At 46.4% G+C, this 72,089-nt stretch overlaps 1 protein-coding gene and 1 long non-coding RNA gene across 5 annotated transcripts; one reads left to right on the top strand and one right to left on the bottom strand.

Moving 5' to 3' along the window:
* Positions 1 to 47,527: 47,527 nt before the first annotated feature.
* LOC137564342 (putative protein kinase C delta type homolog) lies at positions 47,528 to 62,965 on the bottom strand. Of its 4 annotated transcripts, XM_068278105.1 has the most exons (10): positions 62,376 to 62,961; positions 59,782 to 59,940; positions 57,731 to 57,822; positions 56,297 to 56,359; positions 54,541 to 54,679; positions 54,336 to 54,351; positions 51,670 to 51,739; positions 50,570 to 50,761; positions 48,511 to 48,639; positions 47,528 to 47,699 (listed from the first exon to the last, which is right to left on the bottom strand). In XM_068278105.1, exons 1-8 carry the CDS (start codon positions 62,571 to 62,573, stop codon positions 50,689 to 50,691), a joined length of 810 nt encoding a protein of 269 aa, XP_068134206.1. In that variant the 5' UTR covers positions 62,574 to 62,961; the 3' UTR covers positions 47,528 to 47,699; positions 48,511 to 48,639; positions 50,570 to 50,688. The 4 variants fall into 4 exon arrangements, with proteins under 4 accessions (XP_068134206.1, XP_068134209.1, XP_068134205.1 ...); XM_068278108.1 differs by lacking the exon at positions 51,670 to 51,739; XM_068278104.1 differs by lacking the exons at positions 47,528 to 47,699; positions 48,511 to 48,639 and adding an exon at positions 52,053 to 52,185 and having other exon boundaries at positions 50,732 to 50,761; positions 51,670 to 51,907; positions 62,376 to 62,965.
* On the top strand, positions 61,735 to 63,218 carry LOC137564343 (uncharacterized). The gene is made up of 2 exons (XR_011030582.1): positions 61,735 to 62,227; positions 62,878 to 63,218. It is a non-coding gene; the product is annotated as an uncharacterized lncRNA (long non-coding RNA).
* The last annotated feature ends 8,871 nt before the right edge of the window (positions 63,219 to 72,089 follow it).

Below are 72,089 nucleotides of genomic sequence, written 5' to 3'. Positions count from 1 at the left end.
CGAATTAACGATAATTGCATTAAAGTCTATGGCGGTGGCCTTTTCGCCCACCCTCAGCCGGCACCCTCTTTTCCTGCTACCGAAAAAAAAATACACATTTATTTCCAAATAAAATATAGTGTTGCCATACTGGGGACACAATTTAAATGTGATAATAACGGATAAAAATGGGAAATAAAATGTGTGAGTTTTATCTACAGTAGCACATTTTATTATAAAACTATAATGCCTAAAAACTGAGAAACATTTTTTTCTTTCTATTCCCTTTAAAATGCATTTAAAATAAAATAATTCTTAGCAAAAAGTATCACTCAAAGAGAGCCTAATTTGTGGTGAAAATTATGTCTAGATGATTTAGGTGTGATAAGTAGTGATAAAGTTATTGCCAAATGATTGTTAGTAGGGCTGAAAAGTAAAAAATTCTCTGGATTTTACAGATAAAGCCCTTAGTGGTGTAGTTTAGTGCTGGATTGCACATCACGGACGTAACCGCAATCGTGATTTTGTGAGAAGAAATTATGCTATGTTGCCATGTTTTGCATTTGTGATTCCCATTTATTAGAATGAGAATCACATCGCATCACCCCCAAAATACTGCATGATGCACGTTTGCGATTTATGCAAATCGCAAACGCTGGAGTGAGAATGATCCCATAGGGATCCATTAGTAACATCGCTTTGCTGATCGCCGGTAACAGCAAAGCGCTGAAAAGTGCCAGAGTGTGAACCAGCTGTTAAGGTACCGTATGTACAGATTGTACACATGTGATAACTTCCACCCGAGACGGCCAGTCGACAATAATTCTATGTGTACTGCGAACCTCAATCAATCTTGCTTAGGCATCTGGAAGCATTAAGGATCCATCCTGCCAAATCCTTAACGATCCCCACCCCGATGCCCGACAGATCCAATGCTATTTTCAACCCGGATTGAAATGGATTGAAGCCGGTCCGTCATGTGCCGATTGTCGTCCCTCCACCCCCCCCTCCATAGCAACAGAACACATCACTAGTCTCAAGGCTAGGAATGTGTCTGTACAGCATCATTCCCCCAATTGTTGCCTGAAAGATTGCTTCCAGATCACTGACAGGCGACAATTATCGTATGCGTGTACTTTGTTTTAGATTTGTCTTCTGTTCTTAATTTGAGACGAAGCTAAAATAAGATATTATTATTAATGGTGGGAGGAGCTACCGGCCGGTCATGCAACCCTGCTTTTAGCTCCCACGAGCGCGTGGAATTCAGACAACCAGTTTGAGAGGCATGGACGGCGTCTGGAAGCAGGGCTGCCATCAGAAATTTTAGGGCCCCACACTGGGTAAACCTACTGGGCCCCCCAACTCCCCCCCTCCCCCTCCTATATTTAAAGAGTACTTGATGAGATATGTGACGTGTATGTACAGTACAATACATATTAATAACCAGGCTGTTTTACTTGTTTTATTTTTCTAGGCATGGAAGTGACAGCTTCTGTCTTGTCGGGAATATAGTAAACCTAACTGATAAGAAAAACACAGCCCTAAAAGTTTTCCTGGCAGAATACAATTTCTGAGGGCAAGGAGAGTTAAAATACATGAACTATTGACCTTTTTCTAACTCTGGGACACTTAATAGGCAGCCACTTATTAGAGACAGTAAAACATTAAATTACTTGTAAATTGTTTAAATATAAAAGAAAATAATAAATAAATTAATAAAGTAGTTTTTAGGAGTAGGAGGATAAATATAATTGTTTATCTCATTAGCTTATTTTCACCTTTAAGTTCACTTCAAGATGATCATCGGCGATCAGCAAATGCAGTGACACATGTAATCCTATGGAATTACTCTCTGCAGTGCTTGAGCATCGCTTGCAATTTGCAAAAATCGCCAACGCGCTGCATGCAGCATTTTCTCAGCGATTGTGATGCGATTGCCATTTTTATTTCAGTGAATGAGAAAGCACTACCACGGCAAAATCACAAAAAAATCGCAATGCAAAATCTACATTCTGTGACAGACTTGCAGCTGGGGGCCATTTTTGGGGCATTGTTTGCCGGGCCCCAGACACACTCGGGCCCCTTACTGAAGTCCCACCTGTGATGCCCTAAAGGCAGCCCTGTCTGGAAGTGCGAGCAGACGCCAGTGAGGTGAGAGAGCTTGCTGGTTTGTGGGCATAGAAGCCAGTCCAACAACCTTTTCCATTTCACCGGAGCTTGTTTGGTGCAGCGCGCATTACTCCTAGGAGAATTCATATGGGCCCATAGTGATCAGCTTACTGACATGTCAGAAGCCTGAACTGGTATCGCTTGGAGTGACACGCAGGACTGTACTAGCATCAGCCACTGCATAACAGTGATTTCTTTAAACTGCAAGTATCCATTCAATATGCATATTCCATTGAAAACTGAGGAAACATTTCTCTACTAAGGGCTGGTGCACACCGAGCGGCTTTTTGGGCGTTTTCAGATCCGCTTGCGGCTGCGGATCTGCTTGGTCAATGTATCTCAATGGGGTGGTGCACACTAGAGCGGCAGGCGTTTTGCAGAAACGAAAAATGCCTGGGTGAGGCATTTTTTGGATTTCGGATGCGTTTCTGCCTCAATGTTAAGTATAGGAAAAACGCAAACCGCTCTGAAAAACGGCACTTCAGAGCGGTTTTGCAGGCGTTTTTGTTACAGAAGCTGTTCAGTAACAGCTTTACTCAGGGGCGTAGCAATAGGGGTTGCAGAGGTAGCGGCCGCATCGGGGCCCTTGGGCCAGAGGGGCCCGAAGGGCCCTTCCTCAACTACAGTATTAGCTCTCTATTCGTCCTGTGCTCATAATAATCACTTCTATAAATGCTTTGAATAGTGGTAATCATTAACAAACTGTTCCCCATCCCCTTCTTGCACCTCTGACACTGTAGTTGCCATTGGCAGATTTTGGTGTGCCGTATCAATTGTTATGTATAGAGTGCTTGGGGGGCCCCATTGTAAAACTTGCATCGGGGCCCACAGCTCCTTAGCTACGCCACTGGCTTTACTGTAACAATATATGAAATCTACTATACTGAAAACCGCAGCAGCAATCCGCAAAACGCTAGCAAAACGCCTCATAAAAATAAAAAAAAGCGTTTAAAAATCTGCTAGCATTTTGCGGATCTGCTAGCGGGTTTTGGTGTGCACCAGCCCTAAATGAAGGAGAGATGATTGTGCCGTGGAATAGTTGGTCTACGTAACACTGGAACAGTCTTGCAAATATAGGATGTCATTTTATTTAACTCAATACTACTAGAGAGTGACCGTTTTGACATGTCTATTGAAGTATGCAACTGTGATTTGTGCATAAAATATTAAGGAAGTGTAGCAGGTCAATGGGGATGAAAAATAGGGATGAAAAAAGTATATACTGTATTCACTATGACATTGGCCTTGATTCACAAAGACATGCGAATGCATAGCACGATCGTGCTGTGCGTGTAGCGCGCAATGTTACTCGCGTGAAGTTTCACTCGTGCACAGGTTTACACGCGCGCACTAACAAAGCTTGTCACATGTTAACGTGGCACAATGCACGCATTTTGCGTGTTAACACATGAAGAACTTTGTTAGCGTGCGCTAGTAACATTGCGCACTACGCGCATGGCACGGCCGTGCTATGCTTTAGCACGGCTTTGTGAATCAAGGCCATTGTGTGGTATGTGTAGATCACCTCAGTAGCAGCCTGAGGGCCCTTTTACACTTAAGTTCTTTCGCGAAAAAAAGTTGGCAGTTAAAAAATGTGACAGATGACAGGTTTTGGGACAGTCCATCTTTTTAAGGGGGATTCTCAGGGCTTTCTTTGTTTTCAACAGCATTTCCTGAACAGCAGTTTAACTGCCAAAATAGCAAGATACAAGCCGGCCTCCCTAATCACTTGCACACTATTATGTCAGTTAGATTTTGCAACTGTTGTTAAGGAAATGCTGTTGAAAACAAAGAAAGCCCTGAGAATCCCCCTTAAAAAGATGGACTGGCCCAAAACCTGTCATCTGTCAAATTTTTTAACTGCCTACTTTTTTCGCGAAAGAACCCCTTTAATCAGTTGCTCTCAGTTATAACTGAAAGAAAACTGATTTTCAAAGTAATGCCCATGTTTTCCTATGGCCATAGTGGCATAGTTTTCCTATGGCCTATGGCAGTGCATGTTTTCCAATGCACTGCCATAGAAAAAAACGCATACCAACTGATTAAGTGTAAAAGGGGCCTGAGGGTTTCAATTATGGTTCTGCACAGAATGGGCTTGTTTCACTAAACTGTGATAACTGATATCACGGTCGCGCTAGCATTTTGCAATTGCAAATTTCCACATGCAATTGCGAATTTCCATGCGAAAATGGTTTTGATTGCGCACCAAGATTCGTGATTGCGTGCAAAAATCTTTACGCGCGTTATAACGCATGCAAAACGCTAGCACGACCGTGATATCACTTATCAAGGTTTAGTGAATAAAGCCCGATATGTTTTAATGTTGTGAATGTTTCTTACTTGTCTGTGCTGGTGTGCAGGGCTGCTCAAATCCGAATTCGGGAGATACTCGGATAGTTCTATCCAGATATCTCCCAGTAAAGTTGTGCGGGGAGGGGGGGGGGTCAATATTACCTGTCTGACGTCTTCTTCGTCCGTCCCTCGGCGCCTCCCACAATGCGGCCCACGTGACTCCAAACACTTCCTCCTTCCGGGTTGAAGGAGGAAGTGTTTGGAGTCACATGATGCGCGTGGACTGTATCGGGGGAGGCGCCAGGGACGGACCGAAGAAGTCGTCAGACAGGTAATATTGACCCCCCCCTCCCCGCACAGCTTTACTGGGAGATACCTGGATAGTAAATATCTGGGTATCTCCCAAAATCGGATTTGAGCAACCCTGCTGGTATGCACGTGTCCTAGTAATTGTGCAATAAATAAGTGTTTTGGACATAAATAGATTTGGTGCGTCATACCTTTAATGTACACCTTTTTTTTTTCAAAATAAGATATTACCCTGAAGCCTGAGGATCCTATTGAGGCTTCCCTCTGTGGTCCGATGTCCCCGGCCGCACTCCTCCTCTGTTACAAGCGTGGCTGTGCAATAGCCACACGAGAACGGCCGCGCAGTAGCCACACGAGCATGGCCACGCAGTATCAGGGAGCCCACGTCTCCGGCTCACTGCGCATGCATAAGCGTGCTTGCACAGCCACGCTGAAGGAAGGGGAGTTGCACGGCCCCAGTATGATTAGCAACAGTGCCTTGTTGCTGATCTTCTGGGGGGTCGTGCTCAGTGAGAGGGGACATCAGTGCACCAAGGGAAGCCTGAATAGGATCCTGAGGCTTCCCTCTCTTTAGGTAAGTATCTCATTTTGTACTCGGGCTTTCGTTTAGGTTCACTTTAACCTCTTGAGGACCATGGGCTTAAATCCCCCAGACCAGGCCATTTTTAACAAAATGGGCCACTGCAGCTTTAAGGCCAAGCTGCAGGGCCGCATAACACAGCACACAGGTGATTCCCCCTCCCCCCCCTCCTTTTCTCCCAACCAACAGAGCTCTCTGTTGGTGGGGTCTGATCGCCCCCAGATGTTTTTTTTTTTGTCGTTGTTTTTTTTTTTACAAATATTTATCTTATTATTATTATTTTTTTTAAATTAAATATGCCTATTTATTTTTGTTTTGTTTTTCTCTCCCTCTCACCCTACCCCCAGCCGGCCAAACACAGCGATCTGCTGTCATAGGCTCCAGCCTATGAGAGACGATCGCTCTCTAGTGCCCCAGGAGGACAGCCGTGTCACACGGTTGTCCCCAGTACAGCGCTGCTGCAGATCGCAGCACTGTACAATGTTATTAGATGGAGGTTTTGCAGTCTAGCAGTCTCCGCTCCGCCTAGCAACAGGAGAGCCTTTTCCCCAATTATGAAAAACTAAAAAATTGGAAACTCTGAAAAAATTACTTTGGTCTGTACATCAACGATTGACAAACTATTCTACACCATTCAATTCACAAATTGATCAGAAAAATCCACCACTCCCTATCGAATAAAAGTCGTAAATTCAATCAGAATTCTCGAAGGAATGAAAAAAAAGCTTTCGATTCTTTGGGACAACCGATCGTATTTATCGAATTGGTGTAAAATTGTATCTTTAAAGTGTGTGTGGTGTGTGTGGTGTGTGTGGTGTGTGTGGTGTGTGTGGTGTGTGTGGTGTGTGTGGTGTGTGGTGTGTGGTGTGTGGTGTGTGGTGTGTGGTGTGTGTGTGTGTGTGTGTGTGTGTGTGTGTGTGGTGTGTGTGGTGTGTGTGTGGTGTGTGTGGTGTGTGTGGTGTGTGTGTGTGTGTGTGTGTGTCAATGTACAGTATAATATATATGCGTTTTTGTATATGCGTGGGTATATATATATATATATATATATATATATATATATATATATATGTATGTATATATCTCTGGCAAGGTACAGTATATCAGAACACATAACTGCTGCTGTAGCCCACGTTCATTGGTGTAAAATTGTATCTTTGAAGTGTGTGTGTGTGTGTGTGTGTGTGTGTGTGTGTGTGTGTGTGTGTGTGGGGTGTGTGGTGTGTGGTGTGTGGTGTGTGTGTGTGTGGTGTGTGTGGTGTGTGGTGTGTGGTGTGTGGTGTGTGGTGTGTGGTGTGTGGTGTGTGGGTGTGTGTGTGTGTGTGTGTGTGTGTGTGTGTGTCAATGTACAGTATAATATATATGCGTTTTTGTATATGCGTGGGTATATATATATATATATAAATATATATATGTATGTATGTATATATCTCTGGCAAGGTACAGTATATCAGAACACATAACTGCTGCTGTAGCCCACGTTCATTAAAGTTATTATTAAATGTACTTGCATAGCATAATATACACTTCCAGGAACGGTGGTAGCTCTTGCTTTGCACAGACATTTCCAGAAAACATAAAAGTCAGTGGCAGGTGGTAAGCTACGACCTCTGACGTGAATAAGCAATGCGCAAACAGCCCGACTCTCCAGTGCGTAACAAGAGCAGCCAGGAGCTTAATAGCTTACAGACGGGATCTGGTCAGTCCTCTGGCTGTCTATGCTCCACTGAGCCCGGGAGGGAGACCCAAAGGCATATTAATCCTAACCATAAAGCCAGTCCCCACTATTCATGGCTCTAGAAGCTTCTCCATCCCCCTCCCAAACCTCACTATTCCACACACAAAAAATACATTAAAAATACATACTTTTATGGTTTAAAAAACATATGACTACCTTATTGCAAAATGTATTTCTTGCAGTCATATGACTATAGCAGTGGCGTAGCTAAGGAGCAGTGGGCCCCGAAGCAAGTTTTACATGGGACCCCCCCAAGCACTTTATACATAACAATTGGTACGGCGCACCAAAATCTCCCAATGGCAACTACAGTGTCAGAGGTGCAAGAAGGGGATGGGGAACAGTTTGTTAATGATTACTACTATTCAAAGCATCTAAAGAAGTGATTATTATGAGCGCAGGACCAATAGAGAGCTAATACTGCAGTTGAGGGAGGGCCCTTTGGGGCCCCTCTGGCCCAAGGGCCCCGATGCGGTTGCAACCTCTGCAACTCCTATTTATACGCCCCTGGACTATAGATAAGAACAAACTGTCCAGTTGATGCAGAGAAATGGATACCTAAAACACAATCCTACTGGATAGACATGATTAACCCCTTCAGTACTAGCGGTCTCTGGCCCCTTAAGGACCAGAGACCGCTGGCACCAAAAACCGCCACATACTGACGAATCACCGGTTCTGAATTGCCTCTACCGCCGTTCACTTGTGCCATCATAGAGACGGCAGAGTGGGCGGGCTGAGGCGATGGGTGAACGGTGGAATTCGTCAGTATGCGGCAGTTTTTGGTGCCAGCAGGACAGGTGAACTGCAGCAGGCAGAGAGCAACGCGAAAGTGGCGAGAGCGCGCGGTGGCGGTGAGGTGAAATCTCCGCCCTGGCATGAATAACAGCCTACAAACAGGGAGCAGATTTCATTCACCATCGTCAGGAAGTGGTGTATGTGTAGTCATATATTTTTTGCTCATATACAATTAGTATCCTTATTTCTGTACATAAGTTTGTTACCTCGAGGTATAGTGTGTTTTGGATGTTGGCAGTGTAACCCCGTCAATAATGGCAGTGCATACTATGATCTTAAAGCTGAACTGAAGAACTTAAAGAGACACTAAAGTGAAAAAAAATTTATGATATTATGATTTGTATGTGTAGTACAGCTAAGAAATAAAACATTAAGATCAGATACATCAGTCTAATTGTTTCCAGTACAGGAAGAGTTGAGAAACTCCAGTTGTTATCTCTATGCAAACAAGCCATTAAGCTCTCCGACTAAGTTAGTCGTGGAGAGGGCTGTCTTCTGACTTTTATTATCTCAACTGTAAGTGAACTGTTTACTTTTTTCTGCTAGAGGAGAGGTCATTACTTCACAGACTGCTCTGAAAGAATCATTTTGAATGCTGAGTGTTGTGTAATCTGCACATATTATAGAATAATGCAATGTTAGAAAAAACACTATATACCTGAAAATAAAAGTATGAGAATATTTTCTTTGCTGCTAATCTTCTAGAAAGTATTCATAGTACACACCCAATTCATTATATCATTTTTTTTTTCGCTTCAGTGTCTCTTTAAAAAACATTGTGTTTCACTTGCTTGGGCCTTCTGCCAGCCCCTTGCAGCCTTCCTGTCCTGTGCCGGTCCTCCATCATCCTCCATTCACCCGTGGCTAGCTAGCTTCATTACCGTTGACATTCACATTGACGGTAACTGCACCTCGCGCCCCGAGCAACACAAATCGTACTTCGCGTTGCAGCAATCACTAGCGCCCTGTGCTTATAGCGTCCTGCGCTAACAGATAAGTGGCAGTCCAAGCCATGACAGTGCAGGAGGGAAGTAAAATGGAAGACTAGAGAATGCCCCCTCCTGCAAGGTGCTGTGCAAGGCTAAGGGGGGCAGAAAGCATGATGGGTACTCACCACCCCATTTCATTCAGGACTCCAGAGGGGGTGTACCTAATGGGTGGCTAACTCCAGACATCGGCAGTAGCGACTGCTGAACTAGGGCTCCAGATATTGGCAGGTAGGAGGTTTAGTGATAGGAGTAGGATAGAAGTGATTAGGGAAAACAGGTTAGTGTGAGGCATAGATACAGTAGTCAGAGTTAGGCAATACTAGTAAGGGTTAAGTGAAGTCAGGGCAAAGTTCATAGAACATGAGAGTCATATTATCATTGGATAGAACATGAGAGTCATATTATCACTCTAGTAAAGAATTCAATTTAGGTTTCAAGTTACTTTTGAAGCTTATCCCAGTGCTTGAGTGTACCAGTAAATATCCACAACACTATATAAGGGGGGGGGGGATATGTATATATATATATATATTTATATATATATATATATATATATATATATATATATATATATATATATATATATATATATATATATATAATAGAGTGAGTGCCTCAACCTTCAAGCAAGAAGAAGTAGCGCCCTGCCCCTGGTCCCTTTTATCCCCCTATACATTCCGAGTGGTTTGGGTCACCCTGAGCTGCTTGGTTACTCTGTTGTACTGGTCCAAGCCCTATCTCATACAGCTATATCAATCCCTGCCATGTACTGATGAGGACCAAAAGTCTGAAATAGGCTGTCTACATGTGGGTTTGATATGACTGTGTAAAATTTAAAGCTATAGGCTTACTATACACCAGTGTTTCTGGATGCTTGCTTGACCTACCAAGGGTGAAAAGGGATAATTTGCATATTTAGTAGCAGTGCATTGTGGGTAACCACAAATGTTCACTTATAGATGAATTATTGCAGATTTCCTTCTGTTTTAAGAAGGCAAATTACACAAATACAGTCGTGGCATTGCAGGAAGTGACATCAGTGGAACACACGCTGGAACGTGGAAGAGGTGAGTCATCCCCACCCGCTGCCTCTTACTCATAGTGGCGGCTGCTGCTGAGCTTCAGCAGGAGGGGGGGCGCACATGGGGGACCCAGGTGAGGGAGGGGGGTCCTGCTGAGCTTAAGCTGGAGTGGGAGCACACATGGGGGACCCAGGTGAGGGAGGGAGGTTCTGCTGAGCTTAAGCTGCAGGGGGAGTGCACACGGGGGACCCAGGTGAGGAAGGGGGGGGTCCTTCTGAGCTTAAGCTGCAGGGGGAGTGCACATGGGGGACTCAGGTGAGGGGGGGTTCTGCTGAGCTTAAGCTGGAGAGGTAGTGCACATGGGGGACCCAGGTGAGGGAGGGGAGGTCCTGCTGAGCTTAAGCTGGAGGGGTATCGCACATGGGGGACCGCCGCTGTGCCCAATACCCCCTTCCTGCCCTCCACCCCTTATGCGGCGTATGCTACGCCGCGGGTCGGCTAGTAGATATATATATATATATATATATATATATATATATATATATATATATATATATATAATTACAGAGGGGCTGCAGCACACAACAGGAAAACAGTGACAGGGGCTCTTGGTTACGCTTTAACGCGCTTAAGCTCACCAACTGCGCCAAAGTGTCCCCGATCTGGTGAGTCCTACTCTACCATGCAAAATGCCAGTTTTTATCAGCAGTCTAGTGGGAACTAAACCAAAAACCCAAGAGTCAACTAAATGGGAAAAAAAGAAATTAAAAACACCTTACCTTTCACTAGCTACCAAATGAACTCTCTGAACATGTGCAATGCACTAATTTATATGCTTAACTGTGCTAGAGGTGGGTGTGGTTATGCAGGCTTACAGGGGAAAATTATAAATAAATACCAAGGGGTAAGCAGCACAAACCAAATTTTTTATGCAATTCTATGCAAAGCATGCACGCAGCACAGGAGGTCCCCAACCTCCATAAGAAATATATAATTACAGAGGGGCTGCAGCACACAACAGGAAAACAGTGACAGGGGCTCTTGGTTACGCTTTAACGCGCTTAAGCTCACCAACTGCGCCAAAGTGTCCCCGATCTGGTGAGTCCTACTCTACCATGCAAAATGCCAGTTTTTATCAGCAGTCTAGTGGGAACTAAACCAAAAACCCAAGAGTCAACTAAATGGGAAAAAAAGAAATTAAAAACACCTTACCTTTCACTAGCTACCAAATGAACTCTCTGAACATGTGCAATGCACTAATTTATATGCTTAACTGTGCTAGAGGTGGGTGTGGTTATGCAGGCTTACAGGGGAAAATTATAAATAAATACCAAGGGGTAAGCAGCACAAACCAAATTTTTTATGCAATTCTATGCAAAGCATGCACGCAGCACAGGAGGTCCCCAACCTCCATAAGAAATATATAATTACAGAGGGGCTGCAGCACACAACAGGAAAACAGTGACAGGGGCTCTTGGTTACGCTTTAACGCGCTTAAGCTCACCAACTGCGCCAAAGTGTCCCCGATCTGGTGAGTCCTACTCTACCATGCAAAATGCCAGTTTTTATCAGCAGTCTAGTGGGAACTAAACCAAAAACCCAAGAGTCAACTAAATGGGAAAAAAAGAAATTAAAAACACCTTACCTTTCACTAGCTACCAAATGAACTCTCTGAACATGTGCAATGCACTAATTTATATGCTTAACTGTGCTAGAGGTGGGTGTGGTTATGCAGGCTTACAGGGGAAAATTATAAATAAATACCAAGGGGTAAGCAGCACAAACCAAATTTTTTTTTATATACATATAATGCAACTGCTTGCCTCTCTAGAAGATTTGACAACAGTTCAACTGGAAAAAGATATTTATTTTAACACAACTTATAGACAACGTATTTCATGGGTGCTTGCCTGCTTCCTCAGGTCAATTCAAAAATACAAAAAGTTGTGCCTGCGTATCCAATGGTTATGAGCAGGAGCACCTCATACTTATGTTGGCAACATATTTATTTTGCTGTAACTCTGCTCCCTCCTTTTTACTCGGTAGTGCATTAGCGTGCGTCAGCATGACACATGACATCAGGGGCCTTGCGGCTTGCGGAGGAAAACTGGTGTATTCTTATTCTGCTGCTCTGCAGTATGATGAGGAGAGTGCGGGGCCTTGGAGACATAAGTATGTACACGCTGCATGCTTTCAATAAAAGGGGGTTACTGAGGTAGGCCACATTTGGAGGGGGCATGGGGACCCCACAAAGTTTTTGCGGGGGGGGGGGGGGGGCATGCACCCTGGTTATGCCCCTGACACAATATGTAGTGTGTTGTGGTAGAGACCGGCAGGGGAGTATTAATATTTTTAACTGGAGAGTAGCTTTACTGAGTGCAATATCTCCTGAATGGCACTAGTACAGTAGTTTATTGATTACTTTACTTTTACTCTTTGCCTGAATCTGCGCTGTCATTCATCATGACATTTACCCTTTAACAATGCTTACGTGCCTGTTTCTATTTGCCTTATGCCAACTTAGGTACTGAAGAGTCTGTTTTTTTATGGGCATAATGATGGCTTAGGGACAATGGCCATTTCATCATAGATAATCATAAAGTGAATCTTGGATAAAAGATGTATTTAGCCAATTTGTTTTACAACACTTAATTGAATTGGCAAAGTGAATTCAAAGAGATCAATGCTAAAGCAATCTGCATCCATTTCCAACAGATTGGAGGAAATATGGCTTTTAGTTCCACTTCACTGCAGTGAATCTCTATATATTATTTTCTGTTATTAAGTTTCAAAGACAGAGAACAGTTAACATTTGGCCTGGAAATGTTATCCAGGGAACTTCGTAGAGATTGTGCCCCTATCTGCAATCATGGCTTCAAAGGAGTTCTGTGGAGGCTATTAAAAACAAATAAACTGACACTCACCTGGGGCTTCTATCGGCCCTTGCAGCTGTCGTGTCCCGCGCCGTCCTCCTACGATGCTCTGTTCCCCGCTGCCGGTCCCGGTCTAATTATGCTTATAACTAAACTGCGGCTGCGCGGCCATAGCTGCGCGCATGCTCGCTCCCGCGTGCATCATCGGGAGCTTACTGCGCAGGCGTAGTACAAGATAACTTCATACTGTGCCTGCGCAGTAAGCTCCTGATGACACGTGCGGGAGAGAACAGTATTCATCTAGTTAGACGAATAATTAGACCGGACCGGTGGCGGGGAACGGAGAATCGTTGGAGGACGGTGCGGTACATGATAGCTGCAGGGGGCCGATAGAAGCCGCAGGTAAGTGTTAGTTTTTAGTTTTTATAAGTCTCCACAGAACCCCCTTAAGTGAAACTGAGCCGACGAGTAGTAAAAGTTTTGTACATACCTGGGGCCGGGCCGAGGCAGAGGCGAGAGAGGTTTCAGCCTCAGGGCACAGTGTAGGAGGGGGTGCACAACCCACTCAGCTATCATTCCCCTATTGTGTTTGAAGCAGAGAGAAATAAGAAAAGGGGATACTTGGCAGTGACTATAAGCCAGATAACTAGAGATGAAGGTGTTGGGGGCCCTGGGGCGCCTCTTAGTCTAATAGCAACCAGTGTGTGACGGCTGGGGTGGGGGGATGGGGGGGCGCACTTTGGTGTCTCAGACTTGGGTCCTGGAGGACCTTGTCCCGGCTTTGTTGCAATTCATGTGTCAGAGATAATGATTGCTGCAGTTATTATTTGATCGCCATAGAGACTGCATTTGCTACTTTTGGGTTATTGTTAGAGATGGCTCGAACCTCCGCTTTTCGGTTCGCGAACTGCGAACGCGAACTTGCGAACAAGTTTGCAGACCGGCGAACATCGCGAACCTCAATAGACTTCAATGGGCAGGCGAACTTTCAAAACTACAAACACTGTTTCTGGCCACAAAAGTGATGGAAAAGATGTTTCAAGGGGTCTAACACCTGGAGGGGGACACGCGCCAAAAGTCCCCGGGAAAATTCCGGATTTGAAGCAGAGCAGGGTTATAATCCCTAAAAGGCAGAAATCACATTGCATTCTTAAATTGGAGCCCTAAATTGCTTGAAAACATCTTGTGTGTGTATACATGGATCAGGTAGTGTAAGTAGTGCACTGCTTCACACTGACAGACCAAACTTACTGTGTAACGCACCGCAAACAGATGGCCGTGCTGGTGTGCACGTTGGTGAGAGTGCAGGTGATGGCGGCTTTCCAGCCCATATGGTCGGGCTGAGGTAGCTCAATGACAGAACAGTGAGTGGCCAGCTGATCGAATTTGGTCTGTCCACAATGAAGCAAACGACCTTATTATCTTGGGTCAGGTGTGCCCCCAACACGCTCATATAGGTCATTGCTTCATTGTGATATGCAAGCCCCTTCACCACGGCAAGGTAACGATCACGAAGGGGAATTGACACATGTACATGCCTTTTGTTTTGTTGTTGCATCCGCAGTGCAGCCAACAAATTTAGGCAGGCATGTACACGGACCAGAAAAAAATGATTATTGTGTTTGTTAGCGGCCGCTGCTAAAAAATTCTTAATTCATTCTTAATCTTAATGCTTAAAAATTCAGGAATCCACCTGCAGTCCTGGACCCTGTTGGTGGTGGCGGAGAAGGCAGTCAAGCGGCCTGCAGGCAGAGATGCTGCGTGGGGACCGACTTAGTCTTGGAGCAGGCAGTCACACGGCGTGCAGGCAGAGATGCTGTGTGTGGGGACTGACTTAGTCTTCGGGCAGGCCTAACCGTGCTTTGCAGACCAGGCATCCGTGGTCAGATGGACCCTTGACCTAAAGCTGTGTGCCAGAGATGACACCACTTGCCTTCCAACATCTTGGTACAGTTTGGGTATCGCCTTTTTTGAGAAATTATTACGGCCTGGTATTTTCCACTGCGGTGTGTGGCTTTGTTTTTGTGTGCTGCTTTTTCTCAGGAGATCATCCCATTGCAGTTTGTGCTTTTTCATCATGTGCCTTTGTAAGGCAGTTGTCCCTACACGGGTCTTGGTCTTTCCATGGCTCAATGTTCGGTGGCAGAGAGTGCAGATGGCATCGCTGTCATCTGAGGCAGACACACGAAAAAATTTCCACACCACTGAGCCCTGGGATGATGGCACTTTGGTGATGGCTGCCGACTGAGTGTTAAGTGGGGTGCCAGAAGAAGGAGGAAGATATGTCACTCTTCTATGCGGAAGCTGAGGAAGATGAGGTGTTCTGTGTTAAATAGTCAACTACATCCTGATAATCTTGGAAGTTGATGGCACGTGCCTTCGGAACACTTTACTTTGGTCCAGGGCCGCATGAAATCACGTCAGCACGACCTCGAACAGGCCTGCCAGGTGGCCTGCCTCTGGCTCTACCTCTGTCTATTGTTTTGTCCGTATTGGGGGAATGAAGTTAAAGGTATGTACTGACTTGACTAATACAATGTGCAGTCACACAGATGCAGTGAAAGGTATACACTAACTGCTGGTATAATACAATGTGCAGTCACACAGGTGCAGTGAAAGGTATACACTGACTGCTGGTATAATACAATGTGCAGTCACACAGGTGCAGTGAAAATGGATGCACTGACTGGTATATAAAACAGTGTGCGGTCACACAGATGCAGTGAAAAGGTATGCAGTGACTGCTGGTATAACAATGTGCAGCCACACAGGTGCAGTGAAAAGGTATGCAGTGACTGCTGGTAGAACAATGTGCAGTCACACAGGTGTAGTGAAAGGTATGCAGTGACTGCTGGTAGAACAATGTGCAGTCACACAGGTGCAGTAAAAATGTATGCAGTGACTGCTGGTATAACAATGTGCAGTCACACAGGTGCAGTGAAAATAGATGCACTGACTGCTGGTATGTAAAACAGATGCAGTGAAAGGTATGCAGTGACTGGTATTATAATACAATGTGCAGTAGTCACACAGGTGCAGGGAAAAGGTATGCAGTGACTGGTATATAAAACAGCGTGCTGTCACACAGATGCAGTGAAAGGTATGCAGTGACTGGTATTATTATACAATGTGCAGCAGTCACACGGGTGCAGTGAAAAGGTAGGCACTGAATGTGCTGGGCCTGGCACAGTATAGCAATTAGCAAGGGCCAGCTGCGACAGACAGGGCTGTATATGCAATGTCAGTGGGCCACACAAAAAAAAACAACACATCACAAGAACATTAGCTCTCAAAAGAGGTGTTTTGGGGTGCTTTTCAGCAATAAATATCAGCAAGGAGCAAGCTAACAAACCTCCTAACTATTGCTTTCCCTATCTCTCCAATGTCTCTCCCTGCTCTCACTAATCAGCAGCAGACAGAGTGAGTAAATGGCCAACGCTGCTGCCTTTTATGGGGGGGGGGGGGGGGGGGGTCCAGGAGGGAGTGCAGCCTGGTTGGCTGCCATGCGTCTGCTGACTGATGTAGAGGTTCAAAGTTTAGCCCAATGATGTAGTATAGGTGGCGGGTTGAACTCGCATAATGGTCGCGATTTAATTTGAAAGCACAGGATGTTAACAATATGCTTGCTTCCATGAATGCAGGAAGTAGATACACTGCAGATTTATTGCAGGATTTGTATCAGTTGTAACAAAGAAATGTTATGCTGTTGCTTATCTTTTAGAGCAAAGATGAAGTTCTGAGTTCAGGTTCGATGTAAGATTTACCATTTTTCACCCAAGTCGTCCTTTAAGCATTCATCCATATTGCATTACAACCAAGGCGTATTGTATTACATTGAGAAACCTATTTGAGCATTACGCTAGACAATCCCACATTTACGCAGTCTGGATCCTGTCTCTAGGGCATTAATCAGCTATTCTATAAGGTGAAGAGTGTCTATTACACGGAATATACATTTGCAATGCACAGCGAGCTCTGAACTAGGCCTGCATCCAGAATTGCCCACCAGGGACGGCTAGGGAAAGCTTGCCAAGGGCGACCCCAGGGGGAGATCTCTGAGCGCAGTGTGGCCATCGCTGGTGAGAGAGGAGAGGGATGCTGACAGGGCATTCCTGTCTATCTGGCCCCAGGGTTTCCGTGCAGGAGGGCGAAATATGCAGAATGTACATTAGCCTTAAACATGGAAAAGAATTCACACTCACACCTGTCTTCCGAATGACAAATTTGCCTCCAGGTGAAAAAAAACTCAACTTTTCAGATCTTTGGCTAAACATATTTGCTAATTTATTTGTTGCTTTTTTTCACTGACAAATAACATACTTATTCCTAATGCACTTAAAAGCGCAAGTTAAAGAGCGCGTGGAGAATTCAGGTTCATCCGAGGAAATGCATATCAGCACTACAAATAAGTTTTATGAAAGAGCACAGTGCGCTCAGTTATTTTAGATAGTCACACTAATGTTCTGGATTTTCTGTTTTTTAAAGGGGCACTATTGCGAAAAAATTGTAAAATTTAAAATATGTGAAAACATATACAAATAAGGAGTACATTTTTCCAGAGTATAATGAGCCATAAATGTATTTTCTCCTATGTTGCTGTCACTTACAGTAGGTAGTAGAAATCGGACAGAAGCAACAGGTTTTGGACTAGTCCATCTCTTCATGGGGGATTCTCAGGGATTTATTTATTTTCATAAGCACATATGGCAGTTGCTCCATCCAACTGCCAAAAAAACTGTGTAGGGAGCAGGGAAGCTGGCCATCATCATTGTTTAAATCCTTTTTAGGTAATATCTTTATAAAGAATAAAAGCCTTGCTGAGAATCACCTATGAAGAGATGGACTAGTCCAAAACCTGTCGCTTCTGTCAGATTTCTACTACCTTCTGTAAGTGACAGCAACATAAGAGAAAAGTAATTTATGGCTCATTTTACTCTGGAAAAAAACATACTTCTTATTTGTCTATGTTTGCACATATTTTAATTTTACAATTTTTCGCCATAGTGCCCCTTTAATTAATGCATCCTGGCCCTGAAACTCAGTGAAGACAAACGCCTGTGTCACCGAAAACTGCTTTCAACCTACCAGTGCTTCACGAGACGTTTTGTCAAATAAAACTATTTAAAGAACCCCAAAAATGGCATGAACCCTGGGAATAACTGTTTGTCATGCTTCTATGTAAAGAAGCTGAAATCAGGTTAGCCATTAAATGATATGAAGCTGATATGAAGGCATTGCTTCTTTCTCAGCAATAGCGGAGTTCCGCCTTAACTCTCTCCCTTTCCCAGCGAGTTGAATACAAACAGCCCCTTCCCTCCTCCAGCCTCCAGCAGCAGCATTCATTTTCTGATAGGATCTGGTTATTCCGAGTTCTGTCCACTCCAGTCAGTAATTGAAGTTTTAGCAAGTCACTGGGCCCAATGCTATAAGAGGAGCAGTCTTCACATTGCCGTTTCCTCTTAAAATATACTGATTTGTGAAGTTTTTTTCATTTTTTAAATTCTCTACAGCCTGGTTGGTTATTTGAAGTGAAATAAGACAGACTGAGAATTTCTCTCTATATTGAAGGAAAGTCCCTGTATCTAAACAACAGTTGTGTGCTTTGACATGAGCATTACAGCTATGCAAAATCCCAAGCTTACTTTTACCTCAAGGGGAGAAAGACATTCTGCACTGCACTGTCCCTGCTCAGACTCAACTTTTTAATTGAAAGTGAATTAAATGTTCGTCTTTATAAAAGTAAATCAATTAAGAGGAAAAAAAAAAACGTAGGGCTCGTTTCCACTATCGCGAATCCGCATGCGTCCAACGCATGCGGATTCGCACATGTAATGCAAGTGGATGGGCCTGTTTCCACTGTAGCGATGTTGAGGTGCGTTTTTTTCAGCGGTGAAAAAACGCACAAAAGAGCCACAGAATTCGCCTGCGAGTGGAATGCATGCGAATCGCATGCGAATCGCATGCAATGTATTTAATAGGGAAATCGCATGCGATTTCCCCATGCGTTTTTTGCCGCGATTTCGCATGCGAATTCGCATAGGTACCATTGTAAATTCACACAGGCAGTGACATGGTTAAAATCGCATATACCCTCACCTATGCGAATTCACATGGGAATTCGCGGCAAAAAAATGGGGAATCGTATCTGCATGCGATTTCATCAGCGGTGGAATCCAGACGATTCCGCACCGCAATAGTGGAAGCGAGCCCTCAGATTCTTACCTCAGGGAGGCGTCTGGATAGTCCAGAGGCGTACATTTGAAAATGCCAAGTACTAATTTGGGCGTGGCGTAAACTGAAAAAAATTAAAAATGGACCTGAACTCTTGCACAGGACAGAAGGAACAGAGAAATGCTCCCTGTATGTACTGTATTTAGAGAGCTTAGCCTGTTAAATACCCCCTCATCTGTGTATAATCACAAGATGTCATTTGATCTCTCCCCTGTGCCACATGACTACCACGGCAGAGACAGCAGATAAGTTAACTTGAAAGCATTGAGTCATGTTAAGAATATGTCTGCTTCCATGAAAACAGGAAGTTGAAACTGTGCGGATTTATTGCAGGATTTGTATTAGCTGTAAAAAAAAAGGTTTTTTTTCTTTAAAGGTTATTATGCTGTTGCATATCTTTTAGAGCTGATAAGAAGTTCTGAGTTCAGGTCCGCTTTAAAGGACAACTGAAGAGAGAGGTATATGGAGGCTGCCATATTTATTTCCATTTAAGCAATACCAGTTGCCTGGCAGTCCTGCTGATCCTCTGCCTCTAATACATTTAGCCATAGCCCCTGAACAAGCATGCAGCAGATCAGGTGTTTCTGACATTATTGTAGATCTGACAAGATTACCTGCATGCTTGTTTCTGGTGTGATTCAGACACTACTGCATCCAGATAGATCAGCAGGGCTGCCAGGCAACTGGCATTGCTTAAAAGGAAATACATATGGCAGCCTCCATATCCCTCTTACTTCAGTTCTAGCAGTAATAGAATATTAATAAATTTACTGATATTCTACTACTTAATTGATATAGTGAAATATCAGTACTTTGTACAGCACCACGGAATATGTTGGTGCTTTCTAAATAATAACAATAATAATAATAGGTAATGTTTACCAATATTTCATTATGACCCAACCTCTCCTTATTCTCACACAACCCCCTAATAACCCCCCTCAGGGTCCCAATGAGGCTTCCCTGTCCTCTGTAGCTTGGTGGAATCGAGCGCTGGCGCCCCCGAAAGTCCCTCGACAAGGCTTGACAAGGGTGCGCAGGCGCGGGCAATATTTACCTATGCGGATCCTGCTCAGGCGCACTAGCGTCTCTTCGTCCAGGTTAAGGCGGACATAGCCAAAACCGATCGAATCCGCTCTGCTGCACAGGCTCAAAAGACACGCACCGGTGGAGTAGAGTGGATCCGATCGGATTTGGCTATTTCCACCTTAACCCAAACGGAGAGCTGCTAGTGCGCTTGTGCAGGATCGTGGTAGGTAAATATTTACCTTATCGATGTTCGGGGGGTTGCAGACTCGCAGCACTGGATTTCCGGAATACCGGAGGACGGGGAAGCCTCGTTAGGATCCAGAGGCTCCCCCCTCCTGAAGTAAGTATCCACCAGAGGGGTTTTTTTCATTACAGGTTTTCTTTAATACTAAATTATTTTTGATGGCATTTTCTCTCAAAAGTCTTAAAACTGGAGATATCTTGTAGTAATTATGCAAGTGTGGCAAATCTGTTGGCAAATAAGTGAAATTTGACTTGTAGTCCTGCTTTAAAGGATACTCGAAGTGACACGTGACATGTGACATGAGGAGATAGACATGTGTATGTACAGTGATTAGCACATAAATAACTATGCTGTGTTCCTTTTTTTCTTTCTCTGTCTGAAAGAGTTAAATATCAGGTATGTGAAAGTGGCTAACTCAGTCCTGACTCAGACAGGAAGTGACTACAGTGTGACCCTCACTGATAAGAAATTCCCCTTTTTACCTCATTCTTGCTCTCAGAAGCCATTTTCTGCTAGGAAAGTGTTTTATAGTTGGCTCTAGCTGTACAGAGCCCCGGGGGAGACCAGATGGCAGCGGTTGAAGTGACTGCTGGTGACTCTGCTTCTTTCCTGCATCTCACAGAGTTACCAGCAAATGGCCGGCATGTGAAGCGTGGCTGCAGCAGAGAGAAAGGGCCAGAGAGACAGCAGAGATCCAGACTTTGAGAGTAGGAGGTGGGACACATCACAAAGGGGCAGTATTGTATTATTAAAAACGTAAACGCAATCGCTGCACAAAGCGATTTTGTGGGCGTTTTGCCTATATGTTCCATTGAGGCCTCTTTCACAGCGGGATGTTGCGTTTGATGGGACGTTAAGGTCGCATAACGTGCCCTAATGCAACGCATTTAAAGACTATAATTTGGACGTTATAGTACATTCTTTAGCCCTGCGTTTGGTGCGCCGTTTTCGTAGCACAGTGATGGAATGAAAACGGCGCATGCGTTACATATAAAAAAATAAAAAACATTACTGAGCATGTGCAACACACATAACGCAGCAAATGTATTGCTAAACGCACAGCATGCAGCACTTTCTAAATATTGCTACACGTTACACACAACGCAACGTGTACACTGTGAATGTCGCGCAGACTTTGTATTGCTGGGTGTTAGTCCGCGTTAAAACATTTTGTAACGTGCGACTTTAACGTCGCACTGTGAAAGAGGCCTGAAGCGGAATCGCCTCAAAAAAGTTACAGGCAGCACTTTGCTGAGCGGATCGGAAACGAACCGCTTAGCTGTGAACTCTCTCATAGGGAATCGTTGCACAAGCGTTTTTCGGGACCATTCACACTAGAGCGTTTTGCCGCGATTTCGGCAAAACCCGCAGACGCTAATAAAACCCTATGGGCCCGTTCTTAGTTGGACGATTTGCGCTAATTGCCGCAAATTGCCCAAAAATGCTAAACTCAAACGCGTAGCCTGCACAAATTTCAGACGATTTCCCGGCGATCGCATTTCAGTGCTATAGAAGCGCTAAACCTGAAAAAATTGGCAAGTGTGAATGGTGATTTTTTTTTTTTGCGTTAATCGTGCAAAATCGCTATAGCAAAACGCTAGCGAAAGCGCTACCGTTTTGCGGTCGGCAAGTGTGAATGGGCCCTTAGGGTGATTTTGAAAATTGCCTGCGCTTGAAAAAAGGGCAAAAACGCCCTTAGTGTGAACCAGCCCTAAGAGACCTTTTCCACTGTGATTCTCCCACACTTAGGAAATAACAGCAGCACCATGCTATGCAATGGCAGTGCCCCGTTCCCATTGTGGTGATCTAACACGATTCTATTTTAACCTAAACGCACACATACTGCATGCTACAGTTTTACTGCCTGCATTTGCATATAGGCTGTAGTCTATGGGAGTGCACAGACATCACACAGCAAGCTCAGTATTGTGTGGGATTTCTTTCTTGTGATTTCCCTATGTCGCGTGAAGCCTCACCCCTCATTTCTAGAAAATTGCATTTGCACTGTGATTTGCACAGGGAAAGGGCTCTAACTCTGTGCCTGGTGTTCCACTTTGAACTGAACCCATCAGCACACAGCAGGCGGTATGCTTTGCCATCACACAGCTACCAAATTCAACAGCTTTTTTTCTTCATATTTAGGTAATTGAGAATAACGTTCTATTAAATACGTAAATAAACAGTGTCTGGGCTTTAAGAGGTGTTGTAGAGATCCTGGATTACCACCAGGGCTGCCGCACACATCAAATTATCAAAACCATTTATAAGCCTCGCAATATTTACCACGTATCATATAAAACCAATAGAGCCGCTAAAATCCCATGAACTGCAAGGATATATCGTAAAATCATTAAATCCCAGTAATCAACCGAGTATAAAAATACTACGGAATAAACCGTCTAGATATACAGATATTATATGGATATAGCTAAAATGCGTTGCTCAGTCCTAGCATAGCCAAATAGCAAGAAATGGCATAAAATACTCAATGTTTCCTGACCATAGATGCTCACAATGCGACAAATCAGATCCTTCGTAATGAAATGTGTCACATTGTAGCACATAAGCTAATAAATTAATTATTCAAAATGTATTCCATTTAGGTTTCGATACCGCAATATAGGCAGATGACACATAATGCATCCTCTCAGTTCCACACCTCACACCCCTCCTGGCACGAGTCACACCCAGATAAAAGGTTAAAGTAGGGCATTAACCATTTCATCCCACGGGGATTTTTCACCTTATGCATCCGAGCAATTTTCACCTCCCATTCATTCGCCAATAACTTTATCACTAATTATCACAATGAATTGATCTATATCTTTATTTTTTTCCTCCACCAATTAGGCTTTCTTTGGGTGGCACATTTTGTTAAAGAGAATCTGTATTGTTAAAATCGCACAAAAGTAAACATACCAGTGCGTAGGGGACATCTCCTATTACCCTCTGACACAATTTCGCCGCTCCTCGCCGCATTAAAAGTGGTTAAAAACAGTTTTAAAAAGTTTGTTTATAAACAAACAAAATGGCCACCAAAACAGGAAGTAGGTTGATGTACAGTATGTCCACACATAGAAAATACATCCATACACAAGCAGGCTGTATACACCCTTCCTTTTGAATCTCAAGAGATCATTTGTGTGTTTCTTTCCCCCTGTTCTCATGCACTGAAGTTTCAGGCTGCTCGTTTCTTCCTGCAAACAGCTTTTCCCTTGTCTGTAATTCTTCAGTATGTGAAAGCCCAGCCAGCTCAGAGGACGATTTATCCAGCTTGTAAAAGATAAGAGAGAAGAGAGAAGCTGCACTAATCCTAAATAACACACAGGCAGTGTGCAGAGAGGGGCCTGGAAGGGGGAGTTCATAGCAGAACCACAACACTGAAGAACTTGGCAGCCTTCCAGACACAGGCCGACAAGTCTGACAGGGGAAAGATACATTGATTTATTACAGAGACTGTGATAGTAGAAAGTGCTGCAGTAAGCTAGAACACATTAGAATAGCTTTTGGAACTTGTAGGATGATAAAAAACAGGATGCAATTTTTGTTACGGAGTCTCTTTAAGAATTATTTTTTCTAAATGCATTTTCAAAGGAATATTAAGAAAAAAATGGAAAAAATTCATTATTTCTCAATTTTCGCCCATTATAGCTTAAAAATAATACATGCTATTATAATTAAAACCTATGTATTTTATTTGCCCATTTGTCCCGGTTATTACACCATTTAAATTATGTTTTTTATCACAATGCATGGCGCCAATATTTTATTTGGAAATAAAGGTACATTTTTTCAGTTTTGCATCCATCACTATTTACAAGCTTATAATTTAAAAAATGTTCGTAATATTCCCACTTCACATGCATATTAAAAAAGTTCAGACCCTTAGGTAACTATTTATTTTTGGGGGGGTTTTTAGCTGTAATTTTTTTTTCATAAAAATGTATTTGGATAATTTTTGGTGTTCCTATTCATTGATCTCTGGGCTAATGGGGGGAAATACATGTGCAAATGTGTGCATGCACAATCGCGTGTGGCAGCACGCAGCAGCGCTATAGCAGCCACCTTGACATGACAGTCACGTCCAGGTGGCATAAATGGTTAAAGGAGATCTTAAGAGAAAAAAAAAGATTTTAACTTACCTGGGGCTTCTTCCAGCCCCCTGGACTCCTACTGTGCCCACAAAGTCCTCCTGATCCCCTCTGGGCAACAGCGACGACCCCCGCAAAGCTGGGCTACTGTGCACAGCTCCTAGCCGCACCCTGGTCGGGCTCCTGGCTACCTGCACATGCGCAGTGCGTGTAAATCGCTACGGTGCATGCGCAGAACACTCCCGGCGATGCCGACTGGCAGCGACAGCCCAGCTTTCAGGGGGTCGCCGCTGCTGCCCGGAGGGGATCAGGAGGATGTTATGGGCCCAGTAGGAGTCCAGGGGGCTGGAAGAAGCTCTAGGTAAGTTAAAATCTAAAAAGAAAAGAGTGTCATATTTTTATTTTCAGTTACATAGCTTTTTATTTATTTATTTTTTTATAACATTGCATCATTATGTCATATTTGCAATTACAAACCACACACTGTACTTTAAACTAAGAAACAGAGCAGTACTAATGACCCTTTGAACTCCCTTGCAGTAAAACCTTATCGGAAGCTGCCTCTCACTGCTTCTTTGATGTATAAGTGCTTCAGAAAATAGAACTGTCTGACCTAAGTTGGATTGGGTAGCTCAGAGAAGCTCTTTTTCACAGATGACAACTTTTTTTTAACTCTTCCTGTACTGGAAACAATATGAGACTCTGTTCTTTGCTACTAATGTTCTATTTCTTAGCTGTACTAAACATGCAATTCATTATATCATAAGTTTATTTTCTCTTTAGATTCCCTTTAATGGCTGTGGCATTCAGGTGATTCCCTGCTGGAGACATGTTAGTGGTTGGGGTCTTGTAATGGGGTCCCAGCCATAAGTGTGAGTGTAATTTGTTTGCTGGGGGATTAGAAACAATATGGGGGTACAGATGGAGCAATTAATTTAGGCCCCTGAAGCCAGGGAGACCAGGTACCACTGTTATTCCCTATTATTTAACAGCTGTGATGTCATATCCTGCCACCTGTGTTGGGACTCGTTCTGACAAGCGGCAGGTGCACAGCCCACTGTGGACTCGTTATGGCAAAGAGCTCTGCCATGGCTGTCACTGATTGCTCTCTTGGATGCATGAGATGCTCAAGATGCGGTTAGCCATTCAAACCAACTGGTATTAGTGTCAGACAAAATACACCTTTGGGCCCTATTCTCTCTAATGAGGGGCATCTCACAAAGCAATGTGTTGCCAAGTGCTGGATATAGAGGCATATGGTCACTATTCTGCTTATTAAAGGACCACTCTCGTGGAAAATTGAAAACATATAAATACATGTATACATAAAGTATCTTTCTTCCAGATTGAAATGCACTATATTTTACATTTCTCCTAGGTTGCTATCGCTTACTGTCGGAAAACAGACAGATCTGACAGGCTTTGGACTACTCCAGATACTTATAGGGGATTGTCAGTATTTTCTTTTCTATTCGATAGAAAAACCACTGCCTGGAATGCATCTCTACAAAGAAGTCAGTCAGCCTCCAGACTTGCTTGTATACTATTTTAGCAGTTAGATGAAACAACTGCTGTTCAGTATGTTCTTTTGAAAATAAAGAAAACCCTGACAACGCCCTGTGAAGAAATGGACTAGTCCAATGACCAAAATCAGATCTGTAAGATTTTTATTGCCTACTGTAAGCGACCACAAATTGGAGAAAAGCAATTGCAGGCGCATTTTTTTCTGGGACAATCGTACATTGTATACAAATGCATTTACATGCATTTTACATTTTATAATTTTCCCGACATAGTGATCATTTAAAAGTTTGTTCTGGACACGTATTTGTAAGGAATCTATGCTGCAATATTTTAGAATTCTTTGGGGTGTATTCCCAAAAGTGCAGTAAAAGTTTACCCAGTACTTTCAACAGCAGGGGCCCATTCACATTAGGGATCGTCAAAACACAAGCAAATTCGCTAGCGTTTTTGCGGCAGCAAATTTTTTCATGTTTTTTGAGCAATCACAATTTGCATTTTTCTAACATTGCAATTGCAATTGCTGTAAAATCGCAAAAAAAATGCTGCATGCACCGCATTGCCGTTTACCGTGAATCGCCAGCGATCGTGGCAGTGAGATCACTGCCATATACTTTTAGTTACACTAGTGGTAAAGGGGTAGTGGTAAATGCCCGCAAATCGCCCTAATGTGAACGGGCCCTGAGGTAGTGTTGTGCAATAAGCGCAAGCTACGTTACCTAGATAATGGGTATGTTGCCATGGCACCAACTGCTATGCTAGTTACCCAATTTTACCGTACCTTCGTGAATACACTACTGCTTTAAAGAGGAACGGTAGCCTACATAACACAAAAAACAAATGTATTTTTATTTTTTTACAATATTTATTTATAAACTATTTAGTCAGTGTTTGCCCGTTGTAAAGTCTTTGCTCTCCCTGACTTTCTAAACAGGTGCCGACATCTTTAGTACTGGCAGGTGATCCCTGCCGAATGTTTGTTTACTGAGAGTTCAAAAACCAAGAGGAAAGATCTCCGGCCTACCAGAATGCTCTGGGGGTCCAAAATTCCAAAAACAACGTAGGTTAGGCTCAGTGGGAAGGCGGGACTACATACCAATATACAGAAATCTATACTGTAAATATAGGAAGTGCTCCTGATGCTTGAAAAAAATGGGTAACCTGAATAATTTACTGCATTCTACTATGTGTCGTTACGGTTCCTCTTTAACTTACCTCATATCACTTTTTTTTTTTCGGTGACTTCAATACATCACACCTAAAAGCTGAGCATTCTTGAGCATCTTGCCCCGCCTAAAAAATAATTTTAAAAAATGCAAAACAAAATCTAGCGACAGATTTTACAAATGAAAATTGTCTCCAGCTATTCCTATAAATGTTACACAGCTTGCCTCCCGCGAACAAAATTCAGTCTCTGGAGACTGAATACTGGCAGGCGGCAACCACGCCGTCGCAGAACGGAAAGAGTTAAAGAAAAAAATCTGTAGCGGTGGGCCAGGTATATAATTTTATTCATATCAGCTCGTATGGCAATGGCAAAATTCTCCCAGGTGTAGCGCCGCGTCTCCTACGGCAACCATCTGCCACAGCAAACCAAACCGTTGACATTATAATTAAGGCTGTGTCACCTGCCCACTCAAGCAAGCTATACCTGTTCGCCATCTGCTTCGGTGATCAACAAGTTAACTTCATCCACCGAGTTTATGTTCCGTAGCAAGAAAAAAAGCAGAACATGATCACTGCGGTGCGTTGGTCGTGATTTTCGATCTGCAACTGTCCTTTTTTTCTGTGTACATGTGGGAGAGCGTGACTGTACAAGGCCATATAGCCCCACATAGACTTGGCTGGGGACACGCAGCTCCACATGGCTCAAAATGACTACGCATATGTGGCCTCCTATTCATCTAATGGTTCCAGTGTGTCAAGCAAGTCATGAAGGGCATTGAGGACATCGCACGTCAGATCTATTTTGCCTCCATTGATTATTACCTCAGTCGCTGGAAGCTACGTTTTGATACATTAGCCTTGTAGGTTAAAAACTGGACACATTTTTATTAAAGTGGACCTGAACTCTTGCACAGCAAAGAAGAATAATATAGAGAAATGCACCCTTTATTTAGTTTAGCCTGTGTAATTCCCCCTCACCTGTGACTAATCACAGCTGTAATTTGATCTCTCAGCTGTGTCAGCTGGCTGCTTCGCCAGAGCAGCTAATTTGTAAACACAGGATGTTAACCCCATGCCAGCTTTCACGAAAGCAGGAAGAAGACGCACTGCAGATTTAGTGCAGGATTTGTGTCAGCTGTAACAAAGAGATGTTATTCTTTAAAGATGATTATGTTGTTGCTTATCTTTCAGGCTGCTTTCACAGTGGGACGTTACAGGCACACGTTAGAGCAGCCTGTAACGCAGCCCACCGCACAGCAATGAAAAATCAATGGGCTGTTCACAGTGCCCACGTTGCGTTACATTGTAACGCAAGACGTCAAGAGAAAGTACTGCATGCAGTACTGCTTGCACATGCTCAGAAATGTTGGGGAGGAGGGTAGAGCGGCCAGGCACATGGCTAATTAATATTCACTGCACTTCGTGACGTGTGCAGTGTTTACTTCCTGGAGCGTCCGCTCTGTGCGGCAATTGGCTGGCGGGACGACGTGATGCCGCATGCGTCCAAGAGTACGCATCACGGCATCACGGACGCCAGAGTGAGCTGCACAACGCGGCTCGCTCTGACGCCCACATCCAACACTACTAGGCGTTGCATTAGGGGCACGTTATGCGACCATAACGTCCCCTAAAACGCAACGTCCTGGTGGGAAAGTAGACTTAGAGCAGAAAGGAAGTTCTGAGTTCAGGTCTGCTTCAAAGGGACCCTGAAGTTACATATGACATAGGGCCTGATGCACAAACCTATGGTGATATCACCAACAGAGTATCGTAGGCAGGACATAGGGGTAAAAAAATGAACGAACCCCATGGTGGGCTAGATTACATCCTCCATAGATTCCTAATACTGCTGGTTGTCATTGGTGCCCCTCCCATTCCCATACAGAATCAGCATATCTGACACCAAAAATCATAGCACAACTGGAATTACAAATATTGCATTTTTCCTTCCATTCTCATGTTTGACATGAATTTTCACTGAAGCTTTGAACTTCTGTTTGCACAATTTCATGGACCACCCTGCTGTCATATGATTGGCTGGTTTGATAAATTCCTGAACAAACAGGCATTAAAATGTTTTTTCTAAGGTGCTCAGTGAGTATTAAAGGTGCTCACGCTCATGACCGACAGCATTTCAGGCATTTTTATTGGCCTGATGAAGAGGGCAGAGACCTGTGAAACGTGTTGTCTATTGTGCATGAATAAATACCTTTTCAATTAATTATTTGTTCGTCCTTTTGATAAGGTAAGACATTATACTTCTCACCTATTTAGTAGTTTTAATCGTTTATCATTACGGGTGCCTCCACCAGTGTTTTCAACGATCTCCAATGATCTCCGCTTCCACTGAACTGTATTTAAGCACTGTACACACGGTCCATTAAAATCATAGAAAAACAAATGATGATTAATGATGACTGTTGAAATGTTATTGCAAAATTATCACTAGATAACTCAATAGACCTATCTATCCTAACGGATCTAATCTGACGGTAATCAGTGGTAATCAGTAGAAAACACAGACATTGGACAATGATGAACGGGATCCATCTGAAAATGGCGCCTGCGAATAATGTTGCCGCTAATCCGTTTGTCGCTTATCACTATTTAACGTTAAAGCCTTATCGTTATTTAGCGTTAACACACAGAACCCTCTCTGTACCTATCCCTAACCCCTAAACCCCCCCCCCCCAGTGGTGCCTAACCCTAACCACCCCCCTGCTGGTGCCTAACCCTAACCACCCCCGGTGGTGCCTAACCCTAACCACCCCCCTGGTGGTGCCTAACCCTAACCACCTCCCTGGTGGTGCCTAACCCTAACCACCCCCCTGGTGGTGCCTAACCCTAAGCACCCCCCTGGTGGTGCCTAACCTACCCTAACACCCCCTGGTGGTGCCTAACCCTAACCACTCCCCTGGTGGTGGTGCCTAACCCTAACCACTCCCCTGGTGGTGCCTAACCCTAAGCACCCCCCTGGTGGTGCCTAACCTACCCTAACACCCCCTGGTGGTGCCTAACCCTAACCACTCCCCTGGTGGTGCCTAACCCTAACCACTCCCCTGGTGGTGCCTAACCCTAACCTTGACAGTGTTGCATTAAATCCATTCACCGTTTTGCAGTTAAATAACATCTGCAGTTTGGCTTATGTAGGGCGCTATTGATAAATAATATTATTGTGCGCAATAACGTCTGCTATTTGGCATATGAATGGCGCTATTGATAAATAACGTTCTTCTTTTTTCCATGTGCGCCATTATTATGCAGTACTAACGATAAATAGAGATAAGCATATCTTTTTAATGCGGCGCCATTTTTTTGCATAGGCGCTGTGCGCCATTATTCACTGATCCGGATGAACGATCATTTAATTTAAAGCCTTCATGCTACGTGCTTCTGGATCCTCAGTTTTGAACTTCCGTTAACGATCAATTGGTAGATTATTATTATGTCGTCGTTGACTTCAAATGCGTCGTGTCATCGTAAGACATCAGTCATTCATTGGGGATCATTTGTTTTCAGGCACGTGTAATAAGCTTATAGCGGAACTGAAAAAAGTGTTTGACTTTCCTGGGGCTTCTGCCAGCCCTGTACAGCGTTCTTGTCCCGCGCCAGTCTTCCACGATCCTACATTATCCTGCCACCAGATACTTTCGATACTCTCACAAGCCACGCGCATCTTTCCTGCCTGCAATAGTGTTCTGAGCTAATAGCGCAAGACGCTATTTCGGAGAAAGATACGCGTGGCCCAGGGCACGCAGGCGCAGTTGCCGAGTCAACAAATTAAAAGTAGCTGGTGGCGGGAGAACACAGAATCGTTGAGGACAGGCGCGGGACAGAAAGGCTGCAATGGACTGGCAGAAGCCCCAGGTAAGTGAAACTTTTTTTTTTTTTTATTATTTCAGTTCCGCTTTAAGTCAGATCTCGTGTTGCGTACATGCTGGCAGATTCAGTAATTACGCTGACAGACAGCCCTTTTCCTACAAATATGCCAGGCATTAAATCATCTGATGAGCACACAGGGTAGCAGAAAGGTTAAATGAGCCAGTTTGGCCACTTGTTTCCAGATGGAACAATTGATTATCAGCCATCACACTCGCTGTGTTCATTCATACAGGCCAGGTACTGCGTAAAAGCCTGAAAACCTCTCTATTTCTAGACATCCGTTTGCCGAAGCATCACTTAGTTTACTTAACATTCTTCCTTTTCATCTACTTTTATATTGTTTGAATATTTTGATGGTTCTGGGAGCTAGAAAATAACATGTCTCAGACACTTATGACCTAGGTAGTACGAGATGCCTGTCTATGTACTGTATGTGACATCTATAGCTTTGTATTCCTTTTTTTTTTTTTTTTTTTTTTTTTTTTTTTTTTTTTTTTTTTAGAGAAAGAGTAAAGAGCAAACAGGGGTCAGGAACCTTTTTGGCTGAGAGAGCCATAAACGCCACATACCTTTTAAAAAGTAATTCCGTCAGAGCCATACAACATGTTTCAAACTAGGACAGTAGCGCCGCTCACATCCCTGTTGCCATGGTGAAGTGTATACGGTTGATCCGCCAGGCAGCGGAAGTGTCTTCAGCTTCTCTTGGGTTTCAGCAACATAAGCAATTTCCCCCAAGAGCCAGACAGGAGAAATACCGACTCACAGCTTGTACAATTAGCTAGCTGACTTGGGGGTTGATTCGCTTTGTAGGACGAGATCCCCACACTTTGGCCCAATAGGCAGCCTGTCAAGTGACAGGCAGCCTATTGGGCCAATCAAAGTGTGGGGATCTCGTCCTTTAAAGTCACTGGACCTGACAGGGTCCAGAGTGAAACAATTTTAAGTTAGTCAAAAGTAAGTTAGTAGTGCATGCTACAGCAGTAGCGTGCACTACTTTGGAAATGTTACTTGCCCTGTCACACTAAGCTGTGCTACTTGAGCAGTGTAGCTTAGTGAATCAACCCCTACTGATTTGTCTGTGAGCCAGATGTAGCCATCAAAAGAGCCACATCTGGCTCCCCCTACCCCTGCTGTAGGCATTAATACCAATAGTATTATTTATAACAGCAAAATGTCACAATCTTTTACTAACGGTCTAATTATTTTGTTTTCATTGAATACTAAACATTTTGTGCATTGTCACCACATTCGGCGTGAGAACGTTTATTTAAAGTATAAAGGGAAGGTCCTAGGTGATTAAAAGACAAAAATCTACATACCTGGGGCTTCCTTCAGCCCCTTGCAGCCGTCCTGTGCCCGCGCCGCAGCTCTGCTCCCCACCGGTGCTCCAGAGTCCCCTCCAGAAAACAAGATGCTTACTGCGCTTGTTCCCACTGTTCTTTTTAACCCTCCTGGCGGTATAAAAAATTCCGCCAGGAGGCAGCGCAGCAGTTTTTTTTTTTTTTTTTTAAATCATGTAGCGAGCCCAGGGCATCCCCCCGCCCTCTTCGATCGCCTTCGGCGATCTCCGATTAGGAAATCCCGTTCAAAGAACGGGATTTCCTAGAGGGCTTCCCCCGTCGCCATGGCGACGGGGCGGGATGACGTCACCGACGTCAGCGACGTCATTGGGAGTCCCGGCCCACCCCTCAGCGCTGCCTGGCACTGATTGGCCAGGCAGCGCAGGGGGTCTGGAGGGGAGGGCCGGCACGGCGCGACGGATAGCGGCGATCAGGCGCGGGGCGGCGGCGATCGGTATGCTGACGCAGCTAGCAAAGTGCTAGCTGCGTCCAGCAAAAGAAAAAAATTACGCGAATCGGCCCAGCAGGCCTGAGAAAACCTCCTGCGCGGCTTACCCCGAACTACGTTCGGGGTTACCGCCGGGTAGGTTAACATATCTGGCAAATGGTGTTTTTGGCATGTAAGGGGGCTTTGCTATTAACCGCTAAAGTCGGCGGGTTTAGGCGGGTTTTTAATCACAAATACTTTTTTCCTTTGAAAGTTTAAAATCAATTTTCTCAAAAACTACAAGGTCTTTTTGAAAAAAAAAATCCCTCTTGTTCCCATTGTGCTTCCTAACAGATTTGGTGTTTCTAGCATGTAAAGGGGTGTTGCTATTAACTGTTAAAGTCGGCGGGTTTTTAATCACGAATACCACTCGTGATTTGTGATTACATGCGGTTATTCGATTCAAAACTGCACTCGAGTCGGCTATCCCTTTCTACTCGTGATCACGAGTCAATTCGTAAGACGGCGGAGTCGAATTAGTGATCACTCGAATTCGTGATTTGGGGTATCCGAGCACCTCTGCTTGTAGTTTTTGAGAAAATCAATTTTTAAAAATGCAAAGGAACAATGTTTTATAAACTCATAAAAATGACAGTTTAAAAACCATTTTCCTTTGCATTTTTAAAATGGCAATATCATGCATGGGAGCTTGGCTATTAACAGCTAAAGTTGTCAAAAAATAATTACAGATTAAATTCATTATGATTTTTTCCCAAAATTCCACATTACGATTTTGCGGTGTTCCCTGAAGTCCTGTTTCTGGCGGAGTGATGCAGTGCCGCAGAAGCGACGCACCGCATCGCTAATGCTGGTTTACACACACATACACACACATACACACATACACACACACACACACAAACACACACACACACCACATACCCACACACACACAGGCCCGCCATCAGGGGGGGACATCCGTGACTGCCGTCACGGGCCCGGGCCTGCAGGGGGGCCCCATCCCCGCCGCGGCCCTAGCGGGTGCCGCCCGACCGCCGCTCAACCTCCCCTGGCCGCTGCTCCCTCCATCCCTCTAGCCGCGTCAGACCCCGATCAGGCGGCGACAATAGTGCGGGCGCTAGGACCCAGCGCCCGCACTGATATGCGGAAGTGACGTCACTTCCGCATATAGAGCGGGTGCGTCCAGCGCCCGCTCTTACTGGTCGGGTCGCCGCTGATCTTGAGGTCTGATGCTGCTGGCAGCCTGGCAAGGTAGGGGAAGCAGCGGTGGCGGCTGGGGGGGGCCTCCCTGTCACTCACTCACTAGCTAAAGGGCCTCCCTGTCACTCACTCCCTAGCTAAAGGGCCTCCCTGTCACTCACTCACTAGCTAAAGGGCCTCCCTGTCACTCACTCACTAGCTAAAGGGGCTCCCTGTCACTCACTCACTCCCTAAAGGGGCTCCCTGTCACTCACTCACTAGCTAAAGGGGCTCCCTGTCACTCACTCACTAGCTAAAGGGGCTCCCTGTCACTCACTCACTCGCTAAAGGGGCTCCCTGTCACTCACTCACTAGCTAAAGGGGCTCCCTGTCACTCACTCACTCACTCGCTAAAGGGCCTCCCTGTCACTCACTCACTAGCTAAAGGGCCTCCCTGTCACTCACTCACTAGCTAAAGGGCCTCCCTGTCACTCACTCACTAGCTAAAGGGGCTCCCTGTCACTCACTCACTCGCTAAAGGGCCTCCCTGTCACTCACTCACTAGCTAAAGGGCCTCCCTGTCACTCACTCACTAGCTAAAGGGCCTCCCTGTCACTCACTCACTAGCTAAAGGGGCTCCCTGTCACTCACTCACTAGCTAAAAGGGCTCCCTGTCACTCACTCACTAGCTAAAAGGGGCCTCCCTGTCACTCACTCACTAGCTAAAGGGGCTCCCTGTCACTCACTCACTAGCTAAAGGGCCTCCCTGTCACTCACTCACTAGCTAAAGGGCCTCCCTGTCACTCACTCACTAGCTAAAGGGCCTCCCTGTCACTCACTCACTAGCTAAAGGGGCTCCCTGTCACTCACTCACTAGCTAAAGGGCCTCCCTGTCACTCACTCACTAGCTAAAGGGGCTCCCTGTTACTCACTAGCTAAATGGGCCCCCTGTCACACTCACTCACTCCCTAAAGGGGCTCCCTGTCACTCACTCACTAGCTAAAGGGGCTCCCTGTCACTCACTCACTAGCTAAAGGGGCTCCCTGTCACTCACTCACTAGCTGAAGGGGCTCCCTGTCACTCACTCACTCCCTAAAGGGGCTCCCTGTCACTCACTCACTCACTCACTCCCTAAAGGGCCTCCCTGTCACTCACTCACTAGCTAAAGGGGCTCCCTGTCCCTCACTCACTAGCTAAAGGGGCTCCCTGTCACTCACTCACTCCCTAAAGGGGCTCCCTGTCACTCACTCACTCCCTAAAGGGGCTCCCTGTCACTCGCTCACTAGCTAAAGGGGCTCCCTGTCACTCACTCACTCCCTAAAGGGGCTCCCTGTCACTCACTCACTACCTAAAAGGGCTCCATGTCACTCACTACCTAACCTGGGGGTCCCTGTCAGAATCCAGGTGAGAGGTGTCTACCATAATAAGGGGGCATTATGCCTATTTATGTGAAATGCTGTCTATTTATGTGCCTCATGTCTGCTGAATTTGTCTTGTTGGGGGCCTAATGATTGAATTTTTACTTGTTGGGGGCCTCATGATTTGTTGGGAGCCTCATTGCCTCAAGATTGCTGAATTTGTCTTGTTGGGGGCCTCATGATTTGTTGGGGACCTCATGATTTGTTGGGGGCCTCATGATTGCTGAATTTGTCTTGTTGGGGGTCTCACGATTGCTGAATTTATCTTGTTGGGGGCCTCATGATTGCTGAATTTGTCTTGTTGGGGGCCTCATGATTGCTGAATTTGTCTTGTTGGGGGTCACATGATTGCTAACTGCGAGACTATGGGAAAAGCTGAATCATTACCATATGAGACAATAGCATTAAACCTACTTTTTTAGTTTTTTTAAACAGAAAATAAAACTGGGAGGTTCTAAAAAAATGATGGAGCACTTCCTCCTTCCGGCTTGAAGGAGGAAGTGCTCGATATCGAGGCTTGCAACGCGTCCATTCGGAAACTTGCACCTCGTTGAAACGCTGGGCGGAGAGCGGCTTTCTGGGTAATTAACCCCGCCGCATCTAGCCGCTCAGCTGTGGCAATTAGGCAATTAGAGCTAACTTGAATCACGAGTATCCACCGTGGTTATTCGTGATTAATTTGTGGACAGCAAGCCTCCAACTAGCTCTGCCAACATGTAATGGCTACGCACATTTCTCAGTTTGGGGGGGGGGCCCGGACTGATGATTTGTGAGGGGCCCCAAAATTTCTGATGGCGGCCCTGCACACACACACAAACAAACACACACATACACACACTACACACACACACACATACACACACACACATAGTACACACACACACACACACACACACACAGTACACACACACACACACACACACACACACACACAGTACACACACACACAGTACACACACACACACACATAACTACAGGGGAGCAGCCTGCTATGGGTGTGAAGATTACGATGTCCACACTGACCATGATGACCCTTGTAAGATGGGCCTCCAGACTGTGAGGCTCACAAGAGGTAGGCAAAGGGAAAGGGTGTGAACACTGGTGGGCCCCATGATTTGTAGTGACTCCAGTGCACACACACATCATATATAACTATAGCAGAACAAAATGAATCATCACATTGTGCAGATAAAGTATTTGGTAACGGTCCAGCTTGTCTATTTTACACAGCTTCATCCAATATTCAGATTTACATTTATAAAACGACCCCAATTATTCTGAATACTTTTAGTTGAACCGCGGCAGCCGTTTCAAACGAGGGAGATTCTGGCCGTGGTGGGCCTAACTAACGTTCACATAATAAGGCCATTCTTCGCACTGCATGCATTGTCACTCATTTTAATCATTTGCTATTTGGATAAGTAGGAACTGATATAAGTTATTGAATTATTCAATGGAAAGTAGAAGCAAACTCTAAACCAGAAGTGGCTGTGGGAAGCGGGTGCAGATTTGGGCAGGTGGATGAGTGACAGCGAGAGTTCAGCACCGGTGACAGCTCACAGACTGCTGCTGCCACCGCTTTGCTCGTCACGCCAAAGTTTCTGCCGAAGTTTTTGGAAGGGCTTCCAGCCTGCAGACGAGAGCTGTCACACTCCGCTCCGCGAGAAACGTACAATCAGCATTGTGCGCGGAAATCCTGCAGGGTTCATATTTACAGTAGCAATAGCAGTTGCGTCGCCAGCCGCGGCGGTCTAGCGGTGACTGACAGGCATTACATTTAATAAGGCAGAAGCAATATAGAAATTGGACTGACCGATAACGGCCAATTATAAAACATCATCCTTTGTTCTGACGGCGGCAAGCTGGTGTTTTTCAGCATCATTTCATTAGCCGGCATGTGGTACGCGTCAGTTTAATTGAAGGGCCTTGTTCATTTTCCCGTAAACATGTGTCTATTGCTTTCTAATCAATGCCATGCGCTTTTAAAGCCCATGCCATGCGCTTTTAAAGCCCTACTCCGACCATAATGTTTGTTGTTTTTATTAGTTTTGGATAGAGTTTCTGGAAGAGTCAGAATTAATGTCAGTTTTCTTATTGCTGTTTGTGCCCCTGCTGTAAGGATTTCTGCTTAATTATTCATGAAGTGTCAGCAGGGTACAGGGGCGTAACAATAGACCCTGCAAGGGATGCAGCTGCAAGGGGGCGCAGAAGCATCAGGGGGCCCCATGGGTGGGGGATTTTTTCCCCCTGTCCTTAGAGACTAATAACTAAGGGTGCAGAGAGAAAACGTCTTCTGCTCTCTGCACAATTGTTCTAATGACTGCATCTGCTCAGCCACTGATAAAGAATCATACAAAGTTTTACAGACAAAGATTTGTAGACAGTCACTATTTAGTGTACAGACAGCTCTTCCCCCAGCCTTTCTACTCCTCCCCAAGTGCTGTGTACTGCATTGATGCAAGAGGAGTCTGGGCACAGGAGAAAAAAAGTTTCGCCGGGCTCCCAGTGATTTCTAGTTACGCCTCTGGCAGGGTATTAACCTTTAACCCTTAAAAATAGATGAGATCCGTTCTTAAAGAGAACCAGAGACGAAGCACCCTCATGTATTTTACTACATTTATCATTGGGAACATGACAGTAAACACCTATCCTGCTTTTAGTTTCATCCTTTTCTGCTCAATCTGCTTGTTATCAGCTCTGATAAGAATCCTCAACTGAGCATTGACTAGATTTGACCTGGAATCATTATAGCTGAGTCTGTCTTCTGTGAAGTCTTTTCAAGCCCAAGCCTGCCCCCTCCTGGCTCAGGTTTCCTGCTTTGCATACTCAGAGCTCTGATGACATTGAAGGGTTGCTCTGCTGAGAAAGAAGCTCTGAAACAACAGAAAAGTGTGGCTGCTGTGTGATCTGTGTGCACTGTGCAGCCATCATCATTATTATCTGTGCAGTTTCATTCCTATGAGAGACACTTCTTACAGGCAGCATACCAGAATAATACAGTTGAAAGCTCACAGCTGAAAGGCTGCAGCAGCAGCCCTGCTTGTTTGTAGTTTCATAGAGCCTAGACAGCACATCCAGAACAACTCATAACTCGGAAGCAGAATGGATATGAGCCGGCGGCCATATAGAATTTTTGCTGGAGCAATAATGGATAAAAAACACTCAAAAAGGCATACCAGAGTGGCAAAATTATCAAGTAGAGCATTTATTATTTACAAGCTATCGACTGATTTGTTTATTTTGTGTGAAATGTTCATCTTTGGTTCCCTTTAAAGTAAATCTGAAGTCAAAATAAACTACTGAGATACACATGGGCCACAACCCCAGCCGTTTTCTGTCCGTATATCTCATTGCGGGAAATAAAGGCTGTTTCCAACTGCCAAGCAAGCAGTATTTCCCTCTGTGCCAGGGCCTTTTCTAGCCTTTTTGTCATCCCAGGCAAGACATCTTGCACCTTTGACATCTCCCCCGCCCCCTTCTTTTAGGAGTACTGTTGTCATGAGACCATCCCGAAACCCCACCTTCCAGCAGGAATGATTGGCAGAACAGGTCAGGGACCCTTGTTATTCATTTTGAACACCTAGACTAATCCATTGACTGGAAGCAATCTCTGACACTTCTTTAGCATCGATCATTTTAACTTCCCTTCGCCAATTGCCAGTTCAATTAACTGTCGTAAAACAAATTGGCTAAATGCTGCTTTGATCCAAGATTCACTTTATGAAATGGCCATTGTCCCTCGGTCATCATTATGTCCATAAAGAAAAAAAGACTCTTCACTACTTGCGTAGGCATAAGGCAAATAGAACCAAGAATGTGAGTGTTGCAAAATGGATATCACTTTGTATTATTAAAACTGCTGTTAATATATATATATTATGGGTGTAGCAAAGTCTTTTTGCAAATCAATGGGCTACATATAAATGTAAGCCAGTAAAGAGAAGCCCGGGTGTCAGTAATTCTGCGCTTACCAGCTCACTCGCGGTTTCCTCCGCTGGCAGCGCATCTGGGACTTCAGGTGCGGCTGTCAGCATTGTTAGGGATGGTGTCAGCAGCATTCATGCGGAGATCCGGCCGCATGATTCTCAGACTGCAAAGGAGGGTGGACACATGCGCTGTCGGCGACGCCCCTTTTATACTGTAAGGAAGCATGTCAGCTGATCACCTGTCAGCTGACACGCATGGCTCCACCTCCGGTCCCTGATTGGCCAAGCGGCTTAGGGGAGTGGTTGCCTGCTTACCCGGGCTATTTAAGAGCTGTGCTGACACTTGCTCACTGTCTGCTCTAGCTAACACTTCGCAGTGAAGGCTTCAGACAGTCAGATCCGTGTGTGCTTTGAACTGGCAGGACCCCGGGGATTTCACACTAGCTCAGGAATAAATATATACTACTGTTGATTGTTATACTGTGTTTGACCTTTTGCCTGTTTCTCTAACTACTCTCTGCCTTACGAGTCTGTACCTCTGCCAATCTGATCTGTTGCCGACCTCTGCCTGAATACTCACTTTGCTCTTGCCTGCTGATTCTGTACCTCTGTCAATCTGATCTGTTGCCGACCTCTGCCTGAATCCTCACATTGTTATTGCCTGCTGATTTTGTACCTTATATGTCAGATCTGTTACCGACCCTGCCTGTTGACCATTCTTATTATCTGTATCAGTGACAGTATCGCCTTCTACTGTCACTGTTTGTAAGACACTTTCCTTGCTGGGATTGTCTTATCTGTCTGCTAGTACCATCATACACTAGCAGATCGTTACACCGAGCACCAGAATCCCAAAAAACTTCAAAGCTTTATTACCCTCCTTGGGTTAAATACATGGCAGACAAACAGAGCAGTGGGGGACAGGGGAACACCACGCCTAACAGCCGCTTCATGGTAAGTATCGCTTCATCAGAGGCTCGTGCAGAGTGCACTTTGCACAAGGCTCTGACAAAGTGGTACTTACCGTATATACTCGATTATAAGTCGACCTCGTGTATAAGTCGACTCCAATATTTGACCCTTTTAAGCTGGATTTTTTTATTCACTCAAGTATAAGTCTACCCAGCAAAGTTAATGGCTGCACTTTGGGATCTGGAAGAATTAACAGCTGCACTTGGGGCCCAGGTTAATGACTGCACTGCATACAGTCTTGCAGTAATTAACCCCTCCTGTCCCTGAAGTGCAGCCAATACCTCCTCCTTACCGCCAAGTGCAGCAATTATTCACCTCCCTTCTTGCAGCCCAGTATCTTCCCCCTGCCCAATTCCTTGTTAATTGTTGTGGCCAGTAATTTCAGACCCGTGTTTTCTTGGCATTCCCTTTATCAAGAAAGTGTCACTTATTAATGGGTACAGAGCTGGATTTACCATAAGGTACTGTAGGCACGTGCCTACAGGCACCTGCTGATGAATAGGCGGCTGACTCCCCTCCCGAGTGCCTCCCTCCCTCCTTCCCTATGCAGAGTCCAGATGAGAATTTACTGTAAATAAGAGGTTACTCACCCTGCTCTCGGCATTCCACTGACCAGATTTTCCTTCAGTCAGGGGCACCTCTAGCTACCTAATACTGAGGGTACTTAAGTTCTGGCTAGCTAATGCTAAGGGGCACCTGTAGCTACCTATGATTGGTAAGGGAGTGGTGACAGCTGGGACAGCCAGAACACTTGCAGTGCAGTTGGGGTTTGTGGGTTCATGAAGGGCGAAGTCTAAGGTGCCAGGACATCTCTGCCTAGAGGCTCCCTTGAGGTAAATCTGGGCCTGACTCGGTAAATTGCTGCAAATGGGAATGTCACTAATAGTACACACATTACTCAGTGTGCTCAGTGTTGCCTGTGACTCGTGTATAAGTCAACCCCTATACTTTTATTTAGTGGATTAGACCTAAATTTCTAGACTTATAATCGAGTATATACAGTACCATGAAACGGCTGTTAGGCGCGGTGTTCCCCTATTCCCCACTGCTCTGTTTGTCTGCCATGTGTTTAACCCAAGGAGGGTAAGAAAGCTTTAAAGATTTTTGTGATTCTGGTGCCCAGCTTCTCTTTACTGGCTTACATTTATATATAGGTATTGTAGATTTTACAATTTTTGACAGGAGTTGCCATAATCATACAGGAGTTGTCATAATAGGTAGGGTAAGTAATATCAAACGTATTTTAAACCCTTTCTTGCATAAAGTACACCTGAACTGAGAGGTGGCTGCCATATTAATTTCCTTTTAAACAATACCAGTTGCCTGGCGGTCCTGCTGCCGATCTCTTTGGCTGCAGGAGTGTCAGAATCACACACCTAATACTAAACAAGCATGCAGCAAATCCCAGTTAGACTTTAGAGAAACATCTGATCTGCATGCTCGTTCATGGTCTATCGCAAAGGGTATTAGAGACAGAGGATAAGCAGGTCAGCCAAGCAATCTGCATTGTTTAAAAATAAATAAATATGTCAGCCTCATATCCCTCTCAGTTTAGATGTGCTTTAAAGAGACACTGAAGCGAAAAAAAAATATATGATATAATGAATTGGTTGTGTACTATGAATAATTACTAGAAGATTAGCAGCAAAGAAAATATTCTCATATTTTTATTTTCAGGTATATAGTGTTTTTTCTAACATTGCATCATTCTCTAATAAGTGCAGATTACACAACACTCAGCATTCAAAATGATTCTTTCAGAGCAGTCTGTGAACTAATGACCTCTCCTCTGGCAGAGAAAAAGTAAACAGTTCAATAACAGTTGAGATAATAAAAGTCAGAAGACAGCCCTCTCCACGACTTTGAAAGTTTGTAGAGATAATGGCTTTTTTGTATAGAGATTACAACTGGAGTTTCTTAACTCTTCCTGTACTGGAAACAATTAGACTGATGTATCTGATCTTAATGTTTTATTTCTTAGCTGTACTACACATACAAATCATAATATCATAGTTTTTTTTTCGCTTCAGTGTCTCTTTAAAGCATGCCCTGCTGACAAGGGGCTTGATTCACAATGCCATGATAAAACAAATAACACACCTTATCAAGGATATCACACTTTATCAAAGATAACATGCCTTATCAGAGTAGCATAGCAAGCGCTATGAACCCAATTAGCAGGCATACGTTCGTAGCGCTCGCTATGCTACTCTGATAAGGCTTGTTAACTTTGATAAGGTGTGATATATTTGCTAAGGTGTGATATCTTTGATAGAGATGGGCCGAACGGTTCGCGGCGAGCTTCGGGTGGTTCACATTCGCGGAAGTTCGATTCGCTCCATAATGCTCATGCTCTATTGAGCAGAACTTTGACCCTCTACATCACAGTCAGCAGGCACATTGTCACCAATCAGACTACACTCACTCTTGGAGCTTAACCCCCCCTTATAAAAGGCAAGGTCCTTGTGCCATTTTACTCACTAGTCTGCCTGCACTAATTAGTTAAGGGACAGCTGCTGACAGACTCTCCTATGGAGAGTTTAGTTAGGCTCTTATAGGCTTGTTCCTAGCTAACTGTTATTACTTTCCTCACCCCCTCGCTACCTCATCTCCTCCTCCCGGAGGGAGGAGGGTCTCATCTTCCAGGGAATTTTAGAATTTCAAAAGCCAGCTTATATACCTTGGCTGGGAATTGAACCCAGGTCTGAGTGCTTGGTAGTCAGCTCTCTTAACCGCTATACCACCACTAACACTACATGCTGAAGGCAGCCTAGCATGTACCATTATGATATATCCTAGAGAAAAATGAGCTTGCTTAAAGATTTGTAGGCTTTTAAAAGCCAGCTTACATACCTTGGCCGGGAATTGAACCCAGGTCTGAGTGCATGGTAGATAGCTCTCTTAACCGCTATACCACCACCAACACTACATGCTGAAGGCAGCCTAGCATGTACCATTATGATATATCCTAGAGAAAAATGAGCTTGCTTAAAGAGTTGTAGGCTTTTAACAGCCAGCTTACACACCTTGGCTGGGAATTGAACCCAGGTTTGAGTGCATGGTAGATAGCTCTCTTAACCACTATACCACCACCAACACTACATGCTGAAGGCAGCCTAGCATGTACCATTATGATATATCCTAGAGAAAAACGAGCTTGCTTAAAGATTTGTAGGCTTTTAAAAGCCAGATTACATACCTTGGCTGGGAATTGAACCCAGGTCTGAGTGCGTGGTAGATAGCTCTCTTAACCGCTATACCACCACCAACACTACATTCTGAAACCAGCCAAGCATGTACCATTATGATATATCCTAGAGAAAAATGAGCAATGGCCAATGACCTAATTCTAACCCTTCCCCCCACACACTACCTGCCACCTAACCGCCCCCCCCCCCCCCGCACACACTACCTGCCTGACACCTACCCCCCCCCGCACACACCACCTGCCTGACACCTACCCCCCCACCCCCTCACACACTACCTGCCTGCCACCTAACCCTCCCCCCCGCACACACACTACCTGCCACCTAATCCTAACCCTCCCCCCCCCGCACACACTACCTGCCTGACACCTAACAGCCCCCCCCTGCACACACTACCTGCCTGACCCCTCCCCCCCACCACACACACTCCCTGCCTGACACCTAACCCTCCCCCACACACACTACCTGCCTGACACCTAACCCTACCCACGTACACACTACCTGCCTGACACCTACCCCCCCCCCCCCACACACACACACACAACCTGCCTGACACCTAACCCTCCACCCCCGCACACTACCTGCCTGACACCTAACCCCCCACACACACTACCTGCCTGACACCTGACCCTAATTCCGCCCCACTCACACTACCTGCCTGACACCTAACCCTCCCCCCGCACACACTACCTGCCTGAACCCTAACCCTCTCCTGCAAACACTACCTGCCTGAAACCTAACCCTCCCCCGCACACACTACCTGCCTGACATCTAACCCTCCCCTTCCCACACTACCTGCCTGACACCTAACCCTTCCCCGCACACACTACCTGCCTGACACCTAATCCTAACCCTCCACCCCACACACACTACTTGCCTGACACCTAAACCTCCCCCCGCACATACTACCTGCCTGACACCTAACCCTAACCCCCCCCCCCCCCACACACACACACACACACTACCTGCCTGACACCAAACCCTCCCCCCCGCACACACTACCTGCCTGACACCTACCCCCCCACCCCCCCGCATACATAACTACCTGCCTGACACCTAACCCTCCCCCTGCACACACTGCCTGTCTGACATCAAGCCCTCCCGCCGCACACACTACCTGCCTGACCCCTAACCCCTCCGCACACACTACCTTCCTGACCCGTAACCCCCCCCCAAACACACTACCTGTCTGACCCCTAACCCCCCCACACACACACTACCTGCCTGACACTTAACCCTCCCCCCCTCACACACTACCTGCCTGACACCTGCCCCCCAACCCACACACACACTACCTGCCTGACACCTAATCCTAACCTTCCCCCGCACACACTACCTGCCTGACAACTAACACCCCCCCCCCTGCACGCACTACCTGCCCGACACCTACCCCCCCCCCCCCGCCCGCACACACTACCTGCCTGACACCTAACCCTCCCCCCCGCACACACACTACCTGCCTGACACCTACCCCCCGCACACCCTACCTGCCTGACACCTTACTCTAACCCTCACACACACACAGTACCTGCCTGACACCTAACCCTCCCCCCGCACACACTACTTGCCTGACACCTACCCCCTACACACACACTACCTGCTTGACCCCTAACTCCCCCACACACTTCCTGCCTGACCCCTAACTCCCCACGCACACTACCTGCCTGACACCTGACCCTAATTCCGCCCCACTCACACTACCTGCCTGACCCCTAACCCCCCACGCACACTACCTGCCTGACACCTGACCCTAATTCCGCCCCACTCACACTACCTGCCTGACACCTAACCCTCTCCCCGCACACACTACCTGCCTGACACCTAACCCTCCTCCGCCCACACTACCTGCCTGACACCTAATCCTAACCCTCCCCCCCTCACACACACTACCTGCCTGACACCTACCCCCCAACCCCCACACACACTACCTGCCTGACACCTAATCCTAACCCTCCCCCGCACACACTACCTGCCTGACAACTAACACCCCCCCCCCCCTGCTCACACTACCTGCCTGACACCTAACCCTCCCCCCCCCGCACACACACTAACTGCCTGACACCTAATCCTCCCACACACACACTACCTGCCTGACACCTAACCCTCCCTCCGCACACACTACCTGCCTGACACCTACCTCCCACACACACACTACCTGCCTGACCCCTAACCCCCCCAACACACTACCTGCCTGACCCCTAACCCCCCACGCACACTACCTGCCTGACACCTGACCCTAATTCCGCCCCACTCACACTACCTGCCTGACACCTAACCCTCCCCCGCACACACTACCTGCCTGACACCTAACTCTCCCCCGCGCACACTACCTGCCTGACACCTAACCCTCCCCCGCACACACTACCTGCCTGACACCTAACCCTCCCCACACACTACCTGCCTGACACCTAACCCTCCCCCGCACACACTACCTGCCTGACACCTAATCCTAACCCTCCCCCCCCCCCCGCACACACTACTTGCCTGACACCTAACCCCCCCCCCCACACATACATACTAAGTGCCTGACACCTAATCCTAACCCCCCCCCCGCCCCCCCCGCACACACTACCTGTCTGACACCTAACCCCCCCCCCCCCCCCCTGCACACACTACCTTCCTGACACCTAACCCTCCCCCCGCACTCACACTACCTGCCTGACACCTAACCCTCCCCCCACACACACTACCTGCCGGACACCTAATCTCCCCCCCAATACTACATGCCTGAGCCCTAACCCTAACCCCCCCCCCCTCCCATACTACCGCTTCGGTGGTATCTGGAAAGGTTATGGGCCTCTGATGGTGCGATTCCAGTCCCTTCCGCTCGTCTCTATACTGCTTGTTGCCAATGGCCTCCAGCTTCCTGACTGCCAATAAAATGCCATTTAAGCCATCAAGGAGCAAATAAATACTTATTATAAATTTTATAGTACTTGTTCGCCAACTTTTGGTACTTTTTAGCTGCAGAGTGCTGAAAAGTTATTTTAAGCTGAAGATGAGATGAAAAATTATTTCCTAAGAGAAAACTTAATTGAACTGAACTGAAACTAATTGAATAAGGGCCCTAATGTTATAATAACCTGACCCATCTTATCACAGTTTAACCCTGTCCATCCCAATTTAGCCATCACCCATGTCCCCCCAGCATTTACTGATTTCTCCTGGTATGCGGGGACAGACGTGGGTGATCACTGGAGTGCTGCTGTTCGGGGAGCTGGTAGGGTCTCCACCTCCTCGGGATCAGTGGGAAGGGGGCGGGGCCGGCACCAGCTAGTCCGCTCTAGCTCTGCCCCGTTGCACACATGCCAGTGTAATTACGGGGGGGGGGGGCAGCATGATACTGAGGGGGATGGAAGAGTCAGTCTTTGTCTGGCATGTTGATCCACATAGGCTTGCACCGTGTCAGAATAGGTCCGGCAATAGTGACCCAAGAGGCGAGTTCAAATGCAGCCATATAATAATATACGCGTCACAGCGGCGGAGGATATGGCCGGCAGTGATCAAGGCGTCGGGTTTCGTCCAACGCTTTGATCTAAAGAGGCTGACGCTGTGCTGGAATCTGGGAACAGCGCCCCTAGTGGCAGACATGTTTTCCTGTGTGGGATTATGCCCGCTATTGGACCTGAACAGGAAAATGCCAATATCTTCACTTGTGCCGCCCCCACTCTCTGGAACTCCCTCCCACCAGCCATCAGACTCGCCCCCACCTTTAATATTTTAAATCAAACTCTCAAGACTCACCTTTTCACGCTCACATACCCCCCTGCAACAGCACCATAATACATTCTGTTACACACCCTCTCAACAGAAGCACCTATTGTCTCCACCCCCACCCTTTAGATTGTAAGCCTCTGGCAGGGCCCTCCTCCCTAGTGTTTCCAGCTTGATTATGCAAACGTATTGTCAATCACCCCTCTTGTGGACTAGAACAGTCTCTATTTTGACCTATGACACTGCACTGTTATCAAATCATTAGCATGATCTTGTTTTGTTGTGAGCTTCCTGTATGTCCTACCTTGTATGTTAACCCATTTATCTATTGTGCAGCGCTGCGTAATATGTTGGTGCTTTATAAATACATATATAATACATTATAATAATAATGTCAGACATAGACAAAGGACTGGAATTAAACATATTCCATCATTTATTAATAAAGTGATAATGAATGGAGAGGCGTAACAGTGACTTGCCCTCCTACTTGGCCCAGCTTGGAGACTTGAAGGAGAAGCCCAGCATGGGATTGGTGGCTGCTCCACCCTCCAGGGCAGGCAGGCTCTCCTGAACAGGAACATCCTGCAAAAAGGAAACACACAGTTATTTTGGCTGCAAAATGCATCATAGCTTCTTATAAGGCAACGCAGAAGAGGATTGTCAGTCTCTCTCTGGAGCAGATAGCAGAGCTCCTTAGATCTATGTACTGTCTGACTGATATTTCTGTCTCTGTTTTTACACCTATTTGGGCTCAAAACACAAATTAACCAAATGACTATAAAGCACTTATACATCAACAAAACATTGAGCGACAGCTTCAGGTAAGGTTTTACTGCAAGAAAGTTCAAAGGGTCATTAGCTCTGCTCTGTTCTATATGTGAAAATACTGAGTGTTTCAACTAGAGGACAAAATACTTGAAGGTTACAATGTGGTCTGTAAATTGATGATCATTGAGACATGGAGGGGGTTGCATATTGTGATGTTATACCATGCCAAATATGCATTCGACATCAATCAGAGAGACAGACCAGAGGGGTATGTAGGAGCATGACCAAAATGTAACCTCCAGAATGCAGATATGGTCCATTGTATATGGTCTTGTGCTAAGATATTGCCAAATAATGGGGTAATGTGATGTATACCGTCTGTAGGAGATCTGCCGCCAAAGAGCCTTTATTATGTGTATTTAACTATGAGGAGAAATCTGCTACCACAAGCACCTCTAAACCAAAGTTCACAGATGTTGCCCATCTTATCCTAATTGCAGTGTGGGTAGAGCCGGCAATATTTGGCCACCTCTGTAGCAGCGTCCGCCTACGGTGCCTAATGGAAGATCCGGCCCTGGCAGTAACAGACAACAACACTTCTAGATTATGTATCAATATACAGTACCGGGAATGTGCGGATTGGCGGCTGCACCCTCCGAGCCTCCAGCTCTGTCCAGTCGATGGTGCTGAAGAAGGGGTGCTGGCGGATGTCCCCTCTCTCTCCAAGGCGACGGGCCGGGTCCTTCCTGAGGAGCTGTAAATACAAATGATAAAAGTTAGTTTACAGCTTGGCTTCTACAAAGCAAATGGAACAGCTGAATTCAAAATAAGATGCAGGAAAATTCCTTTTTTTTTTGCTAAAAAAAAACCCCTCATATATTGCATAGATGAATGGCAAACTATATTTCAGCTGGATTACTGTGTTTTCATGTACATGTGTTTTCATAAACACCTTTGACGGATGTCGCCAGTTGGGGATCAGGGCCTGAACGCTTTGGGTGACATTGCTGGGCCAGGCTGCACACATGTGTTAGCTGGGTAGCTGATGACACGCTGTGGTCAGCTGCTATGCGGGGGAGGGTGATAAGTGGCGCGTGCATGACATCATGCGGCGGGTGGGGGATCGGCACAAACAATGGGATCTGCGGGGGATCAGCTTCGCTGGGTTTGAGTAAATCCGCCCGGCAGGCTTCCATAGAGGCAAAGGGGACAATTGCCCCAGAGCCTGTAGGGGCCCACAAGGTGTCTCCTTTCAACTCAACTCTGCTCCTCTGGCGCCCTGCAATGGAACCAAAGTACTGACAGAGGGGTAACCCCCACAGGGACAGGTGAGATGCTACACTGCCAAAGACATTGCAGGGGCCCCAGGAAACATAGTTTAGATGGGGGGTGGCGGAGGGATGATATCTGTTTCAGGGGCCCTGGGGTGAAATTTGGCTGCAACAAAGAACCCCTAACGCCACTTTTTGGTTGCGGGGTCTGTTGGGGCCCCCAGGTTAATTTTGCCCAGGGGCCCCATTGTTACTAAAACATTGCCCTGCCGCCTGGTGGATCGCTGGTGGGTTGGGGGTCTCCGGCTGCTGTACACCCGCCTGATTGTCGTCTCGGTGGTTATCTGCCGCCTCAGCCGACTTATGTCAGGGGTGTGCCCGAGGCTTAACAGACACTGCCAGATGGAGGTGTCACACTATGTCAATAGATTGCACAATTGGGGAAAGAGGCGCCCTGGTTGGATAAAAGCGTCTAAAAACAGCTTAAAAACGACAAAGGATATTAGGTAGCTTACCTCAATGATGAAATCTCTGTAATATACACAAAAGATTTTTTATTTAGCACAGGCAACGCGGGTCTATGCCCACTTCCTCAGGCCAATAGCAGTGCCAAATGAACAACTTCATAAGACATAGGACTTTTTCATTTGGCACTGCTATTGGCCTGAGGAAGCGGGCATAGACCCTCAAAACGTGTTGCCTGTGCTAAAAAAAAAATCTTTTGTATATATTACAGAGATTTCGTCATTGAGGGCGCCTCTTTCCCCCAATTGTGCATTGCATACCACTATACTCTTATCGGCCGAGGGGAGGTGACAGACCACCGGTGGCCCACACCCCAGTTTACATCTGTCCCCATTTTTTTCCATAAGAGACCGCCATCTAGATCCTGGTTAGGACCACCCCGAGTGGAGTCGGGTTCATTGTCTCCACCTGCTTCCTGTGTTCGGTTGCCCCATGCAACCCTCCTTTGTGGGTAGTTTTCCTATTTACTTTTTTCATCATCTGATGCACTAAACATATTGCACTACTGGGCTGCCGTTCTTTTGTCTCCTGTGTTTTTCCTGCAGGGTGCTGAGACACCAGGACCACGGTTTCTTTTCATGTCAATAGATTAGTACAGGTGTTGAAGATGATTAAAAAGCCTCCTGCTCTGTGCAGCTAACTACCCCTGCAGCAAGGTGGGAATTGGCATGTACCCCAAACAGTAGACACAGTAATGTGGTCTAGGCCGCAAAGAGGAGCTGTCAGTTTTGGAAATTCTCTGGAGGCTGCAGATTGAACGGAGTGATGAATTTTAATAACAGTGTGAAGAAAATTTAGATTCTCTCTTTTTCCATTCTTTTCTATTACTGTCCAGTGAATAAGAAAACAGATGTTTGTAGGTGGCTGTAATAAACCTCATTCACTCACCTTCTTGAGGAAGTTCTTAGTCACAACCTCAATCCAGATCGGGAACTTCGGGCGCTCCCGGGTGACGGATCGGATGAATGTCTCCTCATTGCTGCCATCATAAAAGGGAAGTTCTCCAGTCAGCATTTCTGCCACGGTGATGCCGAGAGACCACCAATCCACGGAAGTTCCATAAGGCTGGCCCAGGAAAATCTACAAGAGATGACATAAATAGGGTATCAGTGTCACTTGGAGGTAAAGAGAGCTACGTTCACACCGGGGCCATTTCAGTGCTTTGCGTCAGACGATATAATCGCATTTCTGACGCGATGCAGCTATGGTAATCGTGTGATGGAATCCATGGTGCGAGAGCAGAATACGTTTTTCCTCCCCATGCCCTTAGTTGTCAGTCTCTCAAACTTTTCCCCCCACGGGCCCCCTGTGGCTTCTGGGCCCCCCTGCGGAGGCATCCCTTGCAGGGTCTATTGTTACGCCCCTGGTATGCATAACATGCCCGTGCTGCAGTAGGTGCTGAATGCTTCGCTATATGTGTCACACCGCACGCATAATGCGCAATGTTACTTTTCCTCTCCTGCTTTTACGGAGGGATGCAACACCCCAATGTGAACTTAGCGGGAATGTTATAAAATAAATCCTTGGTCATTTTTTAATTTATTCAGGCCTGCATAGAGATTAAATGCACAGGTATTAGTCCATACAAATAAATAAATGAGTGAGGGATCCTTTCCATTTGTGCCGCCGAGCCTCTCCGAGAAGCACGCCGGTACTTATACTGCTGCGAGTGCGCATCTACATCCCTCTAGCCATGGCATTCACATAGAGATGGATTAAGGTGTAATGGGGCCCTATGCAAGGTAATATATTTGGGGCCCCCTGTGGTTCCTTTGGTAGACTGGAGTGGAGAGAGGTCAGAGAAGGTGGCAGGTGGGCCCCTTGACACCCAGTAGGCCATAGGCACCTGCCTAGGTTGCCTGGTGGCTGATCCTGCTCTGCATGCACAGCTATGTGGATTTCCTCACATGTAAAAGCCAAAGCACCCTAATAATTACACAAGGGGGAATCACTCCTAGTGGAAATGAACCCTTACGCTAAATACTCACCTAACGAAGCATCGGTGCCCCTCACAGCGACGCCTCCCGATGAGCGAGGTTCTCCGAGCAATCATCCTACCTGCGGGAACACCAGACGTCACATGACCGGCATGAACGAGAAGTCAGACAATCACGGTACTCTGCTCAGGAGTCGTCGGGGATTTTAGAGATCTGATCCATCCTGACGGTTGTTATCGCCGCGCATCCCCAAACATCGTTCCTGTGATCTCGCGTCTGTACCCCTGTCCTGAGATCGCAGAAACAATCGCTCCTCACTCACAATAGCACCGATTGTCAGTAATATTGCGGTAACAATCACATAGTGGGTACGGCCTTTACAGTGTGTGACTGTGATAGGAGGTTTCCTTGCTTCACCTTCATTCTGCACTTACCTTCCAACAGCAATTTCCCAGCTTCCTCTCTGCCTTCTATGGCATTTCTGCAGTGATCTCTCTCTACCAGCTCTTTCTCTCCTCCTCCCCCTGTTCTCTTCCCCACACAGTCTGCGGTTCTTCATCTCTCCCTCTACAACAGTGGGGCAGTTATTAACCACTTGATGACCCACCCTTTACCCCCCCCCCCCCTTAAGGACCAGCGCTGTTTTGAGTGATCTGTGCTGGGTGGGCTCTGCAGCCCTCCGCACAGATCAGGTTGCAGGCAGAGAGATCAGATTGCCCCCCTTTTTTCCCCCCTATGGGGATGATGTGCAGGGGGGGTCTGATCTCTCCTGCCTGCCTGGGTGTTGCGGGGGGGGGCACCTCAAAGCCCCCCTCCGCGGCGAAATCCTCCCCCTCCCTCTCCTACCTGGCCCCCCCGGTGATCCGGGCTGCACAGGACGCTATCCGTCCTGTGCAGCCAGTGACGGGACGTCCCCTGTCACATGGCGGCGATCCCCGGCCGCTGATTGGCCGGGGATCGCCGATCTGCCTTACGGCGCTGCTGCGCAGCAGCGCCGTACAATGTAAACAAAGCGGATTATTTCCGCTTGTGTTTACATTTAGCCTGCGAGCCGCCATCGGCGGCCCGCAGGCTATTCACGGAGCCCCCCGCTGTGATTTGTCAGGAAGCAGCTGCTCGCGCGAGCGGCTGCTTCCTAATTAATCAGCCTGCAGCTGGCGACGCAGTACTGCGTCGCTGGTCCTGCAGCTGCCACTTTGCGACGCACGGTATAAGCGTGCGGTCGGCAAGTGGTTAAGGAGCTATGTGGCCCCCTGCAAGTTTTACCTTGGGCCTCCTCAAGCACTTTATACATAATAATTCATTTGGAGCACCAAACCCTGCCAAGGACAGCAGTGCAAACAGCGGAGGGGAAGTTTGTTGGTGATTACCATTAATCAATGTACATATAAAGGAATGATCCTTTCCAGCAAAGCACCAATGAAGATCTGATACAGTGGCAACCCGGAGGGCCCCAAAGTGGTCAAAACCTCTGTACCCCTATTGCTATGCTGCTGCTCTCTTACTTCTGTCTCTCTTACTTTCTCTATAAGCTCCTCCCCTTCTCCATTCACCACTCTCCTCCTTCTCAGAATCCCCTCCTATCTTCTCCATCCCCCACTCACCACCCTCTCTGTATCCACTTCTGTCTTCTCCTTCCCCCACTAACCACCCTCTCTGTATCCCCTTCTATCCTCTCCATCCCCCACTCACCACCCTCTCTGTATCCACTTCTGTCTTCTCCTTCCCCCACTAACCACCCTCACTGTACCCCCTTCTATCTTCTCCATCCCCCACTCACCACCCTCTCTGTATCCCCTCCTATCTTCTCCTTCCCCCACTAACCACCCTCTCTGTATCCCCTTCTATCTTCTCCATCCCTCACCACCCTCTCTGTATCCCCTTCTATCTTCTCCATCCCCCTCACCAAATAACAAACCACTTTAGGGCACTACACACATAAGATGTCTACCCACAGATAACTTAACCAGTTGCCGATCGCGTCACGCCGATGGGCGTGACAGTGGCGGCAGCCCCAGGACCGCCTAACGCCGATTGGCGTAAAGTCCTGGGGCTTACATTTGCAGGAGATCGCGCGCATGGTGCGCGCGCATCTCCTGCTTGATGGGCGGGCGATCGCCACTCGGGAGACTGTAACGGCTAAACCGTCGCTTAATTGTACTGTACAGCGCTGCGATCTGCAGCAGCGCTGTACTGGGGACAGCCGTGTGACACGGCTGTCCCCCTGGGGGACAAGAGAGCGATCGGCTCTCATAGGCAGAAGCCTATGACAGCCGATTACCGTTATTGGCTGCATGGGGGGTGGGAGGGATGGAGGGGGGAAAAAAAATACACACATTTAATAAAAAAAATAAATAAAACTATTTATATAAAAACAAACAAACACTGCAGGGGCGATCAGACCCCACCAATAGAGAGCTCTGTTGGTGGGGAGAAAAGGAAGGGGGAATCACTTATGTGCTGTGTTGTGCGGTCCTGCAGCTTGGCCTTAAAGCTGCAGCGACTAATTTTTAACAAACTAGCCTGGTCACTAGGGGGGTTTAAGCCCTTGGTCCTCAAGAGGTTAAATGGTAAACAATCATATATTGCTGATCAAACAGGTAAACACCAGAATCCATCTATACATTACAGTCATGTTGCATAAAGCACCTCAGACCGATAGGTCACCCACCATCTTACCACCCTCCGACACACCCCCAACCACCGATGGTACATACCTGCGCCCATCAGAATCTGAAAAGAGAAAGATGGAGAGAGAACATATCATTAAGCACCATTACAGAAAACATTTGTGGCTGAACCTATCATTCAGTCCCTTTGGGATCGCTGTATCAAGCTCTCTCATGCATCTACCCTATCTCTGTAACAAAATCCTGTCCCTATCTACACCTTGGCTTAGTGGTGGGACAACAAAGCTCTTACCTCAGGGGCCATGTAGTCTGGTGTTCCACAACGTCCAGATATCGTTCGTCCTCCGGTCAGCTGGTCCTGCGCGAGGCCAAGATCGATAATCTTCACGTGGCCATCCGCATCCAGCATGATGTTGTCCGGCTTCAGATCCCTGAGGGTAAAGATTGAGATTTGTGAGTACATTTGAAGGAAACTGAGAAAAAGATGGACAAAACCATTGCTGACTCGTTCTGAAAATGCTACTTTTTTATATACTTTCTAAGTCACTTGTCTGGAACATGGAAGCAGATGACTGACTCTGCTCTGACTGTACTGGCTGCATGATTGTCACAGATGTGACTTTACTGGCTGCAAGCTTGTTCCGGGTGTGATTCCAATGGGTGCATGCTTGTTCCAAATGTGACTCAACTGCCTGCATACTTGTTCCAGGTGTGAATTCGCTGCCTGCATGCTTGTTCCAGGTGTGGCTCTATTGCCTGCATGCTTGTTCCAGGTGTGGCTCTACTGGCTGCATGCTTGTTCCAGGCGTCACACAGAACCTGATAGCGTCAAAAGATCAGCAGGACAGCCAGACAATTGATATTTGGTACAATTCAGGTAGCCTTTAAATCAATCCTGAAGTCAGGGACAAGTATAAAAGTAAGGCCTGGTCCACACTAGGTCCGGAAACGTATACGTGGCTGCGTTTTTCAAACCTGATGAAAAACGGAGTCCCGGATACTAATGTTCAAAATAGCAGCCAGCCTCACCCAAGTAAAAAACGGATCCGTCTGCGGTTGCGGGGACCCGTTTTCAAAACCTGAACGGAAGGTCCGGATCTGCTGCATTTTCACGCAACGGATCAGGACCACGGATATACGCAGGGGTAGTGAAAAGCAATGAGAAAACACATCTCCAGCTCCACAGGCAAAAAACTGATGTGAAAACGGATAGCCTGAGCTTTATGATTGGCCCAAAAAAATCCTCCCACTCCTTCCTAATGATAGAGACGTTTTCTGACAACTGGTATTGTCTAAAAGGAAATAAACATGACAGCCTCCATATACCTCTCTCTTCAGTTCCCCTTTAAGCTTCAAATCTTGGTGGGGCACAATGATTGGCTGGTGGGGCCCATCTGGGGGATCGAAGTCAATGTTTGCATGGGAGCTTTAGAGATTTTGTTGCCTAACATGGGGGACACTCAGACGGTACAGTGATTCCCGGGGGGAGGGGCAGTGCCCCGGCGTAGTGCCGCCCATGAGTGACACTCTTGGGAATGAGGCATGTGTGATGTTTTACATTAATGGAAATGTCCAAGTATTTAAAAGAAAGAAAAAGATCTACTACCTTGTCCCGGGATCCCCTCCGTTAGAGTACTGACCTTGCCAGGACAGCATCTACTGCCCCTGCGGGAGCCCCGCTGGTGACCGTGCTCACGTGCTCTGGAGAGTTCTGCACAGGCACAGTACTTTAGAGCCTGTGCAGAACGCTCCGCACCACATGAGCGCGGTCCCCAGCGGCGCTCCGGCAGACACAGTACTTCAGGGCCTGCGCAGAACGCTGCATACCACGTGAGCACAGTCACCAGCGGTGCTCAGGCAGGAACAGTAAATTCTGATCTGGCCAACAGAGGGGATCCCAGGACCCCGGAGCTGCGGCGAGGGCACAGGACGGCTGCTAGAGGAAGTCCTGGGGAAGTAGATTTTTTTTTTTTTTTAAATCCTCGGACATTTCCTTTAAAACTGGGTCTACAATCAGCTTAGAGAACAGATATAATGTAGTTACTCACCGATGGGCAATGCCTCGTTCATGAAGGAATTGGATGCCACAGACGAGCTCCGCCGTGTAGAACCTGAAAAAAGAGACAATGCTGTGTGTTAATGTCAGTTATTCATTTATTGTATGAATACTATTTACAGAATAAAGATTATTTGCACATCTGTTCATATGGAAACCCAACAGCCAGCAAGTAACAAATGACAACAGGGGCTTGGGGAGCAAACCACACACGGCCCCTCACACAGCCCAGCAGCCCCGCTCATCCCCGGACCTGCTCAGTAACTGGGATGCCAAGCACTGCCATGGCTTTAGTGTTGCTTGGCAACACATCTGCTGGCCCATTGCTATGTTACTGTTAGAAGTGGTGACACCATCAGGGGCGCCTCTCCCAGGAATGGATTAAGATGACAGGAGGCCCTAGGCAAGATAGCAGTTTTTTATGGTCACCTGTTTTTTTCGGTAAGATTTGTTGGTGGCTAACAACTACCATGCCCCTAGACTCTCTTCAGGCCCTAGGCAACTGCCTATAATTGCCTTGTGGATGATCCAGCTCTGGCATTGCCTATGCCTTCTATGTGGAGCCAAAAATGGAAGACAGACAATGGAGTGGGAAATGCTAGGTGTGACCAGGGTGGAGAAGAGCTCCAACTGGATAGCAACTGATAAAGGCAGCAGGATCTGATGAGAGGAAAGACTGGGGAATGCCAACCTGAACAAGTAATAAAGGCTGGTTGGGTCCACTTGGGGGAGGGGGGGGGCTTTGACAGACACTCTGAGATCATGGTCTGCCGCCTGAGCAAATGAGCAAGCAATCCGTATGCGATACTTAAAGTGAACCTCCAGACTAAATCTACTCAGCAGAACTGAAAAAGCTTGCTGTTTTTTTAACAGTTTCACAGCATCAGAACTTTGTTTTTCTTACCAAAGAATAATTTTTAGCTGCATTTTTAGCTAAGCTCCACCCAATCAAAGAAAACTACCCAAGCTTTTTTTCCCTGATGCTGTGCAAAGCATGATGAGATTTCCTATATTGTTATTCATGTTGCCTAGCAACTGGGAGGGGGTGATCAGCACACAGGACAGTTGGAACTGTGTCTCATGTTCCCTGCCACCTCCTTTCAACCAAAAAGATGGCCGCTCCCTCATGAAATCAAACATTTGCCTGTTCTTTTAAAACAGGGTGTGTAAGAGATTATATTACCTATCTATTTTAATAAAAATAACTAATGTAACGTAATGACAGTATGTTTGTTTAGGCTGGAGTTCCTCTTTAAGGGGATCACTCTGTGACATCTCTGCCTTGGGTGCTGGGGGGGAGGGGGGCTTGCCCTGTTTGGAAACACCCATTACCCCCTCACTCCACCCCTTGGATCAGCCAATATGGACAGATCCTTGCTTGAGCTTTCTACCCGCCCATCATCAGCAGAATGATTTATATACTTACTCTACGAGATGATCCGGCAGACATTCACGCTGCTCTATCAAGGATCCCAGGCTTCCTCCAGGCAGATGCTCCATGATAAAATAGGCGTGGCTCTGTTTGAAAAAAATAAAGACAATAATCACAAAAAATGCACAATACTGTATTTTATTTTCCCCTCAGACTCACTTTAAACACTAACAAATGTATGTAGTGTAAATCTGAGCAATTCAATATGCAGGTATGTTGTGTTATGTAGAAGGTGTGTTCTGTGTACATGATACAATGAATTCAAAATATAATGAATATAATTGTGGCCACATATGGAGGGAGTATTCTGAGTTACCCAACAATTAAACATGAGTGCCCAGACTGCCCAGTTTTCCACCTTTTGCATCTAATTTTTGATGTTTCAAGTTGAGTGTCGGTATAAATGGAATTCTGACATATAATATACATGGTTAGTAAGAGAATATATTTGCAATAAATTATAATTTTGCAATACAAACTCAAAATCCATAAAATTGTGAATTAGTTCAGACTTTGGCAATTGCCAGATGTAGTGGCTGGATGGTGGAATGGTTAAAGTGGATCCGAGACAAACTTTTGCCGTTTTCCTTCTTGTGCCCCTTACATATAGTTTCTGGGGCATTCTTCCCCCAAATGCTTATTTTATTATAATAATAGGTTATTAAACTAATAAACTATAGAAGCCCCGCCCCCTACTTCTCCAATGCCTCGGCGCTCAGTCCCATACTGTAATTAATCATGGGAGCTGAGCTTGACGAGGAGGCACATATTATTTTCATTTGCCTGCCCCACTGCGCGCTGATTGGTGGAGGTGCACAGTGGGGCTGGAGCGGAGGCAGGAAGCCTCTGTCAGTGCGAGGGGGGCCATGGGCAGCGTGCACTGGCATCTAGGCGGGCCCCGGTAATTGTCTCCCTCTGCCGCTACTCAGACCGCATGTCATATCAACCCGCTGCGCCGCTATGACAGGACAGCGGGCCGCCAATCAGGGAGTATACAGGAAGACTGGCTGTATGCGCACTGATAGGCGACCCGCTGTCCCGCTGACACAGGGGACAACTATTCTAGCTATACTGGAAAACTATACTAGCTATAATGACTACAGAATCTATACTGGGGCCAGCTATACTATCTATACTGGGGGGCAACTATACTCGCTATATTGAATGGAGCAAACTAAACAATCTATACTGAGGGGCAACTATACTAGCTATGCTACAGTGGTTTCAGAAGCAAGGGGGTGGAGAGGGGAGTGGAGTTCACAGGCTGAGGGGTGGAGATACAGAGCAGCTTTGCCTGCGTGTGTGTGATGACAAACAAAACATGGCTGCACTCATTGTATCACAGGAAGAAATAATAATTTACTGTTGAAGCTGTTTGCAGCTGGATTAGGTGACCCCTCCCCCCAAAGCAGCTGCCCCTACAGTTGCCCCTACCCCAAGATAGCAGCATTAGGGGGCCCTGTTGTTTCCCACCCCCCAGCAGCAACACTAGGTGGCATTTGTCTCAATCTTACCCAAATACAGCATTAAATGCCCCCCAGATAGCAGCATTAGGTGGCATTATTCTTACAACCCCCTTCCCCCCAACAGGTGACAGTAATGGGTAGTATTTGTTGTCCCCCTAGTGCCCTATCCAGATAGTAGTAGGTTGTCCACCCGGGGCCTTGTTTCTCTGCAGAATAGTCCCAGCGGAGTGACCTCTCCTGGCCAGTGGTGTGTTTTGTCATCAGTGTCCTCCTGTGTCCATCCCCACTCTCCTCATTCCCTGCTGGCATGTACCAACTCAAATACCTTACCAATGTACATGAGGAGAGATACCACAGAGACAGAAAAGGGGGGAAGCTAAAAGAAGAAGGACTGAACAGGTGAGTACTCTGAAGTGAAACAGGGCCCAGAGGACCACTATTAACTTGGGGGGAGACCTGGGAGAGACCATCTCCCTGCTCTGAGGCCCTGTGCAACTACTCAGTTTGTCCCTACTGAAGAACCAGCCCTGTACACAGTCTAGGGGATGTGACTGAATGGGGCAGGCAGGCTATACGTACCTCAGACTGCAGTCCAGCATAGGCATGACAGATGAATGGAGACCCTCTGACTTGCTGGAGGATTCTGCTCTCCCGCAGAAGGCTGGTGGTAACCTCCTTTTTGGGGATGCATTTGATAGCCACAGTCTGGTTTTCTCCAGGGAGGGAAGCCAGGACAACCTGTGAGGGACACAGAGAGAGATTAACATCATTTCATAATCTAATCACATATATGTACAGTGCTGGGAAAGGTTATTACATCAGCAGAGGCAGAATATGTGGCGCGGATGTGATGTCACACATCTGGTGGGCGGGGCGAGTTGTGAGACCAAAGCTATCGGCCGTTGCATGGCTGAGTTGATCCCCCTGGTTGGTAGCGGTTGGGGCTGCTGTACACAGTGGTCGTTATCGGCAGACATTAATCTAGCGTGTGTGTACGAGCATTAGGAGTAAGGGCTGAAATCGAGGTATAACTATAAACCATCAGGCCTCATAACAAACGTCATCTGTTAACACCTCCCTAGTGTTCTGGACGAGCTGAGCTGGTCCAGAGATGCCGGAGGTCACCGCTCAGGCCCTGGTGGGCCGATTTGAATACATTTTTTTAAAAAACACGCAGCTAGCATTGTTTCTCCGCTCGCCGCCGATCCGCCACTACAGAAGGCCCCCCCTCCCGAAGACCCCGTGCGCAGCCTGGCCAATCAGTGCCAGGCAGCGCTGAGGGGTGGATCGGGACGTCGATGACGTCATTCCGATTGTCGCCATGGCGACGGGGGAAGCCCTAAAGGAAATCCCGTTCAGAACGGGATTTCTGGACGGGTCTTCACGCTGGTGGCGATCGGAAGGGTAAGAGGGATGGAGCAGGGAGGGGGGAAGCATGTAGCTAGCAATAGGCTAGCTACATGGAAAAAAAAATTAGGCAAAGAAAACCCTCCCGCGGCCGTGCGCAGCACGGAATCAGAACGCCAGGGAGGTTAATGATTCAGTCCTGATAGTGCAATCTTACTTCATCTATGTAGTACAAAGGTAATGTGAGCCAATGTGCTTTAAACATGAACTTCGGGTAGCCCCTCATATTATGCAGATGTGATAAAATTGTATAATTGAGATTGTTTAGTAATGGGCACCTCTAGGCACAGTAGCAGCCATCTTTCTCTCACACACATGAAGTGATGTGATTGGATGCAGCAATACAGTCACATACCTCATATGCTGCATAAACCACATGACATGATAAGTCCCTCCCACAGATGCAGAGGCTGCAGGGAGGCTGTGCTGGACGACGTGTCTCCCAAATACGCTATTAGGAAATGCAATACATCTGCCGCAAGGCATTCTGGCCAGCAGGACTGTTTCCAGGCATAGGGATCCCTGTGCTGGTTTGCCCGCCGCTGACGCTCACTTGTTTTTTTGGTTAGATTTGGTAGAGGGTAGCATCCACCGGGCCCCCTAGACTCTTTCCAGGCCCTAGGCAACTGCCTAAGATTGCCTTGTGGATGATCCAGCGCTGCCTTTAAATGCAGAGAAGAATAATTGCAAAACACCCAAAATACTTAGTGCTCCTATACTGTATAAATGTAGTCAGGGGATCATTTTCAACAAGGAGGATGCACTCAAGGATGAGCCAGCACAGTTTTGTGAGAAGTAAAGCTGTACCCGCATGTGTGTAAGCGGGCGGTGGGGGCAGAGAGGGTTACCCTACCGGTCACACTGCCTCTAGCTGCTGCGCCGCACGCTGTGAAGGGGGAAGTGTAGGGAGGGTGGAGCGCAGCGTGTGGTGCTGCAGCTAGAGGCAGTGAGGTATGTAAGGTAACTCTCTCTGTCCCGCCCCTGCCTCCCCCCCTCCCTCCACTGCTCCCACCTCACTTCTCTCACAACTGTGCCTGCACTTCCCTAGCTGCAATCTGTATGGGGTTTTCCTGTTTTGTAGCACCTTTTAATGCCACAAATTAATTCTTGCTGGCTCAGGTGACCCTCATGGGTTTAAGTAAAGTCTGTATGCAGGAATATCTCCTGCATATCAAACAACAGAGTGCCCACTTTCTGGGTTCCTCTTTGCAGAGGCACGAGACATACACATGTCAATGCCAGGGCCTGTCACTTGGTTGTACTGCTGTGTGGCATGAGCACAGGGGGAGTGGCTACACTCTCCATAGCCAGGAATCACATGTCCCCATGGCAACTGATGCTTGGCGCTAGTTTAACAGCCTACAGGTTTACTAAAAATCCTACACATCTATGATAATCCTTGATTAACATTCATTAATTACACCATTGTGGAGGAATCCATGGATACTGGGTTAGGCCCCTTTTGGATAGTGTATTCCAGACAGCATAGCACCTCCACTACCAAGGACCAACATCTAAAGGGCGACCCAGATCTGAAGCCGACTACTGCAGTCCAATGTATGGCCTTGTCTTCCCCTGAAATCCCACAGGAGTCACTGCCTGAATCCCCAGGAGCAAGGTAAAGCGTATCATATCACTGGCTGGGGATGCTGGCCTACATTTCCTTGCCCATCAGTATATACCAATGCCCTTACCACCATATACATTACATGTATATCTCCCTGTTATCATCTCCCCATCATGCTCTGTAGAGAAAGGGTGCTTACCTTCCCAAATGCTCCCTGTCCAAGAATAGAAAGGACTCTGAAGTCACCGATGGAGACAGCAGGTCTCTTGATGGGCCGTTCTCCACTCTCCAGGTCCTCACTGCTCTGAGCCTTTTCAGGCTCCCTCTTCCTCTTGTGGGTGATGGTTTTCCCCACATGTGGACCTGACTGGCCACGAGGAAGCTTAGAGAGACTCATTGCTGTTATTTGAGTCTCTTAAAAAGAAATTGCTTTGAAAAGAATTCAAAAACACTGCTAAGAGTCAATCGCTGAGATGTGATCAGATCACCGTCTCAAACAAAATGGCCGACGCCGTCATGGCAACCCACTTGTGACAGTTATGACAGTTAAGATGAGTCTCAATCAGTGCCCAGTCATACAAACTGGAAGCAAATCAATATAATTACACTGGATCTTAAAAATGAATAGTAAATGGCTACCAGTTTGTATGATTGGGCCCTAATTGGCTTTTTTATGTATTTTTATAATTTATATTTTTCAGAATAAAGCTGGATTACAACAAAAGATCTCATGTTTGCTTGCATGAGCTCACTGGCTCCAGCCTGCTGATCACCTGACATCTAACTGCTAAACAGCCACCAGCACAACTGCCATCTTCATGTTTGCTTGCATGAGCTCACTGGCTCCAGCCTGCTGATCACCTGACATCTAACTGCTAAACAGCCACCAGCACAACTGCTATCTTCATATTTGCTATTTACCTGCATCAGTGTTTTACTACAGCTAACATCTGGAAATATGCCTGAAGAAGGGGACTAGATCCCAGAAAGCTTGCATTATTTCACTTAATCAGTTAGCCATTAAAATGTATTACTTTTACAAGACTATTTTTTTTCTACCTACATGTATTGTTTGGCTAACACGGTACAGAAACATTTTTACTACTAACAAAATATACGAGATTCAAGTCTGGTTTGTTTTTCTTGAACTTAACTTTAGCCACCAGCTTTTTAGAAGAGTTATTTGGATAAATATAGGGGTTCATCCACAAAACATACCTCATTAATTACCTATTTTTACTTATTTTTCACCTTTTCTATAATCTGACAGTGTTTTGGACTAGTCCATCTCCTCATAGGGGATTCTCAGCATTTCCTTTTATTCTTTACAAAAGCACTCAATAGAAAGGATCTATACAAAGATGTTGGCCGGTCTCCCTACTCACTTGCACACTATTTTGGCAGTTGAACTGAGCAACTGACATCCAGAAAGTGCTTTTGGATATAAAGAAAAATTCAAAATTCCTCCATAAGGAAATGGACTAGTCCAAAAGCTGTCAGATTCTTACAACCTATTTATAAGTGACAGAGAGGTAGGAAAAAAGACATTTAGGGCCCATTCACACTAGGGGCTTGATTTACTAAACCGTGATAACTCATATCACGGCCGGTTTCCTGCGCACATTCACGATCGCGCAAAAACGCGTGTGAAAATGGCCGTGATATGAGTTTTCACGCTTTAGTGAATCAAGCCCTAGAAGCATTTTTCTGAGCATTTTGCGATTGATTCATGTTTTTAACCACTTCCCGACCGCCGTATGTACAATTGGCGGCCGGGAAGTGCACCCCGCAAGGACCGCCGTATAGACAAATGGCGGCGGTCCTTGTAGGGGCATGGGCGGAGCGATCGCGTCATCCGTGACGCGATCCTCCGCCCGGGATCGATGCACGGGCATTTTGTCTCCGCTCGCCGGCCACTTAGCAGAGCCGGCGAACGGAGGAATCCGCAAATGTAACCAATCAGAATGTATAAGGCACTTTGTTAAGTAAACAAAGTGCCTTATACGTGCTTCCTCCTCGCCTCGTGGTCTCATTGTTGCAGAGACCACTAGCGAGGAGGAAGCACTTTGTAAGTACCCAGCACACAGCCTTTTTTTTGCCTTACAGCCCCCTGATCACCCACCCCAGGCCTCATACCCCCCCTGATCACCCCAGCAGACCCCTGCCTAGCACCCTTGCACCCCTGCAAAACCCCCACCCCCCCACCTGCCACTAACTAGCGACGCTGCCCCTTAGTTTAGGTCCCTAACTGCCTCCTAGTCACCCCTGATCCCCCCCCTACCTTTAGATCACCCCCAGACCCCATCCCAGACTACCCCCCTGTATACTGTATACATCTGTATACAGCTACCTTACCCCCTGATCCCCCTCTGATCCCCCTCTGATCACCTGTCTATCACCTGTCCATCACCCCTCAGCACCCCCACCCATCAGAGCAGACCCTAACTGCCCCGCGGGGGTAACCGATCACCTGCCCAGGCCCTCGATTGCCCTCATACCCCCCTTCTGATTACATCCCCTGCTCTTTGTTTACATCTGTCCTCCCCAGCGATCACTAACTGATCTTTAAACAGTAACCCCCTGTGTCTGCCTCTCATCAGATCAGGACTCAGTCTGCCCCGTGCGGGCTCCTGATCAACCCCCCACCCCCTCAAATCGCCCTCAGACCCCCCCCTAATCACCGTCCAAGTGCATTGTATTTGACTGTGCTGCGCTTGTATTTGATTGTGCTGCGCTTGTATTTGATTGTGCTGCGCTTGTATTTGATTGTCCCGTGATCTGCTTCGATTGTCCCGTGATTGTTTGATTGCCTGAGACCCCACTTCCCACCACACCCAACCCCACCCTCCCCCCCCCCCACCACCTCCAACCACCACCTTCCGAGTGCATCAGATTTGCTTGTGCTGTGATTGGAGTCGATTGTGCTGTAATTGTATTTGATTGTCCCGTGATCGACTTCGATTGCCCCGTGATTGTTTGATTGCCTGAGACCCCACTTCCCGCCACTCCCAATCCCACCCTCCCCCCATCACCTTCCGAGTGCATCAGATTTGATTGGGCTGTGATTGGATTCGATTGTGCTGTAATTGGATTTGATTGTCCCGTGATCGGCTTCGATTGCCCCGTGATTGTTTGATTGCCTGAGACCCCACTTCCCGCCACACCCAATCCCACCCTCCCCCCATCACCTTCCGAGTGCATCAGATTTGATTGGGCTGTGATTGGATTCGATTGTGCTGTAATTGTATTTGATTGTCCCGTGATCGGCTTCGATTGCCCCGTGATTGTTTGATTGCCTGAGACCCCACTTCCCGCCACACCCAATCCCACCCTCCCCCCATCACCTTCCGAGTGCATCAGATTTGATTGGGCTGTGATTGGATTCGATTGTGCTGTAATTGTATTTGATTGTCCCGTGATCGGCTTCGATTGCCCCGTGATTGTTTGATTGCCTGAGACCCCACTTCCCGCCACACCCAATCCCACCTTCCCCCCATCACCTTCCGAGTGCATCAGATTTGATTGTGCTGTGATTGGAGTCGATTGTGCTGTAATTGTATTTGATTGTCCCGTGATTGTTTGATTGCCTCTGAGACCCCACTTCCCACCAACCCCAATACCTCTCAAATACTCCCTTTTTGCTAGGTAGGTGCTCTTTTTTTCTGGGTAGTCTCGGAGGAAAACCCCATAAATTTAGCAATCCAAAATGGCAAGAAGGGGGCTTTCCGATGACGAGGTATACAGGTACATGGACCAGTCGGATGAGTTCTTTTGGGAAGAATCATCTGTCGAATCTTCCGGGTCCGAATTTGAACCTGTAGAAAGCAGTGGTTCCCTGACCGAAAGTGATGACGAGGCTATGGTCCCGGATAGAGCCAGGCGTACCAGACCCCAAGTCGTTAGACCGCAGGTGGCGCAGGATCCGCCTCAAGGGCAGCAGGGTGGTGCTAGCGCTGTTGATAGTTTTCTTGGTGAGGCAGGCACCAGCAGCGCAGCATCTCCTGGACTTAGTGCCAGTGCTTCCGTAGACCCTGGCGAAGTGGTGAGCGTCAGCATGGAAGTTGAAACTGGTACGGTGGCAAGTGCAGTAGTACCCCCGTCGCAGCCACCAAGAAGAAGACGGGCCCGTAGTACCCATAGACTCCCAGAGGTGCTGGCACAACCAGATTGGCAATCCCCTGATTCCGCCGCACCCGTAGTGCCCCCTTTCACCGCCCAGTCTGGAGTCCAGGTGGCGACAGCTCATCTAGGAACGGCCCTAGAATTTTTGCAGCTGTTCATCACCCAGGTTCTCTTGGACTTAATTGTGGTTGAGACCAACCGTAAAGCCACACAATTCATCACCGAGCACCCGGAGAGCATGTATGCCCAGCCTTTCGGGTGGAAACCAGTCCAAGTTTCCGACATTAAAATCTTTTTGGCCCTTATCCTTCACTTGGGACTAATGAAACAGAATGTATTGCGGTCGTATTGGTCTACGAACCCAGTACATCATGTTCCCTTGTACCCTGCTGCCATGTCCAGGACACGATTTGAGTCCATCCTGCGCTTCCTGCACTTCAACGACGACAAAACCTGTCATGAAAGGGGAGACCCTGCTTATGACCGGCTCCACAAAATTCGGCCCCTCATAGACCACCTGTCCTCAACATTTGCAGATGCTTATATCCCTGAACAGAACATCTGCGTAGACGAGTCCCTCTTACGCTTTACCGGGCGCCTTGGCATCAAACAGTACATCCCAAGCAAGCGCGCCCGGTATGGGGTGAAACTGTATAAGCTCTGTGAAAGGGCCACAGGCTATGCATGTCGTTTTAGGGTCTATGAGGGAAAAGACTCAAAATTGGAGCCGGTCGGATGCCCTGACTACCTGGGGAGCAGTGGAAAGGTTGTGTGGGACTTGGTGTCACCCTTGTTCCAGAAGGGGTACCATCTTTTTGTGGACAATTATTACACAAGTGTGGCCCTCTTTCAGCACTTAAAGTTAGAAGGAATCCGATGCTGTGGCACTGCGCGGCCTAGTCGCCAGGGCTTCCCCCAACGGCTCATTACCACCAGACTTGAACGGGGGCAGAGGGCCGCCTTGCGTACTGAAGACCTGCTCGCGGTGAAATGGAGGGACAAGAGGGACGTTTACTTTCTGTCCACCATTCACACAGACACGACAGTCCAAATTCAACGGGCAACTAAGGTCATTGAAAAGCCCCTTGTCGTCCACGAGTATAAGGTCAACATGGGAGGGGTGGACTTCAATGACCAGAGGTTAGCGCCCTATTTAATGACCCGGAAAACAAGACGCTGGTATAAGAAAGTGTCTTTTTATCTGATTCAATTGGCAGTTTACAACAGCTTTGTTCTCTACAGTAAGGCTGGGAGAACTGGATCTTTCCTCCAATTTCAGGAACAGATCATTCTGGACATCCTGTATCCAGGAGGTGCCAGCCCCCCCCCCTCCCCCCCCCCCCCCCAGATGCAACTAGCCGACTGCATGGTAGGCATTACGCCTATCAGATTCCGTGTGCCCCAGGTCAACGCATCCGAAGAAAACGTTGTCGTGTCTGCAGCAGGACTGGAAGAAGGAATGACACCAGTTTTTATTGTCCCCGCTGTCCTGACCAGCCTGGCCTATGCGTAGGGCCGTGTTTTGAGAGGTACCACGAGCAGGTACACTATTAGAACCTAGGGAACTCCAGACACAGGAGTAGGCACACACTCAGTGGTCTTTTGCACATTGTCGCAGGGAGAGGAGAGGTAAGCTTGAAGACCAAACAGGTAAGCATAAAAGTGGGAAGAAGGATCGGTTTCCATGCTTGATATTGCTGATCTGTCCTGGGTTGGCGATATAAGACGGCATGTTTGAATTTCCCTTGAGTGTGGACACCCCCGGTTTATATGTGATTTGGGCCTATGATGATGCTTTAATGCCACACAGAGTCATCTCTATTGGCAGGCATATTGCTGTATCCTACAGGCATAATGCTGTATACTAAAGTTCTGAGGCCCAGTCACATAAGTTGGTGGCTCACCCTGAGTGCAGGGTGGCACGGGGTGTCTCTCTCCTGAGGTTATCACTGCCATTGATGTGGAGGAAGATCTGCCATTGATGTGGAGCAAGGTATGTTTGCCATTCATTTTTCCTTTCAGCCCAGAGTGCATTACCCGTATACCCAATATAAGGAGTATAGCAGAAACTCCTAATACTGGCCATACATGTAATAATTGCAGAAACCCTAAAATGCCAGGACAGACTTCACAAATGACCCCATTTTGGAAAGAGGACACCCTAAAGTATTATGTGAGGTGCACGGTGAGTTCATAAAAGATTTTATTTTTTTATTTTTTTTTCTAACAAAGTGTCATTTTCCGTTTACTTGTGACAAAAAATAAGATTTTCAATGACCTCACCATTACCCTCATGGAATACCTTGTTGTGTATTCTTTCCAAAATGGGGTCATTTGTGGGGTTTGTTAACTGTCCTGGCAAGTGGGCGGGGTGCTAAATTGTGAGCACCCCTGTAAAGCCTAAAGGTACTCATTGGACTCTGGGCCCCTTAGCGCAGTTAGGGTGCAAAAAAGTGCCACACATGTGGTATTGCCGTACTCGGGAGAAGTAGTACAATGTGTTTTGGAGTGTATTTTTACACATACCCATGCTGGGTGGGAGAAATACCTCTGTAAATGACAATCTTTTGATTTTTTTACACACAATTGTCCATTTACAGAGTTATTTCTCCCACCCAGCATGGGTATGTGTAAAAATACACCCCAAAACACATTGTACTACTTCTCCCGAGTACGGCGATACCACATGTGTGGCACTTTTTTGCACCCTAACTGCGCTAAAGGGCCCAAAGTCCAATGAGTACCTTTAGGATTTTTCACAGGTCATTTTGCGGAATTTGATTTCCAGACTACTCCTCACGGTTTAGGGCCCCTAAAATGTCAGGGCAGTATAGGAACCCCACAAATGACCCCATTTTAGAAAGAAGACACCCCAAGGTATTCCGTTAGGAGTATGGTGAGTTCATAGAAGATTTTATTTGTTGTCACAAGTTAGTGGAAAATGACACTTTGTGAAAAAAACAATAAAAATCAATTTTCCACTAACTTGTGACAAAAAATAAAATCTTCTATGAACTCACCATACTCCTAACGGAATACCTTGGGGTGTCTTCTTTCTAAAATGGGGTCATTTGTGGGGTTCCTATACTGCCCTGGCATTTTAGGGGCCCTAAACCGTGAGGAGTAGTCTGGAAATCAAATTCCGCAAAATGACCTGTGAAATCCTAAAGGTACTCATTGGACTTTGGGCCCTTTAGCGCAGTTAGGGTGCAAAAAAGTGCCACACATGTGGTATCACCGTACTCGGGAGAAGTAGTACAATGTGTTTTGGGGTGTATTTTTACACATACCCATGCTGGGTGGAAGAAATAACTCTGTAAATGGACAATTGTGTGTAAAAAAATCTAAAGATTGTCATTTACAGAGGTATCTCTCCCACCCAGCATGGGTATGTGTAAAAATACACCCCAAAACACATTATACTACTTCTCCCGAGTACGGCGGTACCACATGTGGGGCACTTTTTTACACCCCAAGTACGCTAAGGGGCCCAAAGTCCAATGAGTACCTTTAGGATTTCACAAGAAATCCTAAAGACACCCCAAGGTATTCCGTTAGGAGTATGGTGAGTTCATAGAAGATTTTATTTTTTGACAAAAGTTAGCGGTAAATAGATTTTTATTGTTTTTTTCACAAAGTGTCATTTTCCACTAACTTGTGACAAAAAATAAAATCTTCTATGAACTCACCATACTCCTAACAGAATACCTTGGGGTGTCTTCTTTCTAAAATGGGGTCATTTGTGGGGTTCCTATTTTGCCCTGGCATTTTAGGGGCCCTAAACCGTGAGGAGTAGTCTGGAAATCAAATTCCGCAAAATGACCTGTGAAATCCTAAAGGTACTCATTGGACTTTGGGCCCTTTAGCGCAGTTAGGGTGCAAAAAAGTGCCACACATGTGGTATTGCCGTACTCGGGAGAAGTAGTACAATGTGTTTTGGGGTGTATTTTTACACATACCCATGCTGGGTGGGAGAAATACCTCTGTAAATGACAATCTTTTGATTTTTTTACACACAATTGTCCATTTACAGAGTTATTTCTCCCACCCAGCATGGTTATGTGTAAAAATACACCCCAAAACACATTGTACTACTTCTCCCGAGTACGGCGATACCACATGTGTGGCACTTTTTTGCACCCTAACTGCGCTAAAGGGCCCAAAGTCCAATGAGTACCTTTAGGATTTCACAGGTCATTTTGCGGAATTTGATTTCCAGACTACTCCTCACGGTTTAGGGCCCCTAAAATGCCAGGGCAGTATAGGAACCCCACAAATGACCCCATTTTAGAAAGAAGACACCCCAAGGTATTCCGTTAGGAGTATGGTGAGTTCATAGAAGATTTTATTTTTTGTCACAAGTTAGTGGAAAATGACACTTTGTGAAAAAAACAATAAAAATCAATTTTCTGCTAACTTTTGTCAAAAAATAAAATCTTCTATGAACTCACCATACTCCTAACGGAATACCTTGGGGTGTCTTCTTTCTAAAATGGGGTCATTTGTGGGGTTCCTATACTGCCCTGGCATTTTAGGGGCCCTAAACTGTGAGGAGTAGTCTGGAAATCAAATTCCGCAAAATGACCTGTGAAATCCTAAAGGTACTCATTGGACTTTGGGCCCCTTAGCGTACTTGGGGTGTAAAAAAGTGCCCCACATGTGATACCGCCGTACTCGGGAGAAGTAGTATAATGTGTTTTGGGGTGTATTTTTACACATACCCATGCTGGGTGGGAGAAATAACTCTGTAAATGGACAATTGTGTGTAAAAAAAATTAAAAAATTGTCATTTACAGAGATATTTCTCCCACCCAGCATGGGTATGTGTAAAAAAACACCCCAAAACACATTATACTACTTCTCCTGAGTACGGCAATACCACATGTGTGGCACTTTTTTGCAGCCTAACTGTGGTAAGGGGTCCAAAGTCCAATGAGCACCTTTAGGCTTTACAGGGGTGCTTACAGTTTAGCACCTCCCAAAATGTCAGGACAGTAAACACACCCCACAAATGACCCCATTTTGGAAAGTAGACCCTTCAAGGTATTCAGAGAGGGGCATGGTGAGTCTGTGGCAGATTTCATTTTTTTTTGTCGCAAGTTAGAAGAAATGGAAACTTTTTTTTTTTTTTTTTTTCACAAAGTGTCATTTTCCGCTTACTTGTGACAAAAAATAATATCTTCTATGAACTCACTATGCCTCTCAGTGAATACTTTGGGATGTCTTCTTTCCAAAATGGGGTCATTTGGGGGGTATTTATACTATCCTGGAATTCTAGCCCCTCATGAAACATGACAGGGGGTCAGAAAAGTCATAGATGCTTGAAAATGGGAAAATTCACTTTTTGCACCATAGTTTGTAAACGCTATAACTTTTACCCAAACCAATAAATATACGCTGAATGGGTTTTTTTTTATCCAAAACATGTTTGTCCACATTTTTCGCGCTGCATGTATACAGAAATTTTACTTTATTTGAAAACTGTCAGCACAGAAAGTTAAAAAAATCATTTTTTTGCCAAAATTCATGTCTTTTTTGCTAAATATAATAAAAAGTAAAAATCGCAGGAGCAATCAAATAGCACCAAAAGAAAGCTTTATTAGTGACAAGAAAAGGAGCCAAAATTCATTTAGGTGGTAGGTTGTATGAGCGAGCAATAAACCGTGAAAGCTGCAGTGGTCTGAATGGAAAAAAAGTGGCCGGTCCTTAAGGGGTAGAAAGCCCTAGGTCCTTAAGTGGTTAAAATTGCTTCCATTCACTTTCATTAAAATCGTGGTAAATATCGCAGAAA

The sequence above is a fragment of the Hyperolius riggenbachi genome, chromosome 3 (assembly GCF_040937935.1).
Source record: "Hyperolius riggenbachi isolate aHypRig1 chromosome 3, aHypRig1.pri, whole genome shotgun sequence".
NCBI lineage: Eukaryota > Metazoa > Chordata > Amphibia > Anura > Hyperoliidae > Hyperolius > Hyperolius riggenbachi.
The sequence above is the reverse complement of the archived record's forward strand: the minus strand, read 5'-3'. Positions and strand labels throughout refer to the sequence as shown.

What these genes read in the sequence shown, in the direction of transcription:
- LOC137564342 (XM_068278104.1), bottom strand. Translation starts at nt 62,573, where the DNA reads ATGAGTCTCTCTAAGCTTCCTCGTGGCCAGTCAGGTCCACATGTGGGG. An exon ending in ATGCTGGACTGCAGTCTGAG is followed by an intron (nt 57,823 to 59,781) that starts GTACGTATAGCC and finishes TTTTTCAAACAG; the next exon opens with AGCCACGCCTATTTTATCAT. An exon ending in TGGGAAATTGCTGTTGGAAG is followed by an intron (nt 51,908 to 52,052) that starts GTAAGTGCAGAA and finishes CTGCGATCTCAG; the next exon opens with GACAGGGGTACAGACGCGAG.